Source organism: Lampetra fluviatilis, chromosome 1 (genome assembly GCF_964198595.1).
Source record: "Lampetra fluviatilis chromosome 1, kcLamFluv1.1, whole genome shotgun sequence".
In the NCBI taxonomy this organism is placed as follows: Eukaryota; Metazoa; Chordata; class Hyperoartia; order Petromyzontiformes; family Petromyzontidae; genus Lampetra; species Lampetra fluviatilis.
Genome location: NC_136275.1, coordinates 8,826,212 through 8,881,305, shown reverse-complemented (window position 1 = coordinate 8,881,305; position 55,094 = coordinate 8,826,212). Strand labels below are relative to the sequence as shown.

The 55,094-nt window shown below is 43.8% G+C and overlaps 3 protein-coding genes across 3 annotated transcripts; all 3 read left to right on the top strand.

The window, feature by feature from the left end:
* The first annotated feature begins 1,352 nt into the window (after positions 1 to 1,352).
* LOC144936470 (NXPE family member 4-like) lies at positions 1,353 to 11,040 on the top strand. The gene is made up of 3 exons (XM_078863546.1): positions 1,353 to 1,389; positions 3,649 to 3,821; positions 10,348 to 11,040. The coding sequence occupies exons 1-3, from the start codon at positions 1,353 to 1,355 to the stop codon at positions 11,038 to 11,040; spliced, it is 903 nt and encodes a 300-aa protein (XP_078719672.1).
* Positions 11,041 to 15,752: 4,712 nt separating this feature from the next.
* LOC144936464 (NXPE family member 2-like) lies at positions 15,753 to 19,051 on the top strand. Its single transcript, XM_078863538.1, has 3 exons — positions 15,753 to 15,816; positions 18,079 to 18,297; positions 18,498 to 19,051. Exons 1-3 carry the CDS (start codon positions 15,753 to 15,755, stop codon positions 19,049 to 19,051), a joined length of 837 nt encoding a protein of 278 aa, XP_078719664.1.
* Positions 19,052 to 20,166: 1,115 nt separating this feature from the next.
* On the top strand, positions 20,167 to 46,559 carry LOC144933901 (glycine receptor subunit alpha-2-like). The gene is made up of 9 exons (XM_078859233.1): positions 20,167 to 20,216; positions 23,408 to 23,502; positions 26,881 to 26,948; positions 28,939 to 29,168; positions 31,115 to 31,197; positions 31,775 to 31,912; positions 39,832 to 40,046; positions 45,043 to 45,198; positions 46,416 to 46,559. The coding sequence occupies exons 1-9, from the start codon at positions 20,167 to 20,169 to the stop codon at positions 46,557 to 46,559; spliced, it is 1,179 nt and encodes a 392-aa protein (XP_078715359.1).
* The last annotated feature ends 8,535 nt before the right edge of the window (positions 46,560 to 55,094 follow it).

Here is a 55,094-nt window from a genome sequence, read left to right as displayed (position 1 = left end):
CAAGGATGACATAATGTCTCATTCATAGTGCAGTGTAATGTGTAGTACTGTACATCTGGGGTGCAGTATGATGATAACACGGTGTGCCTTATGTAACACAGCAGCTTATGCTCTTGTATAGCTATTCAGTGGTAATGTAGGTGCCTGCCCCCTCCAGGATCTATTGTTTAGAAATATGTTATCTAAGACAATGTTATGATGCTGTGGTATTCATTCATTGTGTTGGTGTTTCCGGGTTATAACAGATGTTGTATATGTGTTTTCTCACCAGTTTTATCTCGTTAAACTCAATAAATGACGTTTGGAGTCGAACGTTCATCCTGGCTCCGAGGGTTTATTGAACGCGAGGTTAACTACTCAGCTAGCGGTGCAACGTAGCGCACAGCGAAGCCGAGACAGCCGTGACTACGAAAAGAGTTTAAAGATCCCCAATTTTTAAAACCCTTGCGTGCAGAGGAACCAAATTCAAATGTTGGGAATGATGAAAGTGATTTTAAAGAACTTGACATGTTTTCACCATCTCCAGCGCACGCTTACAGAAATTGTAATTTCGCATCTTGTTCACACCAGATTTGTTGCACTTGCAGAATGGATTTTAAAAAAACCTGCAATTGGCTCTGCAGAAGCTTGCCAAATGAGTTTTCTTGTCCATGCTGACTTCACAACATTACACACCTACTGTTAAACTATACTTAATGAGCGACTACTATGCCCCCCCCCCCATTCCTCTTGGAGTGCTTTCTTTTTTTTAACGCCACCAAAGTCTTAACGTGACGATTTAATGTTCTGTTACAGAGACTAGGTGATGTTTCGGCTAAAAGGTAAAGTCCCAAACTGTTCTTTTAATTTTAGATTTGCCAAATTAATTTGTAAGCTCCCTTGAAGTGTTCAGATTGATTTCTGGTTACGTATACATGGGTGAAAATGCTATTTATAACTGTCTGAAAATTGTACACACTTTTTGTTGTCAAACCAGTTTCTTTTGTATTGCATTACCAAAAGGGTAAGACGCCACGAACAACCCCCAGAAGGGCGGAGGTTGTAAGCAGCTTGGACGAGACCGTGCATGGGACATTTTATTGATCTCGCGTCAACAAGACAACGTTACAGCAAGCAGGTTGGTGTGGCAATGTGTTTCGCGAATATGTCGAGTAGCTGGGGTTTTAACAAACCCCCAAGCAAACTCTCGCCATGTATAGGCAACGGTTGCTGCGTCGTGGAATCGTCAGCTTGGCCCAACCAAAAGGTTTGTTTTATTTTTTCAATAAATTTGGCAAAGTGTAACCAAATCAGTGGCAATCGGACGGATGATTCCCGGTAGCAAGGTTGGGAGCCGTGACGAACGCGTAACGATGGTTGCTGTCACATTGGAGCGGTTCCTGTACTTGGGTAAGACTTCCTCCGTAATGGTCTCGTGTGTGTGTGTGTGTGTATAAAGAGTACTCGACACCATTTGTCAAATAACACTGCCTTTTTAAAGGAGATTGAAGTGATGTTTTTGAGGCATTGACCCCTTCAAAGCGCACTGTTGGACGAAGTGGACGGGTTAATCCAAATCTTTATTGAGGCTGGAGGAATCCGATGAGCCATGAAGCTCTTTCACAGATGTCCAGTAGGTTAAAGACTGCGTGTGTTTGTCATTGTTTGGGTGTGATGCCAATTATTATTTTCACCTAATATAATCAAACTTTAATGTCAATGGGGTGCTTTAATACGGGCCACGTGTTCTCGTGTTGCAAGTGTCCCCCTCTTGACACCAATGGCTGTATCACGGTAATGTGGTTCTTTACATTGGCCTATTGACCAATACATGGAAACATGTAGACCGTTGAAAGGGAATAGCGACATATCGAATTGTGGAAACTGAACCCGAGGTTATGACCGGCAGGATTGTAACATTGCCTAATGCTTTGCGAGCGAAGAAAATAAGTAGCATTAATTATCGAACGAATACACTCGTGCACCGTGCGATATTTCTCAAGTCTTTACACTGAATACCAATGCATACAGTATCTTACTAAGATGTACTCAAATTTCAATATGCTATATATCAGACCTGTCTTTTTAATATCACCGTAGAGTGAAACGGTGGTATATCAGAGTATATCAGAGATCATTCATTACACACACAAATATCGCACCACATTAAATCCACCTGAATACCAACAGGCTGCTGCACACTTAATACATGAACAGAACATTCAAGACAAGGCGACTGGCCATGTAACACAAACTATGTCCCATACAGGGAACCGGTGTAGTCTGCACTCCTTCGATGGAGGAACGGCAAAACTACACCCAACTTTCACGAAACCCTCGTGGCTCTCAGTCCTCAACATTGGCATTTGGCCCCCTCAACATTGCCACACGTAGGAATGCAATAATTGATCAATTTTAATTCAATACAGAAGACGCACTGCTGTGTTAGCTTTTTGCCCTTTATATTTTCTTGAAATAAAGTCATTTTTATGTACAGTATAAAATGGAAGGTTGGAAAAGCAAAATTTTAATTTTTATGGATCACACTACGTAATCTTCCGTGAATCTTTCTCAAACTGCAACATCAAAATAACTTGGTTACAGTGTGTATGGCAAATCAATGTTTCCACAATGGTATGCTGTGAATCCATACTAGGGCTGAACGATTAATCGATTTCAAATCGAAATCGCAATTTGAAACAATGCGATTAACAAATTGCAAAGGCTGCGATTTTTTGCGATTTTAAAAGTCCTATTACTTATTGGAATAATGTTTTTATTAATATAACTTTAATTATTTAACTTAAGAATTGTTCTATGTTTGATTGTTCTATTTCAATTAAAACATTTTAATAAATACATGTTGGAAGCAATTCATATATTTTTTAGTTCCCATCCTTGCATTACAATATATAGAGCAGTTCATATTTTGATGATATTATGTGGTAATGCTCTATCACACGTTTTAAATCTATTACACAGTGAATATTGAACTGAAGCTTGACTTTAAAAAATGTAATAGCAAGTCAAATCGCAATCGCAATATCTGTCACAAAAATCACAATTAGATATTTCCCCCAAATCGTTCAGCCCTACTCCATACAGCTTTCTGGCATTGTTAAGGGGGCTTTAATGTGCAGTGGTTACCGTGCTGCGCTACGAACCCGGGATGATTGCAAGGGTCCTTCTGGTAAATATTGCTTACACAATGCATTTCCCGTGCAACATTCAGCGGAGGGGTGATCACTGCCATTTAAACAGAAATGCACCGGATTTCAATTAAAAGAGGAATAATTGCCCCCTCTGAAAGCTCCGAACGGCATCTCAGATGACATGTTGAACATATCCCAAGACAAAGTAACATCTGCACGTACTAAAGACCGTCTTGGTGTTTAAATCCATCTACCTCAATTATAATGCAAATGTAAGGTGTAATCAGATATTGAAGTTTTAAAATCCAAGAATAAACGTGGCCCATTCTTTATTTCAAAACCTCGAATATAAACACAATTGCTATTTTAAGAATACATTTTGAAACAACCACTAAATATTTAAAAGTATTTTATCTACCACTTTTTTAATTGTGTTGGTGTAGTGGTGCAAGAGTTCACACTGGTATGAACCAAGTGACCTAACCGGATTCCCCTTTGCGCCGACTTTGTGGTCTAGCTGCCCAGGGCTCTCTGCCTATTGTCAGCATTACTCCTCCTGCCCTCTATTTTGGAGGGCAGCTGCCTCTAACTGCCCAGAAGCGTCCATCACAAGCCTCTGCCACAGAGACCAATCTTGACACTCCGTGGTACCGGTTGTTAGCATGTCCAGTCCCGGCTCCTTTAATGCGGGTACCCAATGCATCCTCGAACAATGCAAGATAAATCCAGTATGGATGATTGGCTGGCCTGTTGGTATAGGTGCATGTTTTAAAGCTGACGCAGAGGAATTTCTATCGGGTGAAGGCTAAATTATGTGCGGGTGCAGTCAACAGGTGTGTCCCAACAGGTTAACCATGTATGCAAAGTTTGTGGGGAATAATAGCCATTTTCTATACCTTTGAGGCATAAGCAATGAGAAAATAACACGTATTACCCAGAACAAAAATCGTGTTACATAGTGTGTTCACTCTCGAGGGCGTTTGATAAACTTTCTTAACCTGAAGCGTGTGGTAGGACCTTATGTTATTAGCCACTCACTCAATTATACCTGAGTAGTGTGTGTACAGAGTGGAGGAACATTCTTAGCTGAACGATGCGCCCGCGGTCAATCTCCGATGTGTCAGTGGAGGTCTTGGAAACTTCCTGACCTTTACTCTTTGGTTATTTCGGTAAAGCCACGTAGGTACCTTTTTTTCGGTGACTTTACCAAAAGAACCAAAGAGTATTGATCCCTACAGTCACGAAAACTTCAAATCTAAAGTTCCTGACCTCTGGCACAAAAAATACTCTCGATATTGCTGGCCATTGTAAACCCTTATGGGCTTGACAGACTTTTGGGGCAAGTGCTATTAGGGGCCGTCCATAAATGACGTCACGCACCTAGGGGGGGGGTCAGACATTTGTAACGATGTGTGACGAAGGGGGGGGGTGAGAAATGTGACGTCACATCAAAATGCGCAACTTTAAATAAACAGACAATACATTCTAATTAATTAAATAGACTTTTTTATGAATGTTTTCTCATACAACACTGGTGATGCCCTGAGCGGGAATCGAACTCTGGACGCCGGGTTCGCAGCGCGCTAACCACTACACTGCCACTCCCAATTACAACACGTCTATGATGACAAGCACGAAGACACACAAACACACGGGGTTGTACGTTTACGAAAAAATATATATTTTGTGAACCATCCACGACTCGGTACGACTGTCACGTTTACAGAGATAGCAGTTATACGTGGTCTATGTTTTGATTAGAGTTTGATCAATATAATTCATGGTCGATTTAGACTTTTGATCACTTGAAAATAAAAATCCCCATCCCACTGGCAAATATATTTAGTGATCATAATTTGATCAGTATATTGGCACGAATACATATATTTGTAAACGTGACAATCTTGTCGGGAGGTAGAGGGTTATGAAAATAATGCATCTTCTTGGATCTTTCGGTAAAGTCACGTAGAATGGAAATAATAAAATAATTAAACTAAAACATAATAAAATAATTCTCACGACGTTTCGGCCACAACGCAAGCAGCCGTCAGGTGGAGAGCAGGTCTGTCGAGCAGGTCTGTCGAGCAGGTCTGTCGAGCAGGTCTGTCGAGCAGGTCTGTCGAGCAGGTCTGTCGAGCAGGTCTGTCGAGCAGGTCTGTCGAGCAGGTCTGTCGAGTAGACAGACCTGCTCTCCACCTGAGGACGGCTGCTTGCGTTGTGGCCGAAACGTCGTGAGAATTATTTTATTATGTTTTATTTTTATTATTTTATTATTTCCATTCTACGTGACTTTACGAGTAGACAGAGTCTATTCGACAGACCTGCTCTCCACCTGAGGACGGCTGCTTGCGTTGTGGCCGAAACGTCGTGGGAATTATTTGATTGTTTTATTTTTATTATTTTATTATATCCATTCTACGTGACTTTACCGAAAGAACCAAGAAGATGAATCCCTGCAGTCACGAAAGCTTTAAATAGAAAATAATGTAGTACATTATGCTTATTGTTAGACATTATTGTACGCGCATACAAACGGAAGCTGTGTTTTACTGAAGTTTGCAATGTCGTTACCGGCAATAAAACTCCCCCCCCGCCCCGATTTTAACAATCCTAACACTCATAAATGTCAACTTAACCCACACCCTGCGCACCCTCTTTAGAGTTTACAGTACACAATAAATGTACGTGTCAAAGGTGGCTGCGGAGGGTTAAAATCAGTCATGTAACGTGATTTCCATTGGAGCAGAGCGAATCGTGTACAGGTTTTCGTGACATTGTGCTGATTGTTTTACGTTTTCCGCGTATGTGCCAATGTTAATGCTCACAACGGTTAACGTGTTGATGAAAATCGTTCGCTTTAAATATTATCTTATTTAGCTCTGGAGTAAAACGAGTTAACTTTCATAACAATAAGAAGAATACAACTTCTGAACGGTAAGTGGATTTTTTTCTATGTACATGTTTACTATATACGATGTTCACGAAGGTATGAAACAAATTGTACGGAGTATGTAGAACCATTGAACTGAGTGTTTGATTTGCGTTTAATACGCTTTCCTTGACAGATGTAGAACAAGCGAGATTGTTTTGAAAAAAAAATCGTTAAACCATGCCCTTATTACGAAATTAGAATATATGAAAAAGAACATGTCTATATAACGATAGGACTCAGCTTGGGAACATTTACAGAAGAGGGTTCTTGTGCCATAGTGAGGTGGTTTTGAGTAAAGGGCTGTGAAATGGTAACCGGTAAACCGCTCTTCTATCCAAAAGTCACGAACCAGTGATCGTTTAAGTGAATTATATGATTAGTTCATCAATCTGTATTTTATGTGGCAATATCGACCTCAAAGTTTCCGTGCTGTCGACTCCCTCCTTGCCCGCTGGCCAGATGTCACTACACCATCGCATCAGCCTTCGAACCGATAATCGGCAGAGTAATCGACTTCATTAAATAATCTGGAATAAGATCCCAAAATCTCTGCAAATTGTATCCTTCCCTTGCGCTGTTCCTCCCGGCGAAGCCAGGCCCTGAGCGCGGCTTAAAAAGCAACCCAGAATATCTCCATCAGTAGGTCTTGCTGAACAGGTTCTAGACACAGGGCAAGCAAAGTCTCTGTGCGGCCATTCTCCACCGTTGGGGTCTTCATGGCAACCAAACCTGCAGCAGTTGTGAGTGAATATTGGTCGATTTAATCCACATCGGTTGAGAGTGAATATTGGTCGAGTTAATTAACATGGGTTGAGAGTGAATATTGGTAGAGTGAATTAACATGGTTTGAGATTGAATATTGGTAGAGTTAATTAACATGGTTGGAGATTGAATATTGGTAGAGTTAATTAACATGGTTGGAGAGTGAATATTGGTAGAGTTAATTCACATGGGTTGAGAGTGAATATTGCCTGTGTTAATCCATCTCCGTCATGTTAATTAGCGTCTTACACTGAGAAGAGATCCTGCGTTAAGTAGCATGCTGCATACATGAAGCTATTCAACGTTCACATGTGTTAAACATGGAATGTAAACTGGATTGCTTTGAATCGTTCCACCAACTGCATTTTACTCTCTCCACGATTATTGCTATTATCAGCAATATCTGCAATGCTTATTCGACTAACATACTGTATACCTTCTGTTAAAATACAACGCTAATATGTCCAAGAATATTATATACTGCACTGTCTGCAGTGTTTAAAACACGCATCTTTTTTTCTTTTCAGAAAAAGTGGAAGCCAAAGCACTTTGTGAACAAACAAAAATATGTTTTCTAATACACATAGAACCGTTTTTGTCACAAGTTTACTTGTGCTACTGATATTTCTTACTACTCACGACTTTAAGGTAAGTTATTCAAACGCCAGAAGCAGTGACTTCCTATGGCGGGTGGAATTGTGCAAGCTACACGTACAGACGAGCACCTTTTTGAAAAAGAACCCTCACATAATTCCTTAAACGAGGTACACAAATGCATGTACAGTATGTTGAACTTTCACACCGTACGTATCCAACTGTGCTAATCGGAGGTGCGGGAGAAGGACGAAGTTTAATTGATAACGTGCATACCACGAGTGTTCGTTGCGATGAACCTATAGGGCAAATGTACACAGGTGACCCCCGACTTCGGACGGCTCGACTTGCAATCCTCCGCTTTTACGACCTTTCTCATAGTAAATAAGACCCCCACAGTAACGACCAAAACTCGTATCTACGACTACCTAACGACTGCTACCGACACCGAGTCGATTGGCGCCATCAGGCGACGAGTGTGCGCATCTTTGTGAACTCGATCTACGAGAAACGAGGGTTGGACTTGCGACCGTCTTCGAGGAACAACTTAGGTCGTAGGTGCGGGGGGTCGCCTGTAATGTGTTTATAAGAGTACATTACCGTAACAATGTAATGCAATGAATAGTCCCTTGCCAATCCATTACTGGGCGAGGAGAAGGCCTCTCCACACCGTGTTGGTTATGTGACCATACATACTTCACGCTGGTTTTATGGCACACTTATAAGTACAAACATCAAATAGAAGTGGACAGACCAAACACTTGGTTAGTTCTATGACTGCTGTACATACACACTAAAATCGATTATTTTGACAAATATTTTTATCACGTGAAAGTTGTGGTGTAGTAGTCAAATTTACTCTGTGAAGTTGAATAGAGCATGACTGGATGCTATCGAGCCTCGGCGTATGTCCCCCCCTTCCCCCCATTGTTGTCCTATTGTAATCATAATTAACTTCAAAGTCATTATCATGACTAACTCACCTGACTTCATTGATATGTTCCCGCTTTGGGTATGAAATACATCTCGAGAGAAGTCTACAGATTTGCCTCGCTCCACGTTCCTCAGCATCTCCGCGTCAGCACGAGGTGCGGCGGTGGCGAGATGCTAAATCCCTTGCTTGGTATGCAGGAGGTTGTGGGTTCGATCCCGACCCGTATACCTGTATATTTGGAGTTTGCAAATTCTCTCTGCCCGTGGTCACGTGGATTTTTCTCCAGTTCCCCTGGTTTTCCCCTCCATATTTAAAAACATGCGATTAGAGTCTTTTGGCTGCTATAAATTTCCACACGATAAGCCACTTCGTTGAGCTATCATTTGTGGCCAGGTCGCTTCTGAAGAAGAGCTATATAGCTCAGTGGGCCTTACCTGGTAAAATAAAATAGTTTAATCGTTTAAAGTAGCCTCTGGTTGTGCTTCGCCAATTGCTGAATAACACAGGGTGTGCATCTAAATGCATTGCATTCCCTCCAAATATAGCTGGTATGCATTAAATTACATTGGATGCAAATGTGTTAATCGTCTTCTCAAACAATATATGATGTCCAACTGGTTATTGTTAAATTATTGTTAAATTCCTAACAATTTCTAAGATTAATATTACATTTTGTTATGGGGCCGTCCATAAATGACGTCACGCACCTAGGGGGGGGGGTCAGACATTTGTGATGATGTGTGACGAGGGGAGGGGGGATTTGAGAAATGTGACGTCACATTAAAATGCGCAACTTTAAATAAATATAGACAACACGTTCTACTTAATTAAACAGAATTTTTAATAAATGTTTTCTCCTACAACATCAGAGTGGAGCGCCACATTAAATACGCACTACAATGACAATAGTGTAAAGGGATTTGAAGCATGTTTTATTTTTTGAGGGGGGGGCAGAGCTTTGTGACGCCATATTTGAGGGGGGTCTGACTTTTTGTGAGGCCGTGTGACGAGGGGGGGGGGGTAAAAAATCGTCCAAAATCGCGTGACGGCATTTATGGACGGCCCCTATTCTGTTGACGAATAACAATAATAAATTGCTACAACAGTAGTGACAGAATCGGTCACATAGCAGCATAGCGCTGGCTGCTGGCAGGGAAAGAGATCTGCAGCTTACAGCGGCCCTGACTGACAGCAGGTCACGTGATAGACCAGAGAGGGATCTAGGGGAAAGGTCACGGAAGGGGCACATCGAGAACCCGCTAGTAGGTTCCAGAAGGGGGCGTGGACACGCTGACAGTATAAGAGCGACCCCAGGAGGGGACCTCGGGGCTGTCGTTTGGAGTGGGATCCCGTCGTGCTGCTGAAGTCTTCACCGTCGTTTCCATCTTCACCATCTTGGCGTCGCCAGTCAGGCAGTCTACCAGCTGTCCTGACTGGGAACCGTAGTTACTAAGTGTTACAGTCAGGCCTCCTAATCTTCGTGTCTCTGAGTCAGTCACTACACAACTACGCAAATTAGAAATCATAATAACTTTTCCAAAATTACAATAACACAAACACTTTTATATTGAGTGGGGTCAGAGCCCGACGTGGTTCAAAAGGCCTTATTTGTCCTGGAGCTGACATAATGATGTCATCAGCCATGATCAGGTTGAGGTGCAGAGTGGCACCCTCCTCAAGAGAGGCACCTGCTGCTGGGAGTCTGCACATCAAAAGACAAGCCACGTGTGCGCACTTTTTTTATTTTTTTAAAATAACCTTTTACCCCACATTGCAATACAATGTCATTTAATGCCATTTCTCTCCATCTATAAAGAATCGAAAAATCATGCGAATAAATATTTTTTATAATAAAATAAACTATATAATTGAAGGGACACCTGCTAAAGTGGGTATATATGACTTGGTTAAAATAATCATCCAATCATCTACATTGCAGTTGCATACTTTGCACTTTAGCTTTTTTAAGTTAACTTACCCATTCTTTCTTTCAGGCAACACGGATCATTAAATATTCCCCGCCAAAACTTCATTACCAAAATGATGAATTACCATTTGCCCCCGAAAAAACAAGAACTTATGTCTCTCTCACAACAAAACAAGCACGATGGATTTCAACAAATCTCACTTGTTCTACATCTGCCAAGAACAGTCGGATCACAATACTAAACCGAGGAGAACCTCACACCGTTGGAGACACACTCCATGTTGAAGTGGCAATGTATGACTTTACGAACAGAAGGAAGCTCTACGGTGGGGATTTCCTCCTCGCTCGGATTTTCAGCCCACGCCTTGGGGCTGCGTCTTCTGGCGTGGTGACTGACCTTAGCAATGGTGTGTACGATGTGAGGTTCACGCTCTTCTGGCCAGGAGACAGCAGGCTGGCCTTCACGCTCGTGCACTCCAGTGAGGCTGTGAGCGTGCTGGACAGAGTCCGAGAAACCATTCCAGATAAAGTCACTTTCCTTGGGACTTTTGTCAGTGGGAAGTCAAGAGAAGTAACCTCATGCCACACTTTTCTCAACACAACGAAGCAGGTCTGTGATTATACGGACACGCATTTGAATGAACCATGGACGTGTGAAAAGCCAAGTAAGCTTCCTTGTTCAGCTCTTCTAGCTATCAAATCATACAACAAGTATAAAAATATACTTAGTCAAGAGCAAACTACTTTATTCAAGAGGTAAGCACATATTTTACCATGAACCAAGGGACGTAATTTTGCCCATAAGAGGTTTTTTGGGTTAGATCGCGTATAAATATATAAATGTGCCATTAAAACCCGCCACCACCCGACACAGCCAACTAGTAAGGGTTGTCACGTAAACAGAACATGCCAATTCGTCACTAGTACAGCACACCGGTGTGTTGGAGAGCCAAGCCACAACATTTACTATTTGAGTACGACGTTTCGCCAGTAATTACAACTAACTTCATCAGACGAGAGTCAGATTTGTGGAGAAGTCTTACCATAATTTAGTCATGTTGATAACCGTTTTGTTTAGTAAATGTTCATTTTCAGTTGAGAATTGTTTGTTAGTCAGTCTAGCAAATTTGTTAATTTTGGTCGTGTTAGTTATGTTAAATACATTATCAGCTGATTGCTGTGTAATTGTGTCAATTATATTCCAGTTAGCTGTAGAAGCTATCAACAGAAGGTGTGTACAGGATTAACTGCACGTGTGGAAATGTTATGTTGGGCAAACAGGACGAATGATCAGCACGAGACTAAAGGAGCATCAGATAAATATTAAATTCTCCCAAATGCAACTGTCAGCAGTAGCAGAACACGCGTGCCAACAAGGACACTCAATTGATTTTGATCATGTTGAAGTTCCGTGAAAAATTAGCTACTACTGGCCAAGACTAATTAGATAATCTATCGAAATTGAAAGAAATAAAAATTATTTTAACCGTTTGGATAGCTACCGCCTTAGTGCTGCGTAGAAGCAAATAATCAAATAATACATTATTTAAATGTATGCCTATAAAGGGCAGCATACTTCAATATGGATTACTGTTGCTACGGATATTTTAATACACACAATAGACAGGAAGGACAAAATCAAAGGGTTCGCATAATGCACATGCATAATGTACGTTGACTCAGTAATCCCCCCCACCTCAATTTGCGCAAGAGCGCAGAAGTGTAGTCACCATATCTACGCCTCTATATAAGGAACGAAACAGTTATACTTCTCCACAAATCTGGATGTCGCCTGATGAAGCTAGTTGTAATTACTACTAAATGTGGTGGCTTGGCTCTCCAACAAACCGGTGTGCTGTACTAGTGATGAATTGGCATGTTCTGATTATGTGACAACCCTTACTAGTTGGCTGTGTCGGGTGGGTTTTAACGACACATTACGTGATCTAACCCAAAAAAACTCTATTATGGATTATATTGGTCGCGAAAGCCTATGTGTTAAACTGACATAAATTTGATTGTCAGCCACAGCTAATTACAGTAGCAAGTGAAGTCGTCTTGGTGTAGTTTGGTCAAAAACCCTAATGAGCAACACGGCATGAGAAGACCTTCATCCAGCAGTGAAAGCCCTTAAGAAAGTGTTATGCAATGTGATGATATTATTCATCACGTTTACTGCGTGTACACTTAGCATATTGCCCCCTTTTTGACATAAAACTTTAATATTCAGCCTCGAAAATCTTTACTCCATATTATTCTGTTAAGTTAAAGTCAATGGTGCTGCAGAAGTAGTATAAAAAAAGAATGGATATTTTTAATATTCTTTTGTGAAGCTCTATCCCTTAAGAACTGCATAACAGGGGCAAAACATACAATCGCCACGTAGAGAGGCACCCTAGTCGGGAATCGTACCCAGGACCTTATGGAGGTTAGGCACAATCATTGCCACTGCACCACCCTTCCACCCTAGTTAAAACAATGCACAGTATGCATAATTTATCTATTATGGTTACAGTGATATGTCCTAGCGGTATTTCGTTCGCAGCTTGTTGCAAATGTTCATGGCTCAAATCCAGCGTCCACCCTGATTAATACTGCATTTGCATTGACCATATGAATACGCCACGTCACAGTGGATGTTTTACAGTGGACGTTATATATCCTCTGACGTTATTCAAAATGAGTAGGTCATTGTGTGTCGGCGTCATGGTCCAAATTTGCCGAATTTGAAAACTGGGATTATACATAGCAATTATTACCCCTTATATAAAAGAAACGTGGCAGGACTCTGCTGACAAAGAATATTGAGACTCAATGAGTAGAATAAAATATACTACTTATACAATCTATGTTTGATTTTGTAGCTGTCTTTTGAATCTAAATGTCTATTTTGATAATTCAACATTTTGGTAATTTTGACCTAAATGATTGTTTGCATATGGCACGATTATTTAAGCACAACTAATTGACAATTTATATTACAGATATAACATGTGGGCGCCAATACGATGCCCATACAAAATCAGTGTTGCTCCAAGAAATGGTGAGTGCTATTAATGCATGTGTAGTGTAGCAGTGCCGAATGGCGGCCAGAATTAGCAATTGCGAGTGTACCCACCCAAGGGGAAGAACTGGGGCAAGGGTCATGGAAGGGATCCATCTTTGAGCTCCCAGATCCAGCTAGAACGTTCAAGAAGGGGGGCGTGGCCAGGGCAGGGCCAGGCCCTGCTGAAAGCATAAAAGGGTGATCGGGGCTGTAAGTGGGAATCAGGGTCGTCTCACCGTGGAAGTCGGCCTCGTCGTCGCCGTCGACGCTGCCGTCCTTGTCATCACCCGACGTCGCCACTGCTGGATAGTCAGGCAGCTATCCAGTCAGCTTGACGGTCAACGTTACATTATGGGCTCAGTAAGTCGTATAGTGTGAGTACGAGTAATATAAATAAAGAAGGTGCCTCGACAGTTATTGTCTCTGGAGTCCTACATTACACATGCACCATGGCTTTGGTGATTGATACATTCATTTAGTGGGAGATTAGATTTATATACACGCTCCCCTATTAAACTGGATAACATGTGCTGTTCACGAACATACCCATTGTGTTATATTGCTTGTGGCTCACTTGAGATTCATTGTATTTTGAAAGGGAGAGTTGCAGTAACCACTGTTATATAGGAATTGTCGTTATACTGGTAGGAACGAAGTGGACCAGCCTACAATAGATTATATCGTCCGTCCGTCCATCCGACCGTCCGTCCGACCGTGTAGCAACATCGCCCCCTACTGCAAACACTTGGCATGACCCTACAAAAACCTTTAGACTCAGTGACGCTTTCCTGGCTAAACAAGTGTAACATTCCCTTATAATTCCCTCAGATAGCTTTTAATTAAAACATTTAAATTAATGAGGCTTTCCTGGCTAAACAAGTGTAACATTCCCTTATAATTCCCTGAGATAGCTTTTAATTAAAACTTTTAAATTCAAATTTTATAATTAAAACTTTTAAATTCAAATTTTACTCACAGCGCCCTAAAGCCTACAGCTAGGCCTAAAGCCTCGAACTACGCCTATCACTCTCCCTTCGTATCGTACCCCCGCGTGTGTGCAAGTGAGTTGATGTTTAACAATGTTACATTCCCTGATGCTTTTAAATAGAAACATTTAAATTTAAAGCTTTTACATAAATAATAAAAACATTTAATTTTAAAATTAACTCACGGCGGCCTAAAGCCTACAGCTAGGCCTAAAGCCTAGAACTAGGCCTCAACCTCTCCCTTGGTATCGTACCCCCGCGTGTGTGAAAGGGAGTTAATGTTTTGCAATGTTACATTCCCTGATGTTTTTAAATAGAAAAATTTACATTTAAAGCTTTTACATAAATAATTAAAACATTTAAATTACAAATTAACTCACAGCGGCCTAACGCCTACAGCTAGGCCTAAAGCCTAGAACTAGGCCTCACACTCTCCCTTCGTATCGTCCGATTCGGTGTAGCAACATCGCCCCCTACTGCAAACACTTGGCAGGACCCTACAAAAACCTTTAGACTCAGTGGAGCTTTCCTGGCTAAACAAGTGTAATAATACATTATGTTTATATTCTTTGGTTATTCGTTCCTACCAGCCTACCCCGCAGGGTCCTGTTATAGTTGGTACGTCACCAGGGCCGTCTATAGAGAGGTGCGGGGCCCGGGGGAAATCCCACTATGCCCCCGCCCCCCCACCACGCCTTGAAACGCAACCAAGAACTATTACGACTGACACCGTGACGTCAAAGCGTGGGGCCCAGGGCGGTCGCCCCGATTCGCAATTCCCTCGGGATGGCTCTGTCTGTCACCACCAGCTTTCTGTACTGTGTTATTCGGATGGCATAGTGCAGTGCCACACAGTATCACGAGGCACCACACGGAAGCACTACACTTCTGTATGCCTTTGCATACAGGGCTTTGTCAAATATACAGACAATCTTTGTCAGACTTAAGTACTGCATGACGCTCAGTGACTGGTTAAGCACCTCGTTGTCAGTAGACATTTGTGTCGCTGGAGCATTGATGGTAGGCAGATAGCCTACATTGTCGGGGATGACCATCATCTCACCTCGAGTCAGGATGTTAAAGCCTGTCCAGCTGCTGATTGACTGGTCTTCTTGTTGTGACATGCGTGCTAGGACCCAAATAAGGTTTTTCTCTCTGGCAAGCTGAGTATTGGCTACAGTATCGGCATCTGCACTTTTGCTTTGTGATGGCCTCACCCGTTGTCCAGCGTTATAAGTTGGTAACATTCCCTGATGATGAGAGTTTCTGAAGACACAGGGCAGTGTCGATCTCTTCCGTCTTTGAATAGGACACACTCTGACCAAGTTGGTTGAGGATGTTTATCAGCTCTACATTCCCTGACAATGACTTGACACTGAATGGCATACCAATGTGCCTGGAAGGCTTGGTATTTCCACATGTCACTGCATAAACTATGTCATGGCCAAACGATTGCAGAAGCCGCTGAACTCTATGGGATGCATGATCAGGATCATTAGCGCCTGTGAGTAGATAGCACAGGAAGACAATGAGCGACTGTGGAATGGTAGGACATTCTGCTTCTGGTTTGACTTCAGGCGGCCAGGCTTGAGGAACATCTTGACTCTTGATGTCATCTCTCAATTTGATGGCTGCTTTGGCTATAACATTTTGAGCACCGGCACTTTTTAGGGTCTGTAGCTCTCTTTTGAGAGACTGATTTTCTTTGGCAAGTTCCCTCATGGACACGTTATCTTGATAGAGGAGGAATTTTCCTTTCCCATCAGGGAAAATGTGCAACGCTCCAGCAAACGCACTCTCCAGCTTTCGCCTTATGAGCTTCTTGGTTGATTCCTTGACTTGGACAATGCCTAGGGAGTTCATTGAAGCAATTCGTCTCAAATGTGATCAGTCATTGTCATCGCTTGAAGATTGCCAAAAAGCTCCATCCTGATGAAGAGGAACAGCTCATTGTTTGACTGATTCACAGCAGATTCGTACTGGGCTGCAGAGAATAAGCTTTTCAATGATATGCAATTCAACTAGGTTATTTTTTAAAATGCGGAGACAAATTGCGATGAAAGATGCAAGAAAACGCTAATTTAAGGCTTTGTTTGCTTGGCAAAGTTTGTATAAAATCGTAAAAACGAACTATTTCTATAATATAAATAGTGAGTTTTCATGATTTTACAATTTATGGAAAATAAAAAAATACATAAAAATTGACAAACTGAACAAAAATTATAATTTTTGCCTGTAGTACCTGGCCTTGACTAATAATCTTAACATGTACTTTTAACAATACATTGAGGGTAAAGTTAGAACTTTGGATATCTTTACTGAACAGAAACAATACAGAATCACCAGTACTTGCCTCACCTGCCAGTAAATGATCATGAGCAAACAATCTGCTAGAAACAGAAGGAAAACAGATAGCGCCAATCTATTCCAGACTTAACTAAGTCACTAAAATTGAAGAACAAGCGTGACTAAATGCAAGAATATGTATGAAATACATGCCTTGGGGACAAACATCCATTTTGTGCATACAGCAGAGGTGTTACAATGTTTTATTTGTAACGTCCGGGCAAATATACATGATTGCGATAGGTGCAAAAACAGGTTTCCTGCGAGAAAATGTTTACAGCTGCTCATTTGGAAAGGTTATTATGTATTATTTTACTTCCGCTGGTGTAACAAATAAAATGGCTCCATTGAAGTTTTGCCACCTTGGGTGGTACCAATATCTGGTCTGGCCCAAGGACTACATGACGCCAGCACGCAATAACCTTCTCTTGCGAATGACGTCACTGGATCATAAACATCCACTGTAAAACAGACGGCCCGAATTTTTATGGTTAATACAGCTGCAGTAATAGCCAGGGTCGCCGCTGAATTTGAACCGTAAACCTTTGAAACAAGCGGTGAAAGTGCTAATGCTGTGCCATGTCACCAGCACTGCACTAATGCGGTAGAGTCAAAACAAGAAGTGAATATATGAGATTCAATACAAAAACAATTATGTGAATAAAGAACTACCCTGCTGAAGAGGTCTCGAGATTCAGTGAGGCCTTCCTGGATGAACACGCCCAGGAACAATGATGATGATGAGGCGAGTCTCAGTTTCATAATTTCGGGATACATTTTAACAACAAAGCATCGAATGGGCATCACAGCAACACAGAATACATTCAATATATTCAACTAGAGTATGACGTTCAATTTTAGGGACGACGTTTTATGCAGAGTTCTCTTGCGAAGCACTTTTCATGTTGTAACATGTGGCAGATGTTCCTTAAGCATGCTGGGGTCTTGTCGAGAAATTACAATGGCATATTATGGCCGAATGACACTTCGCCTATATGTTGCAAATGAAAATAACTTTAGTGAAAACTTTAGTTTATATATTACCGTGTATCCCGCTTTTGACTGCTGTTTCTCATAATTATGGATTTTTATGAAATATCTCGGTAAATTATAGAAAAAATTGAAAATAACTAAATTCAATAACGACGTTTCGGGCGCAACACAAGCGTCCGTCATCAGGTGGGGACAACCACAGCGAAAACAGTTGCTGAGGTATGCCAAAGAGATGGCTCTGACAAGGGATTATATAGCTGAGGAGGGTGGGGGGGGAACGAAAACTTCAAATCTAGAATCTCGGTAATTGTGTTGTGCTTTTATATTTTCTGTAATGTAATCGTATGGCAATACCCTCTTACAAAATATACATAACTCGTTGGATTCCAATGATCTTGAAATGATTATCAATTCGTTTTTTTTACAGGTTCATTTGGAAACAATTTACAAAAATGTATCACGGGATTAGGAAATCCACTGCCAAGCGGCTATTTCTTTAAAAATGTATGGCATTCCTCCAATTGCAAGAATATCCATTTTGAATCGGAGACGTCCGTTATGAACTGCTTGAAAGGAAAACGGGTGTTTCTCTTTGGTGATTCCACTATACGACAATGGTGGGAATATATCGTCCGTTTTGTTAAAGGTAAGAGCACACTTACTTCATTCAATTGTTTAATAATTCCACGTAGTTCATTATCAGTGGTTGCTATTATGATTGTCATCAGATAATTAGACGTTATAAAGATTCAATTGGAGCAATACATTGAGGGCAATGGCGCTACATCACAATTTACTGATGCAAGAGTATAATTTGAAAACGTGCGTGTGCTGTTTCTCTCCCAGATCTGAAACCTTTAGATAATCACAAACCTGGAAAGCATCAACCAAAAATTGCTGTAAATGAAAGCAATGACATCACGTGGCAATGGTTTTGTCACAGCTACCCATTTATAGCGTCGGCAAACACTTATCCAGAAGACCTCAAATACGTTGCGAATCGAATTGACAACATCACCGGTGGGGGCGACACGGTCGTAGCAATCTCCTTAGGCGCTCATTTCACGCCCTTCCCTCTGGATGTGTTTCAAAAGAGAATGCACAACATTAAAGCGGCAGTGCAAAAACTATTGATCCGAAGCCCTGAAACGAAGGTCATCGTTAAATTAGCCAACGTGAGAGAAAACGTTGCCATAGCAATATTCAATAACTGGAGCACATTTAAGATGAATCAAATCCTGTTGGAGGTGTTTCACCAAATGGACGTCGCATTTGTTGATGCTTGGGATGTGACCGCCGTACTTAATTCTAAGAAAATTCACCCAAATAACAACATACTTAAAGTCGAACTGGATCTATTTTTATCATTTGTCTGCTCAGAGTATGTCGCTACAGTTTAATAGTTGCAGCATTGGCATAAGTATGCAAGGGTGCATCGTATTGAAAGAAGAACAGAATGTAAACACAAAAACCACCTCACATAAACGTGTACTTAAATATATAATGTAATTATTGCATTGTCATGTGATTTTTGTAAAATGATCAATAAGAAATAAAATGATACTCAATGTAACAGAAAAGTATGTTTTTGTTATTCTAAGCACACATGAATTCATTTTGTATTTACTCTACTGGTATACAGAAGGTTGTGGGTGCTTGTATAATTGGAGTTTGCATGTTCTGCCGTGGTCGCGTGGATTTTTCGCCAGATCCTCCGGTTTTCCCCTCCACATTTAGAAAAGTGCGTTTAGAGTATTTGGCTGCTATACATTTCCACAGGATAAGCCACTTCGTTGAGGTATCATTTGTGGTAAGGTCGCTTCTGAAAAATAGCGAATCGCAAGTGTTCCTTCAGGTTTAGCTGACCAGGACGTTTTTATTTCGTTGTTGCTGTGCTCACGCGTCACGGATCTCTCTGGTAAGGTAACCGGCCAACTGGTTGAAGGTGACTGTTCGTGTAACAGATCAATATAATCTTAACTTTATTTTTCAAAGCATTAATCTTAGCCGCAGAACTAGTTGAACTTAATGTCGTAAACCATCGTTTATTTCAAAGTACGTCATTCAAGAACCACAAAACCATCGTATTAAGCACTTGCAAAACATTCTGAAAATACAGCAGCCAGGACATTTCTGAAGCGATGTTGAAATGGAGTCCTCTTGGTCAGGTTGTACATACGAAAAAAAGTGCACATGTCACTGAGCCTGGAGGGGTTGTTTTTGAGCACACTCATCCACACACGCAGGTGCACACATGTATCCGTCTCGATGTTCCGCACAAGCACACCGTACATTCAAACGTCAAACAGTGAAACGTGATGCCCACGAATGTGGCAACAATGCCCCAGTGGTCATGTCACCTGCTGCTGCTACTGTTTGTATAAAAGTGCAGCCTCCATATGATCTCTGCGCCGAGTGTGCGCAGCTCGTTCAGTGCCAGATCGCTGCATCGCTGTGAACTGACCAGAGGCTCCTGTCCAGTCCTCCTGCTGCTGACAGCGGTCCTCGTCGACTGATGGCTGCCCGTGGACTGCACAGCGCGGTGGTAGTGTGGCTCATATTCTGGTAATTACGTGTTTTGTGTCAATCGTGATATCGCTGTGATATCACAGTTTATTGTTTGTAAGTACAGGATAGTTTCTCTGGAGGTGCACCATTCATCTGGAACTTTCGCCCACTGCACATAAACAGCATCCAATCGTCATCATCCACCTTGATGCAGCAGCTCAAAGCTCACCCATGGTCCTTATTTATTGCAACGTAATATAATATACAAGCGTTGTAATGCTGGTGTTTTTATTACACTGCGCATGATTATTTATCACATATCTTCACATTTCACAATGTCACATTGAGAATGTCACATTACACAAGGTCACATTCACAAAACGCACAAATCTTCCAATATCGTCTCATTCTGTAAATTCCTTGATTCATCTGCTGGTAAACCCTTGTAAGTGTCACTTGATTTTTTTTATTTTGATCACTTATACAACTCTCCACTCGATTCGTGCTCATGATACTCCTAACGAGTATCTTTCTAATAACTGCGTAGCACCTAAACATTTTCTAAATTCTCCAAAATACATAGCTTAAATTCTGTGTATGACTTCACACATCCATTAATTCCCACCATTCATTCCAGTGACACTGCCTTTTCTCAAAAGGTTGGAATCGCCTTCAACGTGTTATTCATTTTTTTAAATGAACAATGATTATACACTCTCTGTTCCAGTATGAACTCATCCTGAGTATGTATTTCCTTAAAGTGTATTAAATGTGTTTTGTTATACACTTGTGTTGGGAGTGAAGCGAACTGTGCTGAGCAACCGCCGATTTGAGTTCGATTCCTGCCCCCTGTTAACCATCTGCCACTAACCAGCGTTGTGAAGAATAGTAAAACAACCCCCCATGACTAACACGGTGTTAACGATGCCTTGACCAAGCAACGCATTGTAAATTATTATGTAGTCATTAAATAATTATTTCTGTAAATCTCATTTACTGAGTGCAATGATTCAGTTAGTATATATATATTTTTTATACTAACTGTACGGTCAAACAAGTATGGGCAAACAATTCCCACTTTCCAACACCGAGTAGCATGGAGGTCTTCAACAGTGTGGAAAAACAGTAGCACGCAGTTAACTAACTGCGGGCTACTGTTCTTTTCCACACTGTTGGAGAAATACCTCCATGCTACTCCGTTTTGGAAAATGGGAATTGTTTGACCATACTTCGTCACGCTGATGAGGGGTGCGGTGTGAGAGTTCTGGCTTCCTGGGGTGATGAACGCAAGTTGGTGAAGAGGATCCAAGATATCACGAGCCACTCACATTTATGCCGTGGTCGTGAATTGCGACTGGGCGCACTGGGTCCATGGCCTAGTGTGCGAACTAATATCGCACCATAACGTTTATATCCATTATAACATTATTTTGTGTTCGATTAAATTGCTATTGTAGGGACCAAAACGAGTGGTGGCACACGTAGGGTGAGTGGGTACATAAGGCATGCGGAGATCCATACTGGCGGGGGGGGGGCCCAAGGCTTGAACTGGCCGTGAACTAATTACAGGGAGTATATTATGATGGCACTGTAGGTGTATATATTGAACTTCTTTCGCACCGTATGTAACCAACCGTGCTAATTGGAGGTGCGGGGGATGGGCAACAAACTGAACACAAAAAGCAATTGTAAAGAAATTAGTTTGCAATTCATATTTAAAAGTGTTTAGCTCCAGTAAGCTTCCTAATATCGGAAGGAAGAGCGTTCCAGACGGCGCAGAAGCACATCTGAAAGAGAGTGAGAGAACAGTAACGCAAGGTGTGGCTCAGGGTACGGGTCAGGGTACGAAGGCGCACGAGCACAGGAGGTCGGAGAGGGCAGCCGACCAGACGAACCAGTGTTATTGAGCCGAGGCATAAAGATGAAAGAGCTGCCCCCCCCCGTCAGTGAGAATGCAGAGGCGGACTTGAGTCGTGTGTTGATCGGAGGGGGTTTGGCGGTTATTGTAAAACTAAACTAAAACTGTTTTTTTTCTCTTTTTCACGAGCGACCTGGCCACAAATGATAGCTCAACGAATTGGCTTATCATGTGAACATTTATAGCAGCCAAATAATCTGAACGCACATTGATTCTAAATGTGGAGGGAAAAACCGGATGATCCGGGGAAAAATCCCAACTCCAAATATACAGCAGGCGTCAGGTACGGGATCGAACCCACGGCCTCCAGTATACCAGGCGAGGTAGTTAAGAGCAGCTGTCCTCTGTTCGAGATAGAGGGCCATCCTGTGAAACTATCATAAACCTGGCCGACCATACTTTACGGCTCCCTTTTGTGGTCGCTACATTATACAATGTCTTTATAATTGATGTAAAACAAAATTCATAACCAGTGCGGCGCAGTGTTAACTTCTCAAGTTGGGCCATGGAAGAAAGCACTGGACTTTGGTAAAGGTCAACGTTAATTGCTGCAGTAATATTTTAAAGCTGACGAATGCATTCTCATATTTAGAGTTAAGCAACTTTAAAGTTACACAACTTTTACTACTTTTTAGTACATATTGACAAAGGTGGAAACTCGCGTTGGACAATCCGAGACAGCCTTGGTATCCATCCCGCACCTCCGATTAGCATGGTTGGCTACGTACGGTGCGAAAGAAGTTCAACCTGCATTCATACATACATCTTCACGATAACAATTGAGCTGCGTTTTCATTTAAGGGACTAAAACGGTTTTCATATACTCACCAAATTATATACAGTATTTTTTGGTAATTGTTTACAAAGCCTGCACGTGCAATAAAAGGGCTTCATTGCCTTCATAATGCATTAGCTCCTCAAAAATTAGATGTCTAAACCACTACTCAGGGGCCAGAATGGCGTTTGATGACATGGCCAACAGTTGAAGTTGCCACGAGCACAGCAAAACGCCTGTGTCAAATGATGTGTGTGTGTGTGGGGCGGGTGGTTGGCGCATTGCGCTCCGAATCATGGGAGCCGAGTTCGATTTCTGACTCGGCACATCAGTAGCGAGTGGTATCTCAACATTTTATGGATTTCATCGTAGGTGGCTCAGCCTTAACAGAGTACCTGATGCGGTATATAATCAACATTGCTCGAGAGACAAAGGTGGTCAGGCGTGATACGTACACAGTGAAGCAGTAGGTTCCCATTAACACGATTTATAACGCGCATACGACTAAACGGGAAGGGGGAAGTTATATGACCTTTGTGTGTGTGTGTGATGCAGCCCTCTTATCACTCTGGTTGATGCAACATTCCTCACCATGAACAGCTTGAACGTGGACAAAGGATATGAGCGAAGACTGAGGCCCAATATTAATGGTAAGTCTCCTTCTAATGCGCACACTCTCACACATTTCCTATCATACGTTATTTTGCACCACCATTGGGCACCTCTCCTCTATCCACATCTGGTTTATAGTTGGCTATTATGCAACCAAGTGATCATATGAAAGATTGTTTTGGGTTCGATCGTGTAAAAATAAAAGTGTCGTTAACCCATCACCCGATACAGCCAATTAGTAAGGTTCCTCACGCAAACCAAGCGATCACCGCATCTTTGCCCCACAAACACTACCACGGATTATTAACATTTCACAATGAATCATGATAATGAATCAAGTCAATTGCAGTTCATCATTGATGTTGAGGTCAGATCGCGTGAGTACAATGTGTCTCATACATACACCCTAATTCACCCAACAACCAATAAATAAAGTTTTCACGTGAACAAACGTGCCAATGTATTAATACTTTAGGACACCGGTATGTTGAACAATCCGCAAACATTTAACGATTGGGTACGATGTTTCACTGGTAGTTACAACCAGCATCAAATAACATATTTTTGACTCATTGGCCTAGACCAGGGATCGGCAACCTACGGCTCCCATGCCGCATGCAGCTCTTTAAGGACTGTTTCGTGACGTTATTTATTAATAACCACCGTCTGGTATTCAAATGCATTGTGGCTCTTGAAATATTGAAGTTTTTTTTTTACAAAAACGACTTGTTATTTTGGTTGCTGACCCCTGACCTAGACCGTATTTTAAACACAACGACAGTACATAGGGCAAGGGCATACTGAACAATATTAAACACTCAGTTATCAATGGGGGTGGAATATCTGCGTGGTATATATGGAATGGTTCGAGAGAGGCGCACATACTGTTATGGGAAGGCAACACTATTTATTAATTAACACAACGTTAACTCTTAACAATACACATAGGGTGGTAACCACCGACCTATCCTCGCTAACACTCGTTAACACTGACACTCTGATAGCAACTTGCGTGGCCAAGCAAGGTGGGTTATTGCTTGGCCACGCTGGCTTGAGGCTTCGCTTCACTCTTTATGAGGCGTCTTCATGAGGCATCTTCATCCCGGACCCGAGCGGCCCCACAACAGGTGCGGAGGTCGCTTATATGTGTCTCGGCGTGGCCAGGCCACACCCCGACCACGCCCACCTTCGAGAACCCTCGAGAAGACTCTGCGTCTAGCCTCGTGGCCTCCAAGGTCCCCCTGGGGCCCCCGGCTCCCACCTTGATCCGGTCACGTGTCCGGTCGGGTTAATCCAGGAGTGCCACGGCCTCACACAACCCCTCCGGCACTGACCCACGGCCTCCAGGCCCCCCGACCTGGCCGTGACGTCACTCCCGCATCCGCACGTAGTGACGTCATGCGTGTGTGTGTAGAGCCACACGGTAGTGACGTTCCCACACATAGTGATGTCATGCATGTGCGTGTGTTGACCCACACGCATACTCTTTTGTTCTTTCGGTAAAGTCACGAAGGCCTAAAATAAAATAAATCACGACGACGTTTCGGGTGCAACACAAGCGTCCGTCATTAGGTGGGACAACCACAGCAAGAAACATTTGCTGAAATGGGCAAAAGTGCTGCTGTAACAAGAGGCTATATAGGTAAGAGAGGGGGGAGGAGCAAGGGGGGAGAGATAGAGAGGGGGGGTGTGGGGTAGGGGGAGGGGAGTGCTGCGAAAACGTTGAGAGGACGAGCAGGCAAAATGCCGGGGGGGGGGGGGTGAGGGAAGTGGGCGGGGCTGGGAGTGGGGAGCTGAAACAACAGGAGATGTGGAAATGAAGGTAACACCATAAAGCAGTTAAGGTTTTACCTGGTTAATAACATCCTTCCAATGTCTTCTTGGTTCTTTCGGTAAAGAACCAAGAAGATGAATCCCTGCAGTCACGAAAGCTTTAAATCGATATGTATCCTTCCAATGATTGCTCAATTTGTATCCATCTTCTCGGTTGAAGTTATGTCTATGTTTATATATCTGGATGGCTTCATGAACAAACCTTTGATAGTAGCCCGAAGGTTTGCAGAGTACCTTGGTCTCGGAAAAAACAATATCATGAGAGCCCACAGCGTTATAGCAATGGTCAGCTATGGCGGAAGTATTAGTTCTGCCGTGTTTCAGATCTGACTTGTGCTCGTGAATACGGTCCGAGATATATCGTTTCATTTCCCCAATGTAACTCCCACTACAGGTGCAACTTAGTTTGTAGACTCCAGGATATTGTATGTCAGGAATGACATCCTTCACAGATGGGATTAGATCACGGATTTTGTGGACTGTACTGAATCGGACCTGGATCTTGTGTTTATTTAAGATTTTGGAAATATTTTTGGTAACGCCTGCTATGTATGGTAACGTGATGGTTTTGATCAGCGTCTCAGGGGGTTGTTTAGAGAAGATGGATACATATTGAGCAATCATTGGAAGGATGTTATTAACCAGGTAAAACCTTAATTGTATTCATATTCTTAGGTTTTTTCGGTAAAGTCACGTAGGTAAAAAATTAAAATTAATAAAAGTAAAAAAAATCACGACGTTTCGGAAGCAACACAAGCTTCCATCTTCAGGTGGAACCGTCACAGCACGATAGCTGTATCCTCTTACTTGATACAGCTATTAATTTTAATTTTTTACCTACGTGACTTTACCGAAAAACCTAAGAATATGAATCCTTGCAGTCACGAAAGCTTCAAATCTAGAAATAAAACCTTAATTGCTTTATGGTGTTACCTTCATTTCCGCATCTCCTGTTGTTTCAGCTCCCCACTCCCAGCCCCGCCAACTTCCCTCACCCCCCCCCCCGGCATTTTGTCTGCTCGTCCTCTAAACGTTTTCGCAGCACTCCCCTCTCCCTATCCCCCCCCTCTCTATCTCCCCCCCCTTGCTCCTCCCTCCTATCTTACCTATATAGCCTCTTGTTACAGCAGCCACTTCAGCAATTGATTCTTGCTGTAGTTGTCCCACCTGATGACGGACGCTTGCGTTGCTCCCGAAACGTCGTGATTTAATTTATTTTCTACCTACGTGACTTTTACCAAAAGAACCAAAGAGTATGGATCCCTGCAGTCACGAAAACTTCAAATCTAGATTAGACCCACATGGTAGTGATGTTACAACTCATTACATATATAAGCATATGCAATATAAAAAAAAAATGTACCATACATTTCCTCTCCATTTATTAATTTATAAACATCTAAATATAATAAACGTTAACATCTGGATACCGTCAAATTGTGTTGTACTTTATAAACCTTCTTCACTGCGACAAAAAAACCCTTTTACAGCGAATCAGGATAACATACCACTTTCCAAGCAATGTCAACAGGCCAATCCTAGTATTTACTCGTATGTGCTCTGGCATGTTTTGGTTATTACAGGAGAGCCTGTTGTCGTAAATTGCAGCATGATCATCAAGCGCTTTGGACCCGTCCAGGAGACTTCGATGGTGAGACCTCAACATCATCAGCCGCTTCAACCTAATTCCGCGAATCTCTTGCGATTGTCACGCCTTTTTACCATGCACACGTGCATCCGTTTTATCAATTCATCACTGCTTCGATGAAGGCCATTTCTTTCACGTCGTCCGCTTTGTGGGGAGACTGCTTGACTCAACTACACCACACCAGTCATTGTGGGTTGATGTGAAGTTGGGCAGAATACACGTGGGAGCGTAGTAACAGTCGGATGATAGGTTTTCAGTTTTGCGGAAACTAGCATTGTCCCTCAAGCACAGAGTCCACCGCTCATCTCACTTATCCGTTTACGCACGAGCGACAACGAAGATTCAACACTATCGTCAAGAAGACTGCTCCGTTAGTTGTATACATATGCTTTCACGGACAACATGATTTATAATTCGTTTATTTTTGGTTTATATCGTGTAGGTATGTTCTTTGTTTTTTTTATAACCCTCAACTACCCGGCAAAGCCAAGCAAATGAAGTTGTCACGTGGGTAATTGCTTTGCCCCGTTTATAATAGGTGGCGCTTTGACTAAAGATATATTTAATGAAGAAACGACCCAAAAACTAACCTATGTTTTATATATATACATACCCTTCAGGGCAGTGGTATTGACAAGTTTGTTGCGGGTTTTTTGTTAAATGTGGTTATGCACCACTGCCAATGGCAATCACTTTTAAAAATTTCGTGTTATCCACAATATGCTGATGATGACTGTCGAGTGACATCGCAAGAGTGCTGCTTCTATATGGCACGCTTGACAATAGCTTTCAAAAATGAATCATGATTTAATTTATATTGTTTACATTTACCATGATAATGTGAAATATTGTATTATCTCCCGCTTCTTCGTTGTTGGGGCGGGGGGGGGAAGAAGCAGAGTTATGAAATGTTGAATACTTTTTTCTGCATTAACAAAACTTAAAACTCGTGCCGGGACACCTCGGGACACGGCACAAGACAAGAACAGCCGCGACTTTCGTACACTTTACGATGGCAGTTCTTGGTTTACGTTGGGATGGATTGCCTGTCAGCGACAATGGCCTGATTCTGCCATTTGGGATTCGTGAGCGACTATTTACACCGTACATCATGGGAGTGTTCGCAGTTTAAAATGGCATACACACATTTTACATCACAACCAGGCGGTGGAGGCTACGCATGTGGCCTGTAATGGAGCACTGTGGAGGCGAGAGATGGTGCATCAAATAAATGTTGCGAAACTCCCTTCCCGTGGGCATTGAGATGCCATATCCTGGCTTGGCAGGAGAAGGCAGTACAACAAAAATTTGGACTCCACCATCTATTTAGTCTCTATGTGATATAATGTCACCCCCACCCCTCGCACGCGTTGGTTTACTCCTACGTCTGAGAACGCATTAGTTGGCATATAACAGCTTCATATTTAGAGGAATGCAGAGCTTGAGCAATTGTTGGCGGCGGTTTATCGTGTGGCTGCCTTTCTGCTTATCTATGGTTCTTCCTGCCTCCTCCTGAGATCTTCTTGATCATCGAGAGTGGACGATTACGTTTAATTACATAAGCAGCGCTAAAGAGATCTTTGCGTTTTATGTTGTATCAGCCTTTAAGGTTAATAAACATCAAACTAGGCTGACACGAAAGACGAGGCGACGCCCGACCAATCTCGTGTGTGTTGGCTGATGCAGGCTCGTGAAAATAGATCTCCTCGGGCATCCATACTCAGATAACGCAACCAGGAATAAAATTATGGTGGGATTTCAGTCGAATGGACCAATTTTCTCCACATTGTCTCTGTGAACGAAAAGCACCATACATCTTTTTTATTACAATGAAAATCTGCATGTGAACAGAAGGCCATCATCTACGTAATCATTCTTAAATTACGCAGTTGATGATGATGCATTGTGCTTAACAGATAAGTATTTCGTTTATTATTGTTGCTAGTGATGTTGTCAGATCGCCTTACTCTTATTCCTCTCCTTTACTCCCCAGGACTACCAGACGTCCATAATCCTGCAGATGAGGTGGAACGACAATCGTTTGCAGTCGCTTTTTACCTCTACTTCTAACAATTCGTATGACCTCGGCAACAACTACATCGACAGCATCTGGAAGCCCTGCCTCTTCTTTGAAAACGAGAAGACGGCGAGCGCACACGCAATCATAGCGGACAACAAGATGCTGCGTCTCTTCAGCAACGGGGACGTCTTCTACACCATGAGGTGCATCCAGTTCGCCACAACCTTCACCGCTCATGACGGCTCCATGGGCGGGGACGTGCCCAGCGGATATCGCGTTCGTCGTTTGTTGCAGATGTCACGGTTTGAATCTAACACGCCGACCTGGATCAATACTGCGGGTGTAATTAAAGTACGTGCCGTCTGCTTCAAAGCAGACGTTAAAGGTCCCGTGACACTATTTGCAAGAGTAAGCCATTTTGTGCTGTCGTCAGTTTCCAAATTTGCCAGATTCATAAATTGCCGAAAATTACTCAACTGGGATTACACAGCAATCATCGCCCCCTACTGGCAGACTAATGCCCGTTTGTAGACCAGGTTACGGGTCGCCTTGTGCCCATAAAGGAACCGCTGCCACTGGGGGTGCCCTTTCAAATGTTTGAGATGAGCTGTATCAAAAACCAAATAATCATTATTATTATTAAGTCCCGGCGTTTGGAATAATAGATAAAAACACGAAGAAACATGATACTTAAAAGTACGTACTCTTTTTCCGTCCTTCAATTGCATTCTAAATGAATTTATTCAAGTATTGTAATACTAGTTATTTTAAAACCTTGCATTGAAACAAGGAAGACGTTTAAAATATATATTGCGTGTCCATGGATTCTGTAAAGTTTTTCATCACGCGTTTTTCCTTGGAAGTGAGTATCACGTGAGTGCTGACGCGCTCGGGAATCAGTGTCCGAGGGCCGCAATGAGACAACAGGGCACGGATAACGGCTCTGCCAAACGGGGCTGGGTTGGTGGTGGCGGTATTCACTCGTATTCTACCAATTTGCAGGATACAATAGCTCATGCCCAAGAGCAAGACGAATTGCGGCATGGAACGCTATGGGAAGACCTACAGCCAGCAGTGGATATATCATTGCGAATAACGATGTTGTAAGGCAGTAATCATGGCGATGCGGTAGATTTTTTATTTTATTTGTGATACCAAAACTTTCTTTTGTTTCATTAACCGATGACATTAGATATTTAGGTGCCGTCAATGATAGTTATTTATCCTAGAAATTAGTTCCAATACTATTGTAAATTGGCGCTTTAGTTTTTTGCAGTTCTTTGATAAATTTTGGCCAGTTATAAAGACGTTACTTTCATAATAGCAACAACACTTTCGACTAAAGTTGTATTCATTTAAGGCGGCAGGTGGCACAGTGATGGTAACACTTGTGTCTCGCAGCAAGAATATCCTGGGTTTGATTCTCGGCTCGGGTTCTTTCTGGAGATTTTATGCTTTCCTTCTGCTCTGCATGAGTTTACTTCGGGGTTCTCGGTTTCCTCCGATCATAGAAAGAAAGCTCCAAGAACATACAATGTATCTGCTATTTGCCCAAACATCCCAATGCCAAAATAACTACCCGCAAATGACTTAATTTGGTAATGAGCATTGCAATATTTTCTCCCTCCTGCAAAAACTCGACAGAGACCTCTTGAAAGAAAGTGTTGAGACACCTCGTGAGTGAACAAGCGTCATAATAAATTAATATAAACAATACTTATTAAGATCTACAATATTGGTCTTAAAGGGCATGCTAAGGGCATGCTAACCATGCCCTTAGCATGCAGTAATTCAATGTGGCTTACTCGTATAATTATTGCTCGTAGTAATATCACGCACAATATTATTGATGCAGAAACTACTACTGCACAATCTAAATTACAATATTAATTATAACAATTGTAAAACATCGTAATTCAAATGCAATATCTAGGAATAATATAAGTGCCATGACCAATAAGCAGCAGCAATAAGGCAAGCAACCTAATAAAAGGCTACTGTTGTGAATTCGTGGAATGTATCAGATCTGTTGACCAAATGTTATGCTTGATAGAATTGAGTTAATACGTTTAACATTACAGACCCCCTCTGCACGGAGACTCAAAACAACAAAGATGAGCGATGTGCAATAACCGGTGCGCCATTTCAGGTTGACGATGTCACTTGAGTGCGCAATGGCACTGAATGACTACCCCATGGATTCGCAGAAGTGCCACATGAACCTGGAGAGCTGTGAGTATTCCACGAGAACTGGCCACCAGCTGCAGTGTGCTCGCATCAACAGATTGTGTACGTTTAGCGCCACCAGAGACACGTGTGTACGTATACCCTATTTATATGTACCGCCTAAATAGGCATTTTGACATTTGTTATTGCACTATCAGTGGTATATGTCATGATAATTTGGAAGAAAGGCTCAAATTTGAGATGAAACACGTGAAACTATTTGTATTTTAAAACTCCAAACATTTATTTAGAACACACTCTGCGACAATAGTTTCAATCTCCATAGGTAGCATTTTAGATATTCTGGATTTGTTTGTATAAGGTAGCTCTTAGTCTCTCCAATAACTTGGTAAAGTGACACGATGTAAAAAGGGGTTTAACCCAATCCTGTAATTAAAATGTTACATAATGGATTATTTTCCTATCTTTTCATGAATTGTATTAAATGTTCGTGCAATTTACAGGAATGGCCTGCACAAACGTGTTTCTTTTCTTTACTTTTCACAAGGATTTTTTTTCTGCCAAAAACACTGATCCCACGCACACTTGCACACTATCCTATCCCAATCATAACTCCATGCAGATGGATACACAACGCACGACGTGATTTTACGGTGGAATGACACCAACCCGATCGTGTTCAACACGAGTCGCATCGTCACCACCTTCACGGTGTACGAAGACGGAAAGCTCGGCGACTGCACGCAGACGTATGGGACTGGTGGGTAGTTCAAGACACTTCACTCAACCCCTCGAACCCGGCTCGCGCACAAACATGTTTGCAAGTAAAGACTCGCCGGCTTATTTTGCCTTCCACCGGACAAGGCAAAGAAAAATCCAAGACATTGGTTGCTGGTTATCAGTTGACCGATAATGAACATGTTTGAATGTTTAATAAACAAAACAAGGAACTATAGTGACAGTGGTGACACAACCTAAACAAATAACCATGTTCCCATTATAGGGAAGTATTAATGATGAAGTTTTCAGATTTTTTGACGAGTCAAATTTTTGTTAAAAGTAGAAGAAAAAAATCACAATTGTAGGAAAATTCAACATGCGAAATACGATTAATAAGATAGAGCGCAAGGTTTACAATTCTTTGTTGGTTTTTATGTAGTAAGCATACTTCGTTTACAAAGGCCATGCTTCCTCTCTCAAAGTTCTCAAAAGCTCCAAATTAAGTTTCGCCATGCTTACTCGTTTGTTATCAGTTCAGCTGGCTTCATTCAAGGTAGCAAGAGCTTTACATCTGTAATAAAAGACTCGACCACGATATCTGGCTTGGTGTCCTTTATTCGGTTCGTTTGCTGTCTCCCACACGGCTGTCCTCCTTTGAGACCTTCCACACGGTGCCGACGCTGTTGTTACACCCGTCACCACTAACAGCCCCGCTGTTGGTCTCTGTCGCTCCCGTAGCCTCTTAGCAGCCTCGCTGCTGTTACTCTCACACAGCCTCCCTGGCTGTACTCGCTGCAGCTCCTCCTCGTGTCGCTCCCGTAGCCTCGGACAGCCTCGCGGCTGTTTCCCTGTCGCTCCCGTAGCTCCTAGCAGCCTCGCTGCTGTCTCCCATACACAGCCTCCCTGGCTGTACTCGCTGCAGCTCCTCCACCGCTCTCCCTCTCCAGCAGCCCCACTGCTGTCTCCTCCCGCAGCCTCGCTGGCTGCTCCCGGGGTTGGTCACCGCTGGCCGACGGTGCCACCCCTCCCTGGTTTCGCCCTGCGTGGCCTCACCCTTGCTCAGTCTCCCACTCTCTCCCGTCTCCTTCCGGTTTCTCCCCTTAAGGACCCGAACCTTTCTCCCACGTCACATAACTCCACCTCTCCGTGACGTCACATCCGGAAGGTCGCTTACGCCCGCATTACACCACCCTCCACCGTAGAGAAAAACCCAGCCGACCTCGGCTGAACAATACCAAACAGTAATGCGGGCGAAACCGACCTTGACACACCAAAGGACACCAAGCATGCAATATAACAGTAAGAACAATCAACACAACATAACAATCAACGAACGTACGAGAAGCAGGCAATAAATATAACAGTAAGAACAACAATGCAACATAACAATCAACGAAACGTAAGGGATTTAGAACGTGTGCGGGTCGCCGGCCCGTCCCGGACGGTCGGCGGCCCACCCGCAGAGCGGGAACGTGATGGAGTTTGAGGAGTGACAGGGCGTAATCCTCCTGTCGATGTTGGAGGTCCACCAACGTCCCGTGTCCCTGAAGAATTAGCCCCGGACGTGTCCCGCGAATGTGCCTGCAGCGGGGTCGGAAGGGCCGCAGGGCCCGGAGTTCCCGCAGTCCTGGCAGGCACCTTCCGAGCAGGGCCCTTCGTCACCTGCGGCGTCACGGCCGGTCTGTCTGGAACAGGCACGACAGGCGCTCTTGCAAGATCAATGGACGCAGGCAGGGGAGAGTCGGCAGCAACAGACCCCGGCAAGGCAACATTAGGAGATGACGTATCATGTAGGGGAGCAACATGGTTTCAAGCGCGACGTGTGAACAAACCAGCGGCGAGATCCAATCTGAACACGCGCCGACTGAGGGTTGGGAACCTCAATGAGGCGGACGGGCCCTTGCCAAGGTTTGTGAAATTTAGGAGAGGTTCCCGGCCGCACCTGCGGGCAATGGAGCCAGGCCAGGTCCCCAACCTTCCAGGGGCACTCCCCCTTGGAACGTCGAGCATACCGCTCGTTCCGGGCCTGGGCTTTGGCCGTAGCCACGCGGGCACTCTCCCGCGCCTCCGTGACCCAGCGAACAGTGTCCCGAATGTAATCTGGGAGTGGTTTACGAGGTCCCCTCACACCGGTTCCCAATTGCACATCCATCGGCGGCACGTTTTCCCGACCATACATAAGGTAAAACGGCGAATAACCTGTAGCCGCATGAGGAGTCATCCGGTACGCCGAAAGCACCCCCGGGATGTGCAGGTCCCAATCTGATTGTTGTTCACTCACCGTATGGCACAGCATGGCAGACAATGTCCGGTTTAGCCGCTCGACCATACCATCCGTTTGCGGATGGTATGGGGATGTCCGTACTTTCTTAGTCCCAAGGCCCACGCACACTTCCGCCAATAATTTAGAAGAGAAATTTCGGCCCTGGTCCGTGAGGAGTCTCTCAGGCGCACCCTTGTCCATAACGTACCCGAACAAAAAGGCGTCGGTAATGGCCACGGCCGATTGGTCGGGCAACGGCCAGGCCATCGGCCAACGGGAGAGGTACTCAACCCCAACCAGCAAATATTTATTACCCCTCGCCGATGGTGGGAAAGGTCCCAAAATGTCCAGTGCCACCAATTCATTAACCCGAGACACCTGAATTGACTGTATAGGCGGCACATAAGGATGTTTAGGTGGCTTACGTCGGGCACAATCAGGGCACGCGCGGACGTGCCCTACGACATCTGTCGCCATGCCGTGCCAAAAATAATGACGTTGCAACGTCAATAAGGTCTTCTGCACACCCAGATGTAAGAGCGTGTCACAATGGAGAGTTCTAATTAACTCGTATCGCAGGGACGTTGGCACAACCAGACGCCAGCGTTCCTGGAGTCCTTCCCTCCACATGAGCAGACCATCTCGGAGAGCGGTTTCCGGTACCCCATCCGTACCCGGACTCCCATTCTCCACCTTAGATCGCTTCCGCAAGGACAATAACGACTCATCCATCATCTGCTCCCGAATCCAAACAGACCGCGGCAGATTCAAAACCCCGTCAGTCGGGCCCGGTTCCATCGGAGCATCCGACTTCTCGACAGCTAACGCCAGCGGCTGAGGGGGGGATAGACTGGGCGTACATCTATGCGTCCCCGACGCACATTTGCAAGGGGAGTGCTGCGGCAATCTGGAAAGTGCGTCTGCGTTCGCATGGCGCACCCCCTTCCGATGGTGAATTTGGAAGGAAAATTCCTGCAGCGTGTCCAGCCAACGCGCCAACTGGCCGGATGGCTGATCCATTTTAAGAGCATATTGCAAGGCCGCATGATCCGTACGCACGATGAAGGAACGACCGTAAAGGTACGGTCGAAACTGACGTAGGAAAAAAACAACGGCCAGGAGTTCCCTGCGAGTGACACAGTAGCGGGTTTCCGCGGGAGACAAGACCCGGCTACCATATGCCACGACGCGCTCTACGCCCCCTTTAGACTGAGATAATACCGCGCCAATACCTGTGTCACTCGCGTCCGTATCAAGAATGAATGGGTGATCGAAATCGGGATAATCCAATGTTGGGGCCGTAGCCAACAGATCGCGCAGACTCTGAAAGGCCGCCTCTTCCGGCGGTCCCCACGCAAACTTACGTCCCTTACCCGTAAGGAGGTGCAAGGGCCTCGCGATCGTCGCAAAATTCGGCACAAATCTTCGATAATACGAGGCAAATCCCAAAAACCGACGTACATCCCCCACGGTGGCCGGAGTTGGCCAATCCCGGACGCACGCCATTTTTTCCGGGTCCGTGGACACCCCCTCAGCACTCACGATGTGCCCCAAATAACAGACGGACCGTTGCAGTAGGTGACATTTCTTTGGTTTGAATTTCAAATTCGCGGAGGGCATCCTCGTGAACACCGTCTCCAGCCGCCTTAAATGTTCATCAAATGTGCGGCTGAAGACAATAATATCGTCCAAATATATGAGACATGTCTCCCACTGCAACCCCGTCAAAACGAGCTCCATCAGCCTTTGAAATGTGGCAGGGGCCGCATTCAGCCCCATCGGAAGGCAGTTGAGTTGAAATAACCCCTGCGGCGTACGGAATGCGGTTTTCTCCCGTGAGGGCCCATCAAGGGGAAGCTGCCAAAATCCCGAAGAGAGGTCCAGTGTAGAAAAGAACTTAGCCCCCGACAATGCATCGAGGGAGTCGTCCATACCCGGCAGGGGATACGCATCTGCCACCGATATCTTATTCAATTTGCGAAAATCAACACAAAATCGCAATTTGCCATCCTTTTTCTTGACCAAAACCACAGGCGCGCCCCATGGGCTGTTAGATGGCGATATAATGTCCGCAGCCAACATATCTTCCACTGCCCCCCGAACGTGTTCTCGCTCGGCGGGACTCATTCGGTGCGAATTCAACCGAATAGGGGCAGCGTCGCCTGTATCAATATGATGGTAAAGCAACGAGGTGCGTCCCAAATCCAAATCATTGGAGCTGAACACATCCGACTACGTCAATAACAATTTGTGAAGCGCACCACGTTGATCCACGGACAGGGAAGAATTTCCGTCACATAAGTTAGCAATCCAGCGATTATCCGAAGCCACAGGCTCGGAAACACCAGCAACCACCCCCTGGCTATGCGAACAATCCTGAGCCGTAAATGCCGTAGTGGCATGTGCCACAACCGTACCAGCCGGGACACAGACGTTTTCAGCACCCGCATTGAGCACCTGTAAAAACGGTAATTGATCCGGCCGGACGATGGTCTGTGCCCCAACCAGCGCCAACCCGGCCGTTATCGAGGCTGACGGTGACAACAAGACCCCAACCGCTCCTAGCCGATCAGGCAGGGGCTTCCGATACCGCAAGGGAATAAGCATCTGTGAGCCAGGTGGGATGTCAACAGATGCCACAGACAGCGCCTGCACTTGTGCGGCTGAAGCAGGTCGCCCCCAGGGCGACGGCAGAAACGAGATTTGACGGCCACCCGGCAGTTCAATAGAATTCTCATTAATTTTGATCAAAATAGGCATCTTAGCCAGGAAATCAGTGCCCAATAAACAAGGAACTGCCAAGGATCTTGAAATCAACACAATGCCCGAGGCCGACACATCCCCGATAGATATTTTAGCGTCCACCTGGCCCACGATGCCCATGCTACCCCCGTTCGCAGCGACGCACGACCCGTAAACCGGACGCACGGCCCCGGGTGGGATGCCCAACAGATGGAAAATGACATCCGAAATAATAGTCGCGGACGCCCCGGAATCGACCAAAATGCGCACGTCCACCCCTTGTATAGACCCCGGTACAGTGGACGAACCCGTAGCGGCCGCGACGACCCTCCGTGCCAATTTGCGCCACTGCATCACCAAGCCACAAGGCCCCGTCGATGGCCTCTCTTTAACAACAACATTTGGATCGCACAACGAAGGTGATGGGTGAGGTGCAAAGCCTTGCCGGGTGTCTGGTGCGTGCCGACTTGCCTGTTTCTTGGTCGGCTTGTCCGTTGATGAGGCCTCCTGCTGCGGCGGACCCGGGATGCGGGCCCAGCAGTCCTTTGCGTAGTGGCCCCTCCGCCCGCAGCGGAAGCAGTCGACGTCGTTGCGCCGAAGCGCAGGCCTTGCATCCCGCCGGCCCCGTACCGGTGGTGCAGCGCGCGGGCCCGGCCCACCGCGTCCCGACCATGGACCGGAGGCGGCCGTCAGCTCCTGAGGGCCCCCCCCATCCGGCACGTAGACCGCCTTCGTAGGGTCCCAACCCAGAGCGCCACCCTCTGCGACGGGCCCCCCCGTCCACGCCGCGACTTGTTTCCACCGTCGGAGGTTGAACTGTGCATCCAGACATTTTGCTGCCGCCCGGGAAGTGAGCTTCTCATGCCCACACACAGGCATGGGAATCCCAAGATCCCGAGACAGCTCGAGCATCTTACCCAAGATGAGAGGCTCGAGCAGGTCAGGTGTCGTCTCTGGATATGCGGCCATAGCCAACTCCAGCACCGCACCCCTATATGCAACGGGCGATTCCTCGGGCGCTCGTTGTCGTTGAGCAAATCGCCGATGCGCATCGTCAGGTGGCTCGTAGGTGTCGGCCATTTCTTTAAAAACTCCACGTAATGTCTTCTTCTTTTCGGCGGTTATGGAACGAAAAAATCTAACTGATTCGTCCTCCAGAAGAGAAGGCCTCAGCATCGGTCCACCTCGCAGAACGGACCGCCGCCAAGAATCTGCAGGCAAAAGCGCTCCAATCGCCCCCGATGGCGAATTCCTTGACTGTGGTAAGATGGCGACTCCGACTTATCTTTACTCCGTCCTCCTTTGATGGTTCCTCCGGTGGTAAGTTCAAAATGGCGTCGAACCGCGGCGTGGTCAAGATGGCGGTTTCCCGCCGCGGAGCGCGCAAGATGGCGGCTTCGTGCCGCGTGGCTGATGGCGTCGGAAGCGAAGACAATGTGGCAGCCTGTGGAGCACTCTCTGCTCTCTCCGTCGCCGTCCTTGGCGTGACGAGATGACTCAACTGCGCCAGGACGACCTTGAGAGTCTCCAGTTGCTCCGCCATCTGCTGCCATCGTGGATCAGCGTCCGATGATGTTGGCGGGCCCGCCACCGCGGCGACATCTTCAACTCCAGTCCCCGTGCTCGCTTCAGCAGGGCTCTCCTCCACCACCCCAGCAGAATCCATGGTTGGAGGGAGGTCGTCGTCGTCGGACGAAGAAGCCGATGCTGGCGCCGGAATAATTTTCTTTCTTACTTGTTTCGACATGCCGTTGCACTTCTGACACCAATGTAATAAAAGACTCGACTACGATATCTGGCTTGGTGTCCTTTATTCGGTTCGTTTGCTGTCTCCCACACGGCTGTCCTCCTTTGAGACCTTCCACACGGTGCCGACGCTGTTGTTACACCCGTCACCACTAACAGCCCCGCTGTTGGTCTCTGTCGCTCCCGTAGCCTCTTAGCAGCCTCGCTGCTGTTACTCTCACACAGCCTCCCTGGCTGTACTCGCTGCAGCTCCTCCTCGTGTCGCTCCCGTAGCCTCGGACAGCCTCGCGGCTGTTTCCCTGTCGCTCCCGTAGCTCCTAGCAGCCTCGCTGCTGTCTCCCATACACAGCCTCCCTGACTGTACTCGCTGCAGCTCCTCCACCGCTCTCCCTCTCCAGCAGCCCCACTGCTGTCTCCTCCCGCAGCCTCGCTGGCTGCTCCCGGGGTTGGTCACCGCTGGCCGACGGTGCCACCCCTCCCTGGTTTCGCCCTGCGTGGCCTCACCCTTGCTCAGTCTCCCACTCTCTCCCGTCTCCTTCCGGTTTCTCCCCTTAAGGACCCGAACCTTTCTCCCACGTCACATAACTCCACCTCTCCGTGACGTCACATCCGGAAGGTCGCTTACGCCCGCATTACACATCCAAGTGCCGCTGTTTTATATATCACGGGAATATGATAAAAGTCTGGTGGACTACAAATACATCTGTAAGAAAAAGATAAGCAACATTGTACTTTTTATAAAATAGAAGAGGAAAATTTACTGACCTGTATTATCTACCATGTTTTTTATATACAATAAAAATAACCTCACAACCATATTCGGACATACGCATGACAATAATTTCCTGATTTCTCTTTTATATTGTAGGTAAATGTCATATGATTCGTAATTTATTTTTGGGTGAGACCACAATGATCTGGCAAAATGTTTGATTATTTGAGTTATGTAAACAGTAGCTGTGCAATTTTGCATCAAACTATAGGACAACATACCATCAAGAGAGGGTCTGTAATATTGGTAGTTGATTCAAGCAAGTCTGACTTGTCTCATGAGATAGTGTGTGTCAAAACCGGTCCAGACTTAGCGTGTCTTGCAGTTTAACTTAAAGATACTCAAAACATCATCAGAACAAGATACAGGAAGTTGGAATAAAAGCCCAGGAAGTGAGAATGATATATTGTAACTTTCATGTCTCCATTTTCTTCAGGCACATTTTCCTGCATCTCACTAGAAATCACGCTTTCGCGTGACATTGGCTACAATTTGATCCAGATCTACATCCCCAGCATGCTGCTCGTCATAATCTCCTGGTTCTCCTTCTGGATCGACATGAGCGCCGCGCCAGCGAGAGCTGGGCTGGGCATCACCACCATCCTCACGATTACCACACAGAGCTCAGCTGCCAACGCACAACTGCCCAAGGTGGGTGGTGCTCTCTCTGTCCCCTGTGCATTTAGAGCAAACCCCACGTCTGTTAAGGAGGTTTAATGACTTACATAGCAAATGTGTATATCAATGTAATGAGCACTGTGCCCCTAAGGTGGTTGATTTTCAGGTTTAGCCTCAATTTTGAATGTCCTCTTGAAGTAAAGGCCTCATCATGTAAACTAGTGCCATTGCCTCAGCCCAGCCAATCAAGGACTGTAGTATTTGGATTTGACTTTGTGGAACACCATGTAAATGACTATATGGCAGTTTCCTATCTAGTTAATGGTCGTTCTCTGCTAGAACATTTATAGATGACTATACAGAGGCATATTATGTCACTGGAAATCATACCTGTCAACCCATACAGTTTTCCCGTATTCTTGTACAGGGAAATTTAGTCTTCAGGTCCATAGAGCATACAGCCGTTTCAATATGGGCAACATTGTTTTGGTCTATTTATTTGTGTTTCTCCCTTGTGATGGGACTTTGTACGATGGACGTTGAGATTTATAAAGGCACGGGGTGACCAATAAGTTCTGAATTGGTCTGTAATAAGGTAAGCACTGATAAGGGGTTGACAGGTTTGCTTATTATACCTACACTCATTGTGCTGCAAGCATACCCACGTCACAAATTCACTTTGCACACAAACTCATGGGCACTGCTGCAGCGCACGGACATTCAGCATCTAGAATAGCAGCGTTTTGTATTTATTGTCCCAGGGCGTTTTTTTTTTAAATTAAGAAACAGCCCGGTCATTGAATCGAAATAATAATGGACAGGATTACACATTCATACTTATATTCATGAAGTCCGTGATATAACTAACTTTCTTGTATGTCGGTGGTTGCTGAGGCATAGTAAGAGCTGAAAGCAACCAAGGGAAGTGTGCCAGGGTGAAAATGATTGGCTCCCATTCGCATGAGTACGAGCAGTCTGCGATGAATAATAACGCACCCAATGATGCACAGAGACACATAATGAGACCCCCTATATATATACGCTTATAGACTGTTAGGGTAAAGTGCTGTTAGCAAGTACCTATTAAGACCAGCACCACACTCGACCATCTTTGTATCCCCAGTGCTGATGTATTTTGTTCACAGAGAGGTTATGATGCCAACTAGTGTGTTAGCCGTGGACAGACAATGAAACATGACCTCTACCACTACTTCTCATATACTGTATATACAGGACATGACAAAGGCAAAGATCCCCCTCATAGCCTTAACAGACTGTTGGGACAAGTGCTGTTAGCGAGCACCTATGAAGGCCAGCACAGTACACAAGGAGGTGGGTGGCCAGCACCACGCCCAGCCGCCTTTGTCTCCCCAGTGGAAATGTTTACACATCGCACCAGGGACTTATTTGAGGCTGAGTCCCCCTAGGGGAGGCCCAGGACCGGTTCAGAAAATCCTCACTGGTGGTGGCCGTCACCGGTTTCGTAGCGCAGCGGGCTAACCTCTAAACTACTGCACATACAGGAAATATATACACACACACACTTCTAATAGGCTATACCTACATGTATACAAATTTGAAGAAATTAACAATACAAATGTCAAATGTCGAGACACTGACTCTCAACAGGCTTGCGGTAGTGACACGCTGAAGTGAAGCGTAATTGTCGTTGCGAGGTAATCGTCAGATCGAGGGGCTCTAAACGGTGTTGGACAATTGGCGTTGTGTTGCTGAATACACATCGTCAGCGAGATATATGATACATGTGCAGGTAAACACACAGTCATAGCGCTGGCTCATGTCTGAACAAATATGGCAATCGCTCCGTATGTATTCATTGTTGACCCGGGCCGCGCTAAAGACCCACGTGCAAGAACTTGACACCCGGAAAAGGCCAGGTGCGACTAAAGCTGCAGGTGTTGCAAAATTAGTACAATTGTTTCATCAAATTACAATAAAGAGCGGTGTGTGCAATGTGTCTGAAAACACTAAATTCGAGCAGCTGCATTAGCGTGCTGTGATCCTCATGGGTGTTATTTTATAGGGTCCGTATCAGTCTCGTCCAGCATGGGAAGATTTCTGAAGTGAATATACAACAACAATGTAACCGGCTTCTTGTCTTTTTTGGATAGCCTGGATCGAGACTATGTTATGACTGTGAATATAATAATGTTTCTAGAGTGAGGGATTACTGTATTGGTCTGAAAGCTTGGAGAGGCAATCAATATTGAGATGTCTACAAGAACAAATTCAAGTGTTGAGATCATACGTTTACTCTTTCATTAAATGGGATCTTCATTTTTGTAAAAAATGAAAGTTCTGAATTTTTGTAAGTGAACATCATATTTGAAGGCATTTAATGGCAGTGTCATAACTTCCTGGTGGCATCTTCTTGGTTCTTTCGGTAAAGTCACGTAGAAGGGAAATAATAAAATAATAAAAATAAAACATAATAAAATAATTCTCACGACGTTTCGGCCACAACGCAAGCAGCCGTCCTCAGGTGAAGAACAGGTCTGTCGGAAAGACAGCGTCTGAATGCGTCAGACGCTGAATGCGTCAGACACTGTCTTTCCGACAGACCTGTTCTTCACCTGAGGACGGCTGCTTGCGTTGTGGCCGAAACGTCGTGAGAATTATTTTATTATGTTTTATTTTTATTATTTTATTATTTCCCTTCTACGTGACTTTACCGAAAGAACCAAGTAGATGAATCCCTGCAGTCACGAAAGCTTTAAATCTAAATTCCTGGTGGCATTCAGTCACAAAAAGCCCTATTTTACTATTATGCTTGTTTACCCAAGAAAGCCTCACTGAATCTAAACTCTTTTTCAGGAGGCTCCTTCCGGGTTTTCGCGGTAGAAGGCGATGTTGCTGTTGTGTAATACAAATGTAATAATTTACACGTACATTTTCAGCATTGGGATGTTTAGCCAATATCAGTTATGTAATTTTAACCAGAGTACCCAGAGGAAACTCATGCAGAGAGAATATACCAACTCCACACAGAGAAGTGCTTGAATCTGGATTTAAACCTTGGAGATTTTTGTTGGGAGGCACAAGTGTTTCCACTGTGTCAACCTTCTACGAGTTACTCTTTGGGTCTTTCGGTAAAGTCACGTCGATAGAAAAAACACAAGCAATCGTCTTCAGGTGAAAAAAATACAGCAGGCGACCTGCTGAGGCAGGAGAAATATAGCGAGAGAACTACTGCAGCAAGAGGTTATATAGGTTTGAGATGGGCACAACCCAAGGGTAAGTGGGCGGGGCTAGAGATGGAATTTACAAGTAATATACCTCGCCCATTGTATTGCTAGAGAGTAGCATGTCAATCTGTTAATGTAACCCCACGACTACGGTGCTGAAGAAGCCATTGTATTGCTATAGATTAGCATGTCAATGTGAGATGACTCCCGCAGCAGTGGCTGTGTTAATGAGACACATTCAGCCTATTAAACAACGAGAGCCATTGCCACATTGAAGAATAATGGAAGCAGCGGCTATGTTAGTGAGACATTTAGTCTGTTAAAGTAAAGACATTTAACAAGGTAATATAACTCAGAGAGTCGGAAATAACTGTTAACACCGGCAGGTAGGATGAAATCATCACAGCCGGTTATGACTTTACCTGGTTAATAACATCCTTCCAATGATTGCTCAGTTTGTACCCATCTCCTCGGTTGAAATTGTGTCTGTGTTGAAATATCTGGATGGCTTCATGAACAAATCTTTGTTGATAGCCAGTGGGTTTGCAGAGTGCCTTCGTCTTGGAGAAATCAATTTCATGCGTGCCCACAGCATTAAAACAATGATCAGCCATGGCAGAGGTATTGGTCCTACCATGTTTCAGATCCGCCTTGTGTTCACGAACACGGTCTTGAGACATGTCGCTTGGTTTCTCCAATGTAACTACTGCCGCAGACACAACTTAGTTTGTAGACACCGGGGTGTTGCATGTCAGGGATCACATCCTTTACAGATGGGATAAGATCACGAATTTTATGTCCTGTGTTGAATAGAACCTGGATCTTGTGTTTGCTCATGCTTTTGGAAATCTTTTTGGTGACCCCTGCTATGTATGGCAAGGTGATGGTTTTGATTGGGTCCTCAGGTGGTTCTCTCCCAACGGTTGGGGTCACAGCTTTACAGATTGTGCAATCCATAAAGCGGATTGCAGAACAGCTCCTCGCATGCCATACGAGGTCGTGTGGTCAGTATCATGTCTGGTCACCGTTGTCTCTGTGGTGCTGATTTTGAATAAGCTCAAGTGTTGATTTTCTTACTCGCTATAGCTAAGCTAAGGTGAATGACAAGGAATTGCTAATTTAAAGGATGGTCCAGATGTCTAGTGACACCAATTTAATTCTCTAAAACTTTACTTTTTTTAAATATAGATTTATTTAAAACAAAAATGAATATGCACAGGAAAAAAATTCGGGTTCCATTAATTGGGGTCATAAGACATCTGGACCACCTTTCACAATCTACATTGTGGGAATCAAGGTGTGGTCTGTGAACTTCAATTCCAACGTTCCCCAGGCCAATTACCCACAAAGAAAGTGGTCAAGTAAGGTGTTGGCCACAACATTGTCATCTACCATCCATGGCTTAATAATGGCCCACTTAATTTTAATTTTACCTGGTAAGGCCCACTGAGCTATATAGCTCTTTTTTCAGAAGTGACCTGGTTACAAATGATAGCTCAATGAAGTGGCTTACCATGTGGAAATTTATAGCAGCCAAATACTCTAAACGCATGTTTCTAAATGTGGAGGATAAAAACCGGAGAAGGCAGAGAAAAATCCACACGACCACGAGGAGAACATGCAAACTCAAAATTTACAGGCGTCAGGGTCGGGATCAAACCGATGAACTCCTGTTTACCAGGCGAGGTAGTTTACATCTCGACACCGTGGCGCCCCACTTCCAGTATTCATAACATGAGTCGTTGTCCCCATAATATGAGTCGTTGTCCCCCCCACTTCCAGTATTCATAACATGAGTCGTTGTCTTTGTGCTTTGTTTTCAGGTCTCCTACATCAAAGCGATAGATGTGTGGATGGGGATGTGCCAGGTATTCGCATTTGCCGCACTACTGGAATTTGCAGCTGTCAATGTGATGGCGCGACAGAACAAGCGGGCTATGAAGGAGCTGAAGAAGAAATCGGACGGCTCAAAGGAAATGGTTTGTATATCATTTTTGACCGGCGGCATGGCATTTGTGCCTCACACCAATAAGTTCCCGTGTTTAATTCCAGACTCGGGAACCTTTCTTTGTGGAGTTAATGTTTCCATCCTGTTCTGTATGGGTATCCTCTGGGTTCTCCAATTTCCTCCCATTGTAAGAAACAAAAAACACAATTTTATTGGTAATGACCGAATATGTTTTTAAAAAAATACCTGCAAATAACTCATTTGGGATTTCATATAGCCACATCACCCCCAAGTACAAAAACTTGGCAGAATCCTCCTGAAAAAATTGTCTTGAGACTCAGTGAATCAATCCTGGGTAATACAAATATATTCAAAATGTTCTTTCTCTTTTCCAGATAAGCCTTACTGAGTGTAAATATTTTATTTCAAAAGGATATTGGGGTGTTTGACCATATTTTTATTTTATTTCAAGGCGTCATATACCTGTGGGAGGAAACCAGTGTACTTGAAGAAACCCCACTACAGTTCGAGGATAATGCTCCACGTTCCATACCGATGGGTTGTGAAGCCATGAATCCAGTTGCTGTATATTTGCTGTATTGAAATGTTTTGTTCCCCAATAGCCTACAGGCCTGGGAGTTTCATAAATCTGCATGACCCACCAACCCTTGCCTCCATCCTGCTGGATTGCCTCTCATCTACTCAAATAACCCATTGCCATTTGCACTGGTTTTTCCTTGCTTGCTGCACTTCCTTTAAGGTGTCACTTGATATTTTGGCGAAGTTCTTGTTGAAGTGATGAAATTGTGATGTTAATTCCCATGTTTTTTTGCCAGAGCGGCAGCCTCTCTTAGTCAACTCGGTTTTACTCGATGCCCACAACCATATCCAAAATCTTTATTGGACTGAGTATGCACGTGTTCGTGAAGCTGAATGTATATTTATTTAAAGTCTACAGACATTGAATTAATTTCGTTGTGGAATACGAGTCAGGAAAAGAGTCAAATATCTTACAGATTCAGCGCATGTCTCCCAACTCAAGCACGACATGTTTGTTGATGAGCTTGAGCCAGTGGTGGAAAGTTCACATTGCTATGGTGGGGTTATTCCCCATAAGAACCACTGTTAGTTTTCCATAGAGATAAATAGAGAATCAAAGTTGTTAAATCATGCCCAATTATTTAGCTTTTCTGGCTGCACGAAAACAGTAACTTTACGCCTCTGCCTTACCCACCTCACCTTCTTTAGCCGGATGAGCAAGAGCTGAAGAACACGTTCGTCACACAAGCACAGACCATTGACCGCATCTCCCGCATTGTGTTCCCTACCACCTTCCTCATTCTCAACATTTTCTATTGGGTCTTCTACAAAGTGGTGCTCAAGTTCCGCTAGAGAAGACATATCCAACCTTGCTTATCACTAAGCTTCCAAGAAAATCTTGAGAGCACTTGCATGTTTCATATGTTACTGGTGAATCGCTGATGTTTTTAAAAAATAATACCATTAAACCAAAAAGATAAAATTAAATGTTGGGGGGTATTAGCACCTGTAAGTGGTCATTTCATCTTCCACTGGGTTTTTTACGTTATGAAAACTCAGTTAAGGCTGAATGTATATGACATAAACATGAACGCATTCATTCGTCGTTTGTGGTAACAAAATGATCGATGGGAACAACACTCCCCCACTCACCCAGCCTTGCCTCCACATATCTCCATGCAGGTACTCCGACATGGCTGATGTTGATGTTTCCCGTGTGACTTGTTACGCTCCATTGGCCTGACCACACAATAACGTTACATACCAAAGAAATGACGTCAAGCACGGTGAATAAGGGGGGGAGGGAAGAGAACGCATGGTGGAGATGGGGCATTGGAAACATAACTTATCTATTAAAATAGAATAAACGTTGAGCAGATAGCTTTATTTACATGTGTTTGTTAACTTTCATATGGAAGAAAGTGAGAATAAAACCACGTGAGTTTTAATTAACACATTATTCATATTCGAAGGTGTCTCAAACAGCAACTTGACAACAGATGTCTTCACAATGATCGCTGGTTTCCTTGACTTACATGACAATATAACATTCTGAAATTACCTGATGAAATATTATTTCGTTAACGTGTGTGCGATTGCGTATAAGGCTAGTTTCTGTACAATAGTGTTAAGAGCCATGAGATATGTTTGCTCGTGTACGGCAGCCTGCTTTGTGAGCTATTAAACAAGCCAAGAGCTCATGTTGCTGTGAGTGAAGATCAAGGTGTTCCTTATCTCTATTTTACCCATTCGCTCGAGTAAAAAAAAACAAGCCACACTACAACTGTGGCCATGAGACCCAAACGATGGCACAAATAGTAAACCACGGAAGAATTAACAAGACTACACGAACTCTCTTCTAAGGCCCTTTCGTGGCGAGTAGACCTCGACATTGCCATTTAGCTCCTGAACATATTGGCATGCGTAAAAAGCAGAAGTTCAACGCCAATGACGTGTTCTCCCAGCATTGTTCTGTTTCCGCTCCGTTGATAAAACAAGCTAGTCGTGTTTCAGACCAAATCATCAACCCCTAATGGCAGACTAAGCTCGTTTTCAGGCAAAGGCACCAAGTCACATTTGTCCCCACAGGGACAGCTGCCACTGGGGGTGTCTTTTCAAATGTTTGAGGTGAGATGTGTTGTAGAATTCCGAGGCGCCTTGGCATATAGGAGGGCACTATGTCAAAAACAAAATAACCATTACTATTTGACATCTGTTGCTGTTTGTGTTTAACTTAATGGGACCTCGGTAAAGATAAATATTGCGTGTTCAGTTGGTAAGTAATAAAACTAGTCTCATAACAAAATACACCATTCGCCACTTCCTGGCGGCGACATTGCATTTTGGGACCATTTGAAGTGTCGAAGTGGTCACAACATTCCGGTATACACATTATGTTCAGTTTTATTTTACCTTCATTAATATTGGCATGCAGACATGAATAATATTAAGGCAGTGACGCAGTGGTACTTGATTATATAAATGTTCATTAAGATTGATGAAATCATGCCTGGGGACCCAGTTCTGTGATAAACTGTAGGTTATAGTCAAGAATCACTTAGCTTTCCATCGTATGTTTTTGTTTTCGTTAAACGTAGTTTACAAAACTCCCATCAAAATATTTGACTATTCCAAATTGGGTATATAAGGGTTGGTGTATAGTTGTGAACTTGTGAGACTCAATGCTTGTATTTAGTCTCATGTAATCAACTTGTAAGCATTCTTTTTTACAAACTCCCATGATTTAAAGTGTATACGTTTGATGGTATTTTATTAATTTCTTCCATGGGTTTTCGAAATCGTGGACACTAAAAACATTCAGCCAGTTGAAAGACAACAAAGATTCTGCCAAAATTCCACATTTTCAGACCATTTGAATGACTTGTCCAAATAATTCAGGCAGTCTGGGTGAAATGTCAGTCTACGCTGAACTTTCAAGTTACCCCTGAAGAGACAGAATCGTTTTTGGTGAATTACCTGCGTTTTAATTTAAGTAGTATTTCATATTTTACAATCATCAAATGATTGAAATGTGTAACCACTCAATGTTTTATTTATGTGTGAATGCTGATGGTAGGGTGAGATCTAGAGTTTGAGAAGGATTGCTCTACATTATTATATCCATATTTAAGCTTGTGTTTACCTACTACATTAAACTATTATACAAGTATAAACACTTTTTCTGACTCATGTGTTATATCAGCAAATAGCTATGATGTAACAGGTAGATTGATGAGACTAATTAGATGTTTGTGTGAATCATGCAATCAAATCTTGATTTGAAGCTTTCGTGACTGCAGGAATCCATACTCTTTGGTTCTTTCGGTAAAGTCATGTAGGTATAGAAATAATAGATCACGACGTTTCGATCGCAACACAAGCAATCGTCATCAGGTGGGACAACCACAGCAAGAAAAAATTTGGTTAGGTGACTTACCGAAAGAATCAAAGAGTACAGTGGCGGCAGGTGATATTTATTTTTGGGGGGGGCGCATTTTTTTTATTTTATTGAGGGGGGCAAATAAATATAAAGCAGTACCAAAAACCATTTTGACTACTTGAATATCAATTTTGATGCTCTTTATTTACATTTCAGACCAAAAGAAGTACCAAAAAGCATGTTTCCTACTTGAACATAAATGTTTCTCTTTTATATACATTTCAGACCAAAGTACCAAAAAGCATGTTTCCTACTTGAACATAAATGTTTCTCTTTTATATACATTTCAGACCAAAGTACCAAAAAGCATGTTTCCTACTTGAACATAAAAACGTTAGTTTCATGCTATTATCAATATGGCTGCGGCTACTTTCATGACGTTTGCATTTGTCAGAGAGATGTTTGAGGTCTCTTACCCCCGTCGTTGTCCACAAAACGTCAGTGCCGACACTTTGAAATAAAAGACAGGGAAAACAAAAAAGAGAATTGCTAACATCACATCCAGCCAGCCACCTCCGTTTCTCATAACAAGCGTGGGTGAAGCTTCGTGTGTAGCTTCGTCCTCTGTCACTGGCCTGCTGCTGGATTTGTAAATCGGGCTGGTCCGGTCCGAGATCCTTTATCTTTTTTATTTCTTCCAGCGAAAGCCTTGTGAAAGGGTTTTTTTGTAAATAAATTACAGAATTTGGATGAACTGCTGCCATTGTTTACACAAAAAATTTGATCAGCCTAGCAAGTGTCGCCTGCGCACTCGCAGTAGTGGCCCAGAGCGTAAATTTGAATGACAGGTGACGAGAACCAATCTGATTGGATAAAATAACATGTATCCAATTCTGATTGGCCAGGGACGCAACGACTTGCGCCCCGAGGAGAATCTTTAAGAAACCAATTAGAGACCAGCTTCAGGTCACATGCTGTCCGAAAATTTAAAGTCTCACATAGACATCCATTTGTCCGGCGCCCCGCATGAAACACATTGAAAAACATAGAAAATAGTTGACCGATTAAAGCCAGTTTTTATTAAATGCTGATGCTTTTCTTACTACCAGCCGGCACATCGTATGAAAAAAATATTTTATTTATGTATTTTTATATAATTTTTGTATATGTATAATCTTGATGGGGGCGGCGCCCCTGCGCCCTCTATTGACGAGCCGCCACTGAAAGAGTACGCAATCACATGTTGGAATACTTGATCATCGGATAAGTATCAATACTGACGCAAAGTACTACAAACCTCAAATGCTAAAAGAATATCGAATGGAAAATTAAATTTAACCCTTTGGAAGACATAAAAGTGTGGATATGGCCACATTTTCCAAGTCTGGCCCAATGTGAGAAATAAATGTATGAATAATGAGCATCAATAATTTAACCAATTCTCAATTTTGTGAGGTATCCCTAACTAGCGAGTACCTGCAAGCGAATACAAATTCAACGGACGCTCTGCGTGCACAAGGTTCTTTGTTCGTGCTCGCTGGTTACTCTGAGAAACCACATTATTTAGTCTTTGGTTCTTTCGGTAAAGTCACGTAGAAAGAAAATAAAATAAATAATAGAATCCGACGTTTCGATTGCAACACAAGCAATCGTCATCAGGTCGAAAACAAACCAAGTAAACTTAGAAATATAATGCAATACAACACAGAGTCGGCTAACACAACAGTCAACACCCTACCTGGTTGATTATGTTCTTCCAAAGATTGCAAAATTTGAGAGAGAGACAAAACACAGACACGGGGGGACACAGACAGACACACAAGCAGAGAGAGACAATACAGAGACACAGAGAGAGACACACATATACACACAGAGACACAACGCCTCTATGTTGCTTGTGTTGCAATCGAAACGTCGTATTCTATCATTTAAATTACTTATTTTCTACTTGACTTTACCGAAAAAACCAAAGAGTAATTCCTGCAGTCACGAAAGCTTCAAATCACATTATTTAGATCATTGAGTTTAGATAGGTCTTATATATCATTCTAGGTTACCACATGGATTTAAAATCGATCCCAGTTATTTTATATCGGCAGATTCATACATGATTACTCACGTATGGTATAAATTCACACAATTGTAAAATCACCTCAAGTACCCCCTGATACATTGCCACGTACCCCCGGTTGAAAACCACTGCTAAAGAAGCCCTCTATAGAGCTGCCTCGAGTGGGAGCTCCTTCTGCCAGCTGTGGCTAGAGCAAATAATTGCAGGGCTGCAACCTTTACCTTTTAAAATTGAGGCAATTTATTTTTTATAAAACATGTGAATAGGCGACTTCCATTACTTGTGCCACAAAACCATAGAGCAAATGTCCGCTCACACGTACCTGCATAATCGTATGTACGCCCATGTGCGCGTGTGTTTACGGTTCAAGATATTGTTACATTGGAGCGTTGACTTTAGGAGTTTAGGTTGCGGCATTGGTGGCTAAAAATACGACATAACGCCGTTGCTGTGAAAGCACACAGGCATCGGAGAGAAGTAAATATTCCAGCATGTGCTGCTCAGGGTAACCGTGAACTCGTATAAACAGGTCTTCAATTACGTTTCTCCATGTTCATTTCCACCGAACAATGCGAAAATTCATGCCAACGTATGGATTCTGTAGCACCTTCCAACGTGCGTTTGTCTTTGGAAGTATCGAATTTCATTTGTATGAACGTACTCACCTTGTGCAAGTAGCCGAGGGTAATTCATCATGCATTACGCCAACCTTGAAGGGTGCTTCCGTTTAGATAACATCGCAGGCGTCACCATTTCATTTGGATAGCCAGGTCACCTGAGTATGTACGATCGGTGGAGTCGCACTCTTGTCAGGGTGGTTTTTTTTTATTTTTTTAGATAGATCACCATAAAAGTTCACCGGGAAGTGCAGTTTTATATCGCGAGCGGAAAAGTGGATTTCCCCCCCCCCCATCTCGCCAAAAAAACCCTCAAGGACACCTGAGCACACATACAAACTCGCTCACGCATACGCCCGAGCACATGCCAAAACTCACACCTACAGTCATTTCAAACAAGGTTGCCTCATCCTCCACTGGGCACCATGGCTGTATTGGACAGTCCTCTGGGTGTTGGGGGGGAAGTCCTCACTATACGTCAGAAAACATCGGATTGTATTTGGGTTTTTTTTTCTTCACATTTGCGATATTACTTGTGGGTTCTCATACCTGTCAACCCCTTATCAGTGCCTACATTATTACAGACCAATTCAGACCTTATTGGTAAACCCGTGCCCTTATGAATCTCAACGTTTATCCTACAAAGTCCCATTACAAGGGAGAAACACAAACAGACAAAAAAACTATTTGCTATTCGGACCTAAAACAAAATTTCCCTGTTCAAGAATACGGGGTAAACGGTATGGGTTGACAGGTATTGGTTCTGGAGATCAATGTGGAAGCCCTTGGGTCCGATACTCCCCTCCTAACCAGAACGTCAAAATGCCACAGAACTTCTTCTTGGTTCTTTCGGTAAAGTCACGTAGAAGGGAAATAATAAAATTATAAAAATAAAACATAATAAAATACAATTCTCACGACGTTTCGGCCACAACGCAAGCAGCCGTCCTTAGGTGAAGAACAGGGCTGTCGGAAAGACAGCGTCTGAATGAACACCACCATGCTTGGCAGCGTATATTTAAGCTGGGTTAGAGGAGGAGGGAGCCTTGACAAAGGAATTTGCATATCAACAGGAATTTAGCATATTTATGGAAAATGCAGATATGGGATTAGTCACTACTTGTGGAATGTGTAGGTGAAGGGGGGGGTCTCAAAGTCATATTATGCTCGTGTATTATGTAGGATTAGCAGTAATAAAGGGAGGAAGTAGTATTAGCAGTAATAAAGGGAACGAATTTTAATAGTAAGGAGCTGCAGCAGCCAAACCACCACGTAAAAAACTAAAATATGAACTACATCAATATCATCAATATACTCAAAATACTCTCCAATAAGCTGAGCTACTAACAGTAAGTCATACATTACAATTCTATGTGGCAAAAAAATATATAATATGCCTCCAGCTAAACTTTTTTCTTACATCACACGGATATACCCCATACTATATACTGCCATAGAGAAACCCAACATTAAATTATACACTGCATTACTATACACCACCCTATAACTTAGACTATACATTGTAATATTACACTATGTATTATTCTACCCACCCTACTGTATACCACACTGCTGTATATTCACTATACAATTACGATACTATATATTACCTTATACATTATATTAAACATTACACTTTAATACTATTTATTATTATACAATCTGCTAAAAACTATACCAGTGACCATTGCGTGAAAGGTACTAAGAGGAAGCAACGAAATATGGCAATGGGAGAGTGGTGACAGGAGACTTGCAGCGGAGCAAAGACTCCATTCCCTGCGGAGAATACAATGCCAGTGAGTGGACTGCGGTCTGAAAGTCACCGTAAACGTGAACACAATCAGTTAAGACCCGAAATGGTTTATTACGTCCTTCCAATGATTGCTGAGCCAGAATACATCTTCTCGGTTGAAATTGTCTGTTTTTGTATATGTGGATCGCCTCATGAACGAATCTCTCATGGTAGCCAGATGGCTTGCAGAGAACCTCTGTCTTGGAGAAGTCAATGTCATGTGAGCCCACTGAATTATAACAGTGATCTGCCACGGCTGAGGTGTTTGTCCTACCGTGTTTCAGGTCTGCTTTATGTTCACGGATGCGGTCCGAGACATGTCGTTTGGTTTCTCCAATGTAACTGCTACCACAGAGGCAACTAAGTTTGTAGATACCAGGGTACTGTATGTCTGGAACCACATCTTTTACAGACGGGACCAGATCACGGATTGTATGTACTGTGTTGAATCGGACCTGGATCTTGTGTTTATTCAGGATTTTGGAGATCTTTTTTGTGACCCCCGCAATGTAGGGTAAGGTGATGGTTTTGAATGGCTCCTCAACAGGATCTTTCTTGATGGTTGGAGTGATGGCTTTGCGGATTGTGTAATCGGAGTAACTATTAGCCTTAAGAGCTTGGTGTACGTGCTTGAGTTCACTGGCAATGTGTTCCTGGTCGGAGATGCATTGGGCTCTATGGTGTAGAGCAGGGGTCGGCAACCTGCGGCTCCGGAGCCGCATGCGGCTCTTTTGAACCTTGACCGCGGCTCCGGGGCGGATGCTAGCGAGGGGAGGAGGCGCACTGTGACACCTGCTCTGGCGTTGCCGCTGCTGACAGGTCGCCGCTCCGCTCCACACTGCCCGCCCGGTGACAGGCAATAACGTTGCCGTTGCTTTGTCACATGTTTGGAAGAAGTAAAAACCTTCCTGGGCAGCAAAGAGCTCACCTTTGCTGAGCTGGAACAGCCAGAGTGGCTGGAAAAATTACATTTTATGGTAGACATGACAGCACATCTAAACACGCTAAATACAACCCTTCAGGGGAAAGGAGGCACATCCCTGCACATGCTGGAGGAGGTTTTGGCATTCGAGCGCAAGTTGACAGTGTTTGTCAAAGATTTACAGAGAGGTACACTGTCTCACTTTCCCTCTTTGAGAGAGTTCAAACAAAGTCATGATACGATAAATTTGGAATATTTCAAGTCTGCAATCACCACAATGCAAAGTTCGTTTGGGAAACGATTCTGTGAGTTCAGAGAGGAAAAAACGACATTATCCTTCCCTGTCACTCCCCTGGCGATCGATCCATCCCTATTGAATATCAACCTGATCTTGAGATGGAACTGGCCGATATAGCCGACAAAGATATATGGGTGTCCAAGTTCAAATGCTTGACCGCTACTCTTGAGGATGTTGCCCGTCAGAAGGCCATTCTGGCTCAGAATCATAAATGGAGTGATATTGAAAACCTTCCCAAACAGGACAAACTTGTATTCGAAACATGGAATGCCATCCCCAACACTTATATAAACATGAAAAAGTATGCA

What these genes read in the sequence shown, in the direction of transcription:
- LOC144933901 (XM_078859233.1), top strand. Translation starts at nt 20,167, where the DNA reads ATGGCTGCCCGTGGACTGCACAGCGCGGTGGTAGTGTGGCTCATATTC. An exon ending in GTAGTGTGGCTCATATTCTG is followed by an intron (nt 20,217 to 23,407) that starts GTAATTACGTGT and finishes TGTGTGATGCAG; the next exon opens with CCCTCTTATCACTCTGGTTG. An exon ending in CGGACGGCTCAAAGGAAATG is followed by an intron (nt 45,199 to 46,415) that starts GTTTGTATATCA and finishes CACCTTCTTTAG; the next exon opens with CCGGATGAGCAAGAGCTGAA.
- LOC144936464 (XM_078863538.1), top strand. Translation starts at nt 15,753, where the DNA reads ATGGCCAAACGATTGCAGAAGCCGCTGAACTCTATGGGATGCATGATC. An exon ending in GATCAGGATCATTAGCGCCT is followed by an intron (nt 15,817 to 18,078) that starts GTGAGTAGATAG and finishes TTTTTTTTACAG; the next exon opens with GTTCATTTGGAAACAATTTA. An exon ending in TATCGTCCGTTTTGTTAAAG is followed by an intron (nt 18,298 to 18,497) that starts GTAAGAGCACAC and finishes TTTCTCTCCCAG; the next exon opens with ATCTGAAACCTTTAGATAAT.
- LOC144936470 (XM_078863546.1), top strand. Translation starts at nt 1,353, where the DNA reads ATGGTTGCTGTCACATTGGAGCGGTTCCTGTACTTGG. An exon ending in GGAGCGGTTCCTGTACTTGG is followed by an intron (nt 1,390 to 3,648) that starts GTAAGACTTCCT and finishes TTTGTGGTCTAG; the next exon opens with CTGCCCAGGGCTCTCTGCCT. An exon ending in TCCCGGCTCCTTTAATGCGG is followed by an intron (nt 3,822 to 10,347) that starts GTACCCAATGCA and finishes TCTTTCTTTCAG; the next exon opens with GCAACACGGATCATTAAATA.